Source organism: Chroicocephalus ridibundus, chromosome 3, assembly GCF_963924245.1.
Source record: "Chroicocephalus ridibundus chromosome 3, bChrRid1.1, whole genome shotgun sequence".
Classification (NCBI taxonomy): domain Eukaryota; kingdom Metazoa; phylum Chordata; class Aves; order Charadriiformes; family Laridae; genus Chroicocephalus; species Chroicocephalus ridibundus.
The window spans coordinates 17542610-17603557 of record NC_086286.1 but is presented as its reverse complement, the minus strand read 5'-3'; the positions used below and the strand labels follow the sequence as shown (position 1 = coordinate 17603557).

At 45.6% G+C, this 60948-nt stretch overlaps 1 protein-coding gene across 1 annotated transcript; it reads right to left on the bottom strand.

Moving 5' to 3' along the window:
- Nucleotides 1-1512: 1512 nt before the first annotated feature.
- On the bottom strand, nt 1513-35593 carry PARP1 (poly(ADP-ribose) polymerase 1). The gene is made up of 23 exons (XM_063328179.1): nt 35394-35593; nt 31420-31582; nt 30418-30536; nt 29157-29371; nt 23613-23709; nt 21856-21972; nt 20701-20877; nt 20201-20342; nt 18446-18586; nt 17458-17700; nt 16374-16442; nt 15493-15625; nt 13752-13947; nt 12327-12455; nt 8986-9069; nt 8033-8155; nt 7495-7623; nt 6661-6759; nt 5951-6103; nt 5507-5634; nt 5116-5177; nt 3899-4013; nt 1513-2355 (listed from the first exon to the last, which is right to left on the bottom strand). The coding sequence occupies exons 1-23, from the start codon at nt 35511-35513 to the stop codon at nt 2274-2276; spliced, it is 3036 nt and encodes a 1011-aa protein (XP_063184249.1). The 5' UTR covers nt 35514-35593; the 3' UTR covers nt 1513-2273.
- Between the last annotated feature and the right edge of the window lie 25355 nt (nt 35594-60948).

The following is a 60948-nucleotide window of genomic DNA, read 5'->3' as shown; positions in this document are numbered from 1 at the left end:
AAAGCAGATGATGTCACGGGACCTACTGTCTTCACAACTCATTCTTTTCAAGTAGTTTTGACAGAAATGGGACTGCCTATTCATCCGGCTCTGCTGTGTGCATGTAGTCCCAAAGTAATGCCTCCAGTGGCTGTCACCCTGCTGCTCTTCCCAGCCTGGCCCCAGGGAGAGGCAAGCTGTATGCTGGGTCACAGCCGCACCAGCGACTGCTTTTGGGAACAGAAGGTCCACTTTGCAGTCAGGACAAGCCAGCAGCAGAACCAGCACCTGAATTCACGTGAGATTTTACTAGCGGGACAGTCACACCAGGGCTCTCCTACAGTCCCCAAAGGGCACCTGCTCCCTCTTCAGAAAGTCCTGTTCCACTGTATCTTTTACTGCTGTATTTGCGAGGTTAGAGAGAGACAGCTTGGGATATACTTGCTTATGCTGCAATTGTAACTGAGCACTACACACAAATCATAAAGCACTCCTGCTTGGGTTGGAGGAAAAGGGAACTTTGAGCCACCTCTGGTACGGGTGACAGAGGGAACATCAAAAGCACATACCTTTAATTCCTGGTTCCAAACTGAACTGTAAGCTGGGGTTTTATTTGGTTGTTGTTTTGTTGGATTTTTTTGGGGTTGGTTTTGTTGGGGGAGGTTTTTGTTTGTTTTGGGGTTGTTTTTTTTTGAGGGGGGAGCCTACCTCACAAACAAGCTGAACCAGTTTTTGTGCTCTCTTTCAGGGACTGACAAGATTACACTTAAGCGACTGACCAAAAGCTTCTGTTGGAAGCAAAACGGTGACTGGCCACTGGTTAAGCTACTGAAGAACCAGAAGACAGAGACTGCGTCTTCACTGCCTCTCAAGATCCACTGGCACCAACCTCAATCGATTCTCCTGGGTTGAGCTGTCCTAAAGCCATATGACTTACCCAGTCCTTCCACATTTCCTTCTCTCCCCGACATCAGCTTTGTTTTCCATCTACCACTCCTCACTCCTCATCCTCCTTTCCTTCAGGGGTCCTGGAAACAGCTGCACCATAAGCAGCCACTTTGGCTTTGAACTCCTTTTTCAGAAGGCACTGGGACGTGACAACATTTTAGGAACGGATCTGCGGTTTCCACGCAGGTTACCAAAGACTGAAGCTGCAACTGTCAGAACGAGCTTGAACTGTCCCTTCTTGGGAAGGGCAATGTCATAGCGGAGTAGATAATGAACACACTGCCAAGCAGAGCTGTCCCTGGGGATTAGCTCAGGGAAATCAGTAATTTTTCAAGAGAAAGAACTGATGTTGCTCCCTAATCAAGTAGTCCCATATTGCTCGATGACTTACTGGAAGTGAGAAGTAACAAACATCACTAAACATTGAAATGATTAGTTTATATTGATGTTTCAAGACAGGGAATTCAAGACTACCCACAGAGCGGCAAGAGACCTCACTCCAGGTCATGATGAGTGAAGCTTGAGCCCAAACTCAACTTACGGCTTTGTTAGGACTTGAGTCTACAACAACCAACTTACATCACGTTGAAGGTAGATATTTAAAGGAGGTTTATTGGGGCTAATACTAAATTCAAACAGCCACAAGTTCATTTTCCATGTTTACCACACCAACTGTTGACAGATCAAGTCTCAGTGGAAAGTCCAAATTTTCATTTCACCACGACTTCCGGAAACGTGACTACAGATTTCAATATTTGGCATTTGATCTTCAGAGAGAGAGATATCATGTTTAAGAACATTCTACCAAATACATTTAAATCGTGACTCAAAACCAAAACAATTTGGAAGTTTTGAAACATAAAGCTGTTAGTATGAAATTAGCTTTTATTTTTTACCTCAAAATAAATGCACATTTATCATTTATTCAAATGAAAACTGAAAAAGGGTATCTCAAACAAGAGGAAACCTTAACAGAGCAAATATTGCAAACATCCTCAAGTTCCTTATCCTGCTATTGCCCAGCTCTGTTTGGCTAAAAACACAAGCTTGATTTACTTTATATTTTTTTTGGTCAGTTTGGTCAACTAAAAGGAACGCTTGAAAGCCCCAGAATTAGGAGTGGTATAAAACAAAACCAGGTACTCGTTCTCATCAGAATTCAGGTCCATGTGTTGCCACACATTTATATAAAACTTTCACTAAGTGTTGTACTAAATAGGATTTAGTAACCTCTTCTGCAGTTTAGCTCTTGATATCTTGGTACGAGAAGTCAATGCGTAAGCATGTCAGAAGTCAACGCTATAGTGTAACTACGGTATAACTCTAACAGGGCTTCTAAATACTGTTCACCAGAGTGACGTCTTATAGTTGAATTTCAGTTTCAGCAGGTACTTCAGATTTACCTGAGCAACATCATACACAATATATCTGGGAAGAATGTTAAGGAATAATTACAGCAGTTGATATCAGTAACACAGAAAAACCCTCGAAGCACAGTCAAACTTCACCTCTGAACACAAGTTACCATACAGATGCCTGTGTGATTAAACAGTTCTAACAGCTCAAACAACAAATCTTTAAACACAAATTTTCTTTGAATCTGAAAATGTTTTATACAATAGTTAGAAACAAGCAACTAACAGTCATATGGAGAATTAACGATGGTGCAGCAGGAATCCCGAGTGACAGGCAGGTGAACTGACTTATATATAAGACTGTAGCTCTTGAAGATTACTTTTTGCCAGCCAGAGCTATAACACACAACATCTCTCTTGCTATCTAAACGGTGGAGCAACGTAGCCTAGATGAGCTCTGCAGTTACAGACTTGCCATCTACAATTGTAACTGTAGTTCTATTGCTACCTTCCAGCACGAAGTCATTAATGTCCTCTTAATTTCCTCACTAAAAACCCAAACTAGAATCACAGAGAAGAGCTCTACAATGGTTAGTAGTACTTGCACATTCTATGACCACACCATTTTATTTTTTCAGAAGACAGTCACAGCTCACCTATTTGTTTCTCAATGCTTTAGGCCTCAAACTTACCTCTAATCCCAATTTTAGATTAAAAGCATCCTCATTAAACACAGTGTAAAACGAAACAAATGCACATCATGTTATCTCAATTAGCTGTTATTAACTGTATTATATTTTATCATCTGACCAAGATAGATGCTATATTTAAGAAAACCCAAGAGAAAAACACTATTGCCACGAGTTCTGTTGCCAATACTGCTTGTAAGAGGAAAACAGCTTACCAAAAGAGAAGAAAGTTTCTACACAATCCAGAGGTTGTATTAATGGGTTACTTGCTTCACTGGCAGTGAAGAGATTGATCTGGACCTTACGTGTCACTTATTCTTATGATCTCTTGTGAACGTTGAGCAGACATTCATTTGGGGGCATTTCTGCTGAGAGAGAGGCTTAATGGCTACATCTCCGATGGGCATCTGAGGTTTACCTCAATATTTGCAAAGGGTCTGGGGAACACAAGAGCAGCTGTGTGATGAACGACTCCATCAAGCCACAGAGCTGGCTCCCCCACCTCCTCCTGGCCAAACTGGCCAGCCACAGCACCACAAGGAAGAGACCGGGCTGGAGTGATGTGGAACAACCACAAGGCTGCATTACCCTCCCCTTGTCCTGGCACATCTCTGGGCAAGGCACTACTGGGCACTGTCACCTGGCCATTCCAATGCCTTCGGGTATTGAGTCTTGTTGGGACAACAGCTACTTGCTACGTGTATTGTTTCCTTTCGTGCAGAATGACAATTTATGTGTGAGAACTGTAAAATCATCTCCTTTAGAGAAGAGACTCTAAATTGTCTGCAAGTACCCCAAAGCAGATCTAAAAGAAAGATTATTTTTTGTTTTGCACCGTGCAAAAACTCCTGACTGACATTAGCGAGGTCCTGCTAAACTCAGCCACACTGAAACACAGTGTGCAGCCAACGTAATAGCAAAGGATACTCATTATACAGAAGACAGGTATCATTAATTCCTGTTGAGATCCCATTCCCCAAGGGAACCTCTACACCACCAAGGGTGGTAGTGGCTGTGGGATCAGGCGCAGTTTTGCCCAAGCCTAGAAAGGGAAAAAAACATTAGTTACAAATCTAGAAGGCAAATGCAGATTTTGCACATAAAGAAAATGACCTGGCTAGACAAATATTACTTCACATATATTTTCAAATGCTGACAAGTGCAAAAGTATCTTAAGAAGAACACAAAGGATATAGTCTGTTTATTCAATTCAGCATCACCATACTTATGGTACTCATACTCTGCCACATTAAAAGTGAGAATTTTAGACTTTTGGCTGTTAATTGTGTAATCTGTATGATCAAAGCTAAAACAGATCAGACTTACAGCTCTCATATCCTAGGTCCATTAGTGAAAACGTGCACATTGCAGCGTTTTCAGAGAAGTATAACAAACCAATTCTTATTCTGTTTAAACTCTTCAATACAAATCTGATTTGACGTCCATAGTAGCGTGAGTAGTACGCATTGAAAGAGATGCTAAATCACATTTTATTTTAGGCAACTGATTTTTTAAGCCTCTCAAAATGAGTAGTTTAAGAAAAGCCACTCATTACTGAATGTTACTGTTCTCCGCTCTCCCATGTCGGTACAGAAGACAGTCATGATTACCATTTCTTTTGCTTGAATTAGAGAGCTAAGTCTTTTCTCTCATCTTCTTTTTCAGTGCAATATATTGATACTTCTTGCAGATAGAAATGTAATGAGAACAGCTGTTCCATCTGAACTTTTATTCTTAGATTTTTCCCTTCTCTCCAAACTTCTAAGGCACTTTGAAAGCTAAACAATTATTCTTCTGATCTATCAAACCTCTCATCTTTCTTTGAAAATACACAGTATTGTTATGATGAAAGCAACTGAGAAGCTGGAGAACGCACCTTACATTTTCTCTTGTGTAACATGAAATTAAAGTTTCCTCCTGAACTTCAGGCAACACATTAATTTCAGTCTTAACATTCGAAGTGTAATAACTCCCATCTCCAAACACCATATACAAATATACAGATGCAACTATAAGGCAACAGTACGCAAACTCTTAAAGGAAGTACAACTATGAAGTGACTACAGTACTATTCGCTAAGCTGAGAGCTACAAGGTGAGTTTGCCATCAATAACAGATTACCAATGACGGCTATTAATGCTTACCTTTCACACTGTGTTTTCCCTTGGGCAATTTTGTTATGTGAGAAGCATTCTTTAGCTCATACCTGGACAGCACAAAGAACACAGAATAGCATTTTACATTTATCTTAAACTATCTTGGTGATTTTTTTTTTTTTTTTTTTTTTCAGGCTTCACTTTACAGCGAGTTAATATGAAGTTAATTTAGATTCTACTCTTCTGGAAGTCAACAGCCTTCCTTCGTTGTCTTAGTCACTAATATTAATGATACTAGCATTTAGTTTAAGATTCTAGACCTGCAACACTGATTTTTTTCACCACCAAATAGCTCTCATTTTAAGAAAGAAAAGGCTTGCAATTTTAGCATCACCATGTATTAAGCACGTTCGGCAAATGCTCTTCATAAGTTACTTACATATTTCCAAGGGCAACTTCTCCCAGTAGTATTAAGCCTATGGGATCAGCTTGAGATGTGTGACAGTAGTTGGCACTCTTGGACACCATGTCTGCAAAATAGATGCCTTTCCCAAACATGTAGCCGGTCTGCAAGCAGCAAAAGAAAGAAAGGGGAGGAAAAAACAAAAAAAAAAAAGATTGGAGAGATTGGAGGAGATTGGGACAATAACACAAAGGCAGCATTGAATCCACCTGGCTGAGCTCCCAGGAGAGCAAAGCTGCAACTCAAGCTTTTGTGGACATCAGTCAGCAACGCGGTCTGGACACACAATGCTGCCTGCATGCCGAGAGGTGACACTGAGCCCTCCCCACACAGATATTCTCCTATTTAGGTTGTCTCCAACTGTGGCCACGTCTGGGCACAGGGATGGCGGCAGCCAGAGAAACTATCCGTTCAACGTACCACAGGAGCTTCAGGGGGAGCTATTCGGAGACCCTGCGAGAGGATACCAGCGAAGTTGGTGGTGCGGGAACCGTGCCACAGCAGCTGGCGATTGTGAAGCTGCTTAAATGGCTTGTAACGCTGACTCTCTCCTTCACGCTCAATCCTGAAGATCTTCAATTCAAGAAGGGATAGGAGAAAAAGAGCAACCAAGCCAATAAACCATTACCTTCATGCAACTAATCATAAGAAAAAAAAAAATCATCCAATCTGAAATATGCACTAATCTGCTAGGAAAATTGATCTGGATGGGTTTTAGTATTTGCAGTTTGCTATGTCACGTGAGCAAAAAAGCGGTAGCATTTATCACACAGTACTTGTTATTGATTACTTCTCTGCCCTCCCTTCTGCATTTTCATGAGACCACAGTTTTCTGAAAAATCATTCCATGATCTAAGGCTCAATTTTAGAAGATGATTACTCCGCCAACCTCCTTTTTGAGGCCAATTAAATCAAAATCAAAGCACATCCCCAAAGACATCTCAGTAAGCTTAGACTCATCTGTGCCTAGACTTTCGCTATTCTATTAAATAGCAACTGGTCTATCAAACCATCCCTTCAACAAAGGAAATCAGATAAGCTACTCAAAAATAAAAGGGAACTGCAAACAAGTAAGTCAACTTAGAAGAGTCCATCTTCACAAACTTAAACCCCTGTATTGCCCAGCTTACATCCACGACTTTGAGATCATATGCATTGTGCGTAGCAGCATGAGTATTTTTCACATATTGTTTAATAATCTTGGCTTCTTCTGAATCTTTGTCAACAACCTGCAAAGAGGCAAACAAGAGAAGTTTCTTTAGCATACAAACCAGCAGGCTTCTTATAACATGATGACATCCACCCTGTGCTTGCAACTCCCCCGTTTAAGGCTCCTTTATCATTTGAGTGGAAATTTATTCCCAGCTACAGGAAATGTACAGGCATTCAGACAGCACTGTGTCACAGAATCTTGCCGATGGGAAGGCAACTCTGGAAACTAAGATGATTTCCAACTCTCCTGCTCAAAGCAGGGCCAGCTGGAGGAGGCTACCAAGGGCTGAGTTCAATCAGGCCTTCAACACCTCCACAGCCTCTCTGGGCAACCCTTTCCAGTGTCTGGGCATCCTGACAGTAAACAAACACACACCATCAACAACAAAACCTTTTTCTTTTGTTTAAATACATTTTCCTGTATTTCAGTTTGTGCCTATTGCCTCTGGTCACTGGATAGCATTTAAAAGAGTCTGTCTTCTTTACTCCCTTCCCCTAGCAGGTATTCATAGATATTGATAAGATATCCCCTGAGCTTTCTTTTCTCCAGGTTAAAAAGCCCCAGCTCTTTCAGCATCTCCTCGTACAACACATGCTCCAGTCCCTTAACCATCTCAGCGTCCCTTCATGGAACTCATGCCAATACATCTGTCCACTTACAGTTTAGGTGATTTGTTATACTCCAAACTAACAGGACATCAGTTTGTATTCACAGTCACTCCTTTTAGTCAATTTCCTTTTATTTCCTTTACCTTAATATCAGTTCGAAGTTTTTCATAGTTGATGTCAATTGGGTCTTTATCTCCATCTTCATTTCCACCTCTGAGAAGGCTGTAAGCAACCTCAATATCGAGCAAGTTGTCCAACATCTGCACTTTAGCCTGAAGAATTTATTAAAGAGGTTATTTCACTTGTGCCTTTGACATGTTCAGAATAACTCTGCAATACCCCAAATTATAAGTGTGTATGAATCACTGGCCACACACTGCTACCTAACAAGTACTGCTTCTTTTTTTAAAAAAATAAATATATATACTTAAATATATTAAAACGCAGACACACATATATATAAATAGACCATAACATATCACATATATATCTTCTAATACCTTATACATATAATTATTTGTGTATGTCTACACATATATGCACATAAACAAACAAACAAGATATTCTGAAGAAAAGAAAGCATGAGGTTAAATTAAGTCTTAAAACCTCACAAATCCTCTGTGTTAGATGTCTGATATCAGACCTGCTGCCTGCAAACCACATACTGTTTCCAGTCAATACCTGAATGTATTCCAAGTTATTCAGGAGAGGTGGTTTCTTCATCCCAAAGTCATGAGGGATCAGAGTATAGAAGCGGTTGGAGAGGTCCAAGATCTGGGATTCTGAACCACTGTCAGAAACTGCCTGGACAATATGACAAGCACCAAAGAAAATTACTGAGTAAGATTAAGTCTCCATAGCAATAGACACACATGAGATACTTGAGGACTAATACACAGAAACACCAACACAAACAGTGTTAATGCTGAAACTCTCACAGAACTAAAAAGGGCAATTCTATTTGATTGGTTTGGATGTAATAAGTCACAGCACTTGCACAGAAATACACAGAACTTCTGGTACGAGAAAAATCTAATGGGGATTATGCTTCTGGAAAGCAAAATAAAGGCTTCTGGATATGGAAGGGGTGAATGTCCTTGGCAAGGTTCTGGTCTGCTCTAACAATTGAAGTAAAACTTCCCATATCTATGCTTGCCAGGGAGCCCATGACAAAAAACCTGGTATGCTGGTACACTTTTTCAAGCTGTTCAGGAAATGCTACGCAGTGATTCATGGTCCAGATCATAATGTGTAAATACAGTAGTGTCATCAAGCCAGACCCTTTACTGTGTCAACTTAACCTTTATTCTCATCCTCTAACAGATTTCTCTGGGGTGGAAACACCAGCTAGATCAAGACACCACCTTCATTTCCTCAACTGCCACTTATGTCTGGCTCAGCCTGAAGTTTGTCCTACAAAAGCATGAAAGATGTAGTATTTTTGAAACACTACATGTACTGCTGAAACTGGCACAACAGTGAAGAGAATTAACTAGTTGCCCATTGATGCCACATCCTCTTCTCCAGCGAGACAGAATACAGACCTTTATACACACAGCTCAGCATCCACCCCACCATGAGCCCAGAAAAATTTCTGAATCCCCCTCTTGCTCTAACATCTCTTTCATGCTCACCTGCTGAACCTCATTAAGGATGGAATATGCACTCTGGATCTGTCGCTTGCTCAGTTTTCCCAGTGGCATCTTCTGCAGGTCAATCTGATGAAGATTTAAATGATTAAAACAGGATTTCACTACATTGAAACTGCGGCAGCATTCCCTCTCTGGTTTCTAGGGAACTAATCTCTCCATCCTGGTAAGACTGACCACACAAAGAATGGAAACATTTCAGACTTGATATTAATCTCTGTGGATTGAGGAATGATGTCAGAACGACAGTGCACGCTACTGAGAAGACATACTATAAACAAAGGAATACTGCAATAGGAAATTAAGCTAGGGCAACACAAAAATAGGGTACTAAGCACCTGGCTAGAAGTTTTATATTGACCCGGTGTCAGATGTATTCCTCAATCACTTCAGTAACCATACATTTCAGGCTGGCAAAGAAGCAAACTAAATGAAATAATTCTTGTTCATAAGATCACCTTTGTTTCTAGGTATAACCTAGACACCTTCTTCCAACTTTACCCTACAATTATCAAGGGTCTAACACAAAGAGGTTATAAGATGCTTCATATTCATCAATGAAAAATGAACAAAAAAAAAGAAAAAGAGCAACCAAGTTAAAAGCAATGTCTTGGTTGCCTGCATTTATCCGCTGATTTAATTTATATGTTACTTTTATTTGTGTATTGATGGATCCTGGGAGAGTTTCGGATTTGAATTAAATCCTTGCATAGTTAAGGACCATCTGAATGCAAAAACGTTTGACAAAAGTCAAGTCCAATGGAGCCTTTTACAAAGATCATACATACACCCTCTGGACTCTTGACAGTACTCACCGTACACACTGCACGTCTAGCCTTTACTTAACTTGATGGGTTTAAGATTCAGCTCAAGGACGATCCTGTGAAACCATGTATATCACGTACTGTCTGGATAAGTTCCACATTATTTATTCACTATGGAGCTAGGAAAGCCGGCTGTATGCAGATCTCTGCGAGCTGAACTCAGAAGTATTTTCCAAGCTAGAGAGACTGGTGTGAAAGCCCCAAGGTAATTTTGTATGGAGATTTCCACCCAGTACTGGGCTTAGGAGAGATTTCACCTTCAGCTGCAGCTAGGCATACATAAAGCCAAATACTGAGAAAAGCCAAGACAGACTGCAAGAAAGTGACAGGCTTCAAAACCGATCATGTCTTAGGGACACAAGAGTCACAAAGCCAAGATTAATAACCTAATGAAAAATAACTTGCAATAGATTTGTAGCTCCCAAGCTTTTGGGGCCAATACTTTCTTGTTGAGTACCATCCATCTGTACTATCTAATTATTAGCTGAAACATTATGAAGGACACGTAAAAGTAAAATGGGCCATTTAACTTGGATGTGCAGAATAGCTGCGGACACCTATACTACCTATAAGCCATATAAATCTATAAACTAATGTGTATAAGCACTAATACATAAATACTAACACCTATAAACTAACACATCCCCCAAAAACATGACTGAGTAATATATCTCTTACAGAGCCCACACACAGCTAAAGGGCTGGAGTTTGTGTCTCCTATGAGTCATGGTAGGTGAACAGAACCTGCAGAGCTAATATAAAGCTAAACTGCACCCAAAGCTTTACCATTAGATGCATCCAAAGAGCACAGCAGCCAAGGGGTTGGGTCTAGAACAGGCGCACTGCAATTACTGCCAGATGCACTGAGTGTAACGTGAACAATTAACTCCACATCCCAGATACATGCACCAAGAGCGTCATGAGAGGCAAGGGAGATGTTTGCCTTCCACCCAGGCAAGAGAGGAACACGGCACTAGAGTAGACTCAACCCTCCAATGAGCCATTTCATGTAAGGCAATAATTGTAATAAACCCCTGTATGCTTGGTGAGGTAAAACTCCTGAAAGCCAAATTAGAGGCAGGAAGAGAAATGCATCAGATAGATCTACTGCTGTGTAAAGAAAGACTAAGAATTTGCTAGAGTTGTGGCAGAGTGAGAGTGCCTGCATGGAACGAAATACTTGAGATCAGGCTGATTAAAGGAACCAAGAAGCCGTTTTTGGAGGATGCACAGAAACCTCTGACTAGGAAAAACATTACTTCCTCTAACGGAAAACAGCTGTTCGGCAGCAACAGCACAGGAAGATAAATCTAATAGGAAGACAGGCCCATCTGGAGTCCCAGGTCTCCTATAGATCTGCAGATGGTGTGAATTAACATAGTTTCAACAGAGTTCTAAAAAATCAAATGACATCAGATGATGATCAGTTCAGAGTCTTTAGCCAGTTCCAGTTACAAAGAATTATTAATATTTTAGAAGACCTTGATGCAAAGAGCCACTGAAGATACGGACAACACAACTAACCCAAGGGACTACAAAATATCGGTCAAGCCATCTGAAAGCTTTCAGACAAGCTGTATGAAATGGCGCAACGCCTGTTCTGAAAAGTAGATACACAAGATACTCATACAGAGACCAAACAACAGCTGCTTAAATATGAAGCCTTAGGGCAGGATAACTAAGCTGGCTGAAGAAACCGAAATTTGTTATTTCGAATTAACCTGGTTTGAATGTCTGCATCAAAACAAACTACAGGATCTCTGAACACCAGTAAAACTGTCTCTGTGCAAGGAGAAACCGATGACGCTACCAGACCACTCTCTGAAAGCTTGGTAGAAGCATGGATCAAAAAGCATGGAGGAAAAGAAAAAAGGATGAAAATAGGGTATTGTTAGAACAAATGAGAAATACAGCAAAAATATCTCAAGTTTGGCCCTGTTCAGAAGAGGATCTGGACTTTGTCACGGCATTTCATTAGCGCACGTATCAACTGGCAGCATTTCTCAAGTCTGAGGTGCGTGCTCTTTGCTACCTTAATTAGTGGCAGTGCTGCCCCCCCTCGATATGTGGTTCACCGCTCACAAAAAAAAAGTACCTCCAGCCTCACATCACCAGAAAATTGGTTACATGTATTAATATTTTAAGAGCATTCAGCGAATAGTGGTCACGATGCATGTGTCAGTGGGGAAAAAAACAAACAAAACACCCCCAAAACATAGAATAATTACTGAACCCAGGACTGGCAGACGAGTTTCTCAGAGGCTTGTTAAATTGAAGATGCTGATACAGGCATTCCCCACTGAAGAAGAAAGAATGCACCCACGTTTTAAAAACTGCACACTATCATAACTGAGTTACTGCTTCCAGCACTTAGCAAATTCTGGTCAGACTCTTGCCCTTATTTTAAGGCTGATCTAAAACCCGCACTGACTTCTAGGAAGTATTGCTTATGGCCGTGTAAGTATCATGGAGGGTAAAAGAAACATGAATGTGTGTAGTCACCTCAAATTCCACCATTGCTTTCTTCATGCTCTCCACATCAAAGATCATCTTAATAAGGTCTTGGATTGGCTTAGCAAGTTTTGATTTCGTCCCAGCACCTACTGTCAGTTTCCTGACAGCTTCTTCATCCTGGGAGGTAAAAATAGTATCAGAATTAGCAAAATCACAAAGGATGAAAGTAACAGGCTGGCTGCCATGGTAACAACTCCAAACCAATTTAGTGTATGCATACTACAACTAGCCTGAAGTTCATGGGGAGCGTGGGACATTGCTCTGACATTCTGGAACAAAGTGGGTTTAAAAATCCACCTATTTAGTAATTTGGCAGATGTTATTTCAAGAGGTGGCACTGTAAAATATAAGTAGAATTAAGGGAATAGGAACTCTCCATGCACCTCTGCTTCACTTCAAGCAACAGCATTAATTACTTTTTCTGCAAGCTTTCTGCTACATAGAGACCTTGATATGAAAAAATGACTGTTTACTTTGTTGCTTTTGTGACAAAATAGAGATGTAATAACTAGTTTCACTAAGTTGCTGTAATAAAAACTGTCATAGGTGAGTACAGGAATCATCAGTTAGGCGTAATACCATCCAGATGCTTTCACGGACAGACCGTTGCACCAATAAAGCATCTGTCAGATGCTTCAGAATATCACTGTACGATGCAGCGTAACAGACACTTCACCGCTGCAATATTCAAATTTCCAGAAATAAAGCTAAGCATGGAGTACTTCACACTGAAAGATGACATCAGGCAATCTGGCCACAGAAAAATGCAATGGCTTGAAAATACGTTCTCTGGTATCTTTACAGCTATTACCAGCATTCAACTATTTAATGTGAGGATAGTTTAAGTTACTGGTATGCTTTTAAATAAACACACAAACACCCACTGGGCAGAAGGAAGAGAATTCTTATTTAGCTTAGATGCCTAAATAGCCAAATCTTACTGGCAATGAGTAATTTTTCTTTCTCAGCCTGCTCAATATGCGCACTAAGCAGAATACTCCATAGCAGTTGCTTCAGCATTTGGGAGAATATTGGATGCAGAAGACAGATGAGAAGTATCTATTTTGTTTAAAAGAAAATGGTGTTTTCAGACAGGTTCCATGTGAAACGACTGCTGAATTAAGTTCAGATTAACATCGTTAAAGTTACAGAGTAAACAGGAACAAGCTCTGAAAGGACTTCAGACTTGAAAATGGGGAACTACTTGGTTTCCCAACCCATTTATTTTAATGCATGACACTCATTGATCTACGGCTCTCCTCCTGTAGCACAGGGAAGATGCAACAGTTGCACCTGCACTTCATTCCTCAGGTTTGTTACCTGGAAGTGATCCAACAGCAAGTGCAGAACACAACAGTTACAGCAAAGCAGCTAAGCAATGCCCCGCCTGGTATAGGGACATTTCGGAATTACCTGTCCATAATCTATTTCCAGTGGGTAGAATTTTTTTGGATATTTAGTGAAGTTCTTTGAATGCCAAGAATTGCCGGTTTTCTCTTCATACAAATTCAGGAAGTGTTCAATGGCATCTTCTTTTGATGGCATCTGCTCCAGCTTGTTACTCCCGATTACAGTGCCTACGCGACCCCAAGATCTGAACACCCAGTATCTGGAGAAGTGAAACGTGAGAAAAGAACAGACACAAGATACTCTGGCTCCAGATCTCAGTCCAAATGAAACCGATCCTGCAACAACCATGTGGCTGCACGTGAATCAGCCACTTGCATACCATTAATTTTATGGAAGACATTCCCTATCAGCAACTGCAGGAGAGGATCAGAAGAGCCACCCCAGAGTGTAGGTCCAAGGACTGGTGTTAAAAAAACAAAACAACAACCCAAAAACAACACCACCCCACCCCCCCAAAAAAACCCAAACAAACCCAAACCAAAAACCCCCTCCAGTGTTACACACCAGCTCCATCTCTGAGGATAAATATATGCACAGCAGGAATAGAGAGGGTAATACCTCGTCAGTCTTAATGTTTTGCAAATACAACTCTTCAGACTGTTGGGGTCTTATATTTGAAAAACAAACACCAGGCATGTGTAAGCCTGGGACTCAAAGTCCTAGAGTCCAGATTTTTAGAGAAATCAAGTAATTAAAGCATTTGTTTATATTGCTGACACCACCTTGGGTGAACTTCCATAATATTTATAGGTATACAACCAATCAAGCTTTCCAAATTGTCAGGCGCTAAATGTAAGCACTGAGATCCCTCCATATACTGAATCACAGATCCAGTTAAACACTCCACATACAAGAGGCATCAACAAAAGCTTATTATGAAGAACTTGGTAAAGTGTGATAAATCCGGAGCTGAACCAGGGTCATTGCTGACAGCCATTAGCTCCCCTTGATGTCTGTGCGTCCCTTATGTGCTCAGGGAGGCAGTTTCATTCTGAAGAACACTCTCCATTTTTTCATCTACTCAGTAACACAATCACCAGACAGCTCTGCCATGCGCCCGATGAGACTGGAAAGCCAAACACATGATTGTCCCCTGACCATTTCAGTGCATTTTATTAAGCCTCAAGGCACTCGATTCAGGACTACATTGTGGTAGAATAACCAGAATCTGGTTTTGTCTCCCAAGCTCACAGCTCTACAATCAGAAGACAAGAGTAAGTTGGAGAACACAGGAAAGATTCCCAACATCACAGACTTTACATGTAGGGTCTTGATGTCAGAACGGAGGAACATTCACCAAATTCTGCTCCTGTACTTTCAAGGGCAGCCATCAGTCACAGAGCACTGTAGCCCTTCTGATCGCCAGTTAACCCAGACACCAGCCACACACCACCTTGCTCATCCCTGGATGCAGGAATGAACACTGACAGAAGCAATTCTGCATCACCTCCCAACTTAGATTTTGTTAACATCACCAAGAAATGCCTCCACGCAGAGCGGAGGTCTCCCCCGGGGTCATTTGTCGTTTGATTGCTTTGTGGGTTTTGTGGTTGTTTGGTTGTGGGGGTTTTTGGGTTTGTTTTTGTGGTTGGTTTTTTGTTTGTTTGTTTTTTTAGAGATAAATATATCTATCCATATCTCCTCACAAAGACACTTTACTCATACTTGGCTTTTGTACATGCCAAAACCCCAGTATTTATTGGGAAAAGTGAACAAAAGTATTTCTAGTGAAAACTAAACTCACCTGTTCTCTCTGTCATCCTCTAGCAGCTGCAGTTTATAATAGGAATTTGTTCCTTTCACAATATCTACTAGGCCCAGGGTTGCACTGAAAATCTTTCCACCTTTTTCAAAGACGTGAGCAGAATCCTCCAAACCTACAGAGAAGAAACAAATTAGAACACGGAGGAGGTTACCATTTTAGGTCTCCTTCCTACATTTCCACTCACCCAAACGTTTCATAAAGTAGAATGAATCTTAACAAAAATACCATAAAAACAGTGACCATGTGCTCATTCAAAACTACTTGAAGCATTTTTTTTTCCTAATAAATTGTGGGTGCACACCTTTAGGTATAGTGAAGTAAACCTTAATTCTAACTAGAGAAAAAAAATTGTAGCTTTTGACAAAGTGCCATCTAAAATCTAGTATTTAACACTAGATTCTCAAGAGAGACACAGTTCTGCAGGTGTCACGGTAGCAAATGGACCAAAAAACCAAAGGCTGGCCTTGGATGCAGCGTGAATTCACAGAACAATGTCTGTGCACCGTCGGTTTGGAAAGCAGCATCAGCTGTGCCCCGAAGAGTCTGGGGGCAGGTGCTAATGCCAGACCTGTGGCCTTTGCTGGCTGGGCCTTTATTCACCCCACTGACAGATGCTCCTGAAGCTGAACGAGGTGCATTCCCCCATTTGAAGTGGTCTTTCTAAAAGCTGCACTAGAAAATCCTGGAATATCCAGCTTTAGATGTCAATCAATATCCTTCCTTGAATAGCAAGAAAAAATGGTTTAAAAATTCATGTTCCTTTGATGGAACCCTTATCCTTTCACAGAAAAACATTTTGCAAACAATCATGCATCCTGAAGACTGTGTGCGGTGCAGGCGCAGCCATTGTTATCACTCACCAGAATCAGGATCTACTGCTGCTCCACCCTTAACTGTTAGCTTCATTTTCTTTTCAGACTTGCTGGGTCCTGAAGTGAAAAGAGAGTTAATTTTTTTTCCTAGGCAGGAAACACAGTCTGACTTGAATCAACACTTAAATTCTTAGTTTGCATAATTATCACCCTAAGGAGACTTCAAATCAGATTCCCAGCATATGAGCACAATGACTTCAATGGCTCTTTTTTTTTACCTGGTTTTAGCAGCCAATTCACAGCCCCCACCCTGCCAATTAAATGAAAAGTAAGATCTCCCCAGATTCTATCTGTCTCCTTCCTTCTGGCCCCAAGAGGTGGGCCATATCTTTTTTTTCACCTGCACAGCAGATAAATCACATTTGTGGTTGTGTTTAAGTGGGATTTAAAAACCTCACAGGCCATGGGGGTTGTTCAGGTCCCCTGGAGAAGCTACTGCTGTGATATAGTCTGGCAATAACACACCCAATTGTATGACAAAAACCTACACTTGGAGGACATGGAGAAGAACAGGTTCTGAAGATAGGCGAGCAGACCCGACAGTTTCATTCACTGTCGAGCATTAATAGCGCAAGCTCTCTATGGTATTGATGAGGAATGACACTGGTGTTGGGTATTTTTCCCCCCTCCGTTAAAAAAACCCAACCAAGTAGAACAAAGACCCGTTGCTCTGGACCCCAGTATTGCCCTACTTGCTAACACCCCCTGGGGGGTCACGGTAGTGTCTGTCACACCTTGGTGCCCCAGCAACTCCTTGGAGCTGCAGCACTGACCCAAATTGGCAGAGAAGCTGAGTTACAACGAGAAAGAGTCTGGACTGATGTCAGGGAGCCTCGGCACATATAGCACGGAAGATCTCTGAAGCAAGACTGAACTAGGGGAGACAACAGCCAGCTCAGGAGACAGCTCTGTGTTTACTTAAAGCTAGTCTTGCCCTGAGGTCTCATTATTTATTATGAGAAAAAGGGCAGAGAACTCAAGGAAAGGGCAAGGATAGACTATACCCAGGTTTGCTTTGTGCGCGGCACAGCAATGAACAGGCCCGCGGAGAAAAAACCACTTTGTTCTTCACCTTGTTCTTCTTTGACCTTCCCAGCACTCTTTGTACTTGGGGGCTTGCTGCACTTCCCATCCACGGCCATTTCCTCATGCTCCATTTTCACCTCCGCACCCCAAGGTGAAAGCGCATGGAGAGACACAAGCTCCTGGAAGTCCTTGCTGGAGGATTTCACATCCTGAAGAAACTCCTCTGAGACTACACGGACTTTGGCCTCCTTCACTTCTTCCATCTTCTTGCTCATTTTCTCCACATCCTCTGCAGAGGAAAGGTGGGAAATGGAGGAAAAAAACCCACATCAGTGAGGTTTCAAACTTTAGCCCCTTCCTCTGGCCATGATTCAGGGCTCTCTAACAGTTTGTGGAAACACAATTCCACCACATTTTGGATTCACCATGTTCTTTGGAGAACAAAATCCCTATCAGCTCAAAGCTGCAGCTTGGGCTAGAACAGGAACACTCCTGTTTTGCCTGGCTGGTCCAGCTCTCCCTTTTCTGGAGCTCGGCTGGGGCTGCGCCAGTCCCTCTTGGACCTCCTGGTAGGCGGCAGCAGATCTCCTGCCTCAGCAGCCAGTTTCCACCTTGACTTCAACAGGGAGCAAGAGCAGACCCTAAGTTGCCAGCAGAGAAAACAACTGCCCTTGGGCGCCCAGTCAGCTCTGTGGCTTCTCCAAGGCAAGCATGGACACAGCCCCCACGCAGCACCTGCCATCCCAACAGGGGTGGCCTGCATGCCACCATGGTCTGCATACAGACCCAAGCTCTAGCTGCTGCAGACCTGACAGGGCCTTACGGCACAACCGGCAGGGTTAATGTGCTAGGTAAGTAAAACTCAAACAGCACACATCTGTCTTTACTTTTCCAAGCACACTAAGGCCACGTGCGCACACAAAACACTCCCCCTAATCCAAACACTGATCCCCAGACAGCTCCGAGGACGTGTCCTCTGTAATCTGCTCAGCTCTGTTACCCGTGCAACCAGTAACCAAGGCACAGCTGCTCACTCTGTGTGCTGATGCACAGGGTGGCCTTGTTAGCTGTTGTCGTCATCTTTCCTCCCAGGTCCTCCACAATGCTCTTCACTTCCTCCTTGTTCTTTGACAGCTTTCCAAGAACCAGGATCTTCATGTTGGTCAGCGGTTTGTCTAAGGGTCCAGAAATAGCACAGCATGTTAGCAACAGGCAGAGCCCCCTCCCGACAAGTAACAAGCAGAGAGGGACGGCATCCCCCCCAGTCAGAACAACGAGTCCAGTGACAGGGAGACAAGGGTCTAAGCAGGTCTGACCTGCATTAAGCAAGCAGGAGGAAGCTCCCCTCCACCTAGGAAATGCAACAAAGCTCAGCACTTGCCAACATACAGAAGGGATTCAAGACAGGGAAGATGGATATGTAGGCAAATTATTTACCCCTTTTTTCTTTTTTTTTTTTAAAGTTAATTAATTAATTAAAAAAAAAAAAGAAAAGAAAAAGTCTGCTTCAACACTGTGCTACTAGAGACTCTGCTCTCCTTCCCTCTTTTTTTGCTGCCTGGACAGCACAAGAGAAATTCACAGTAACGTGAAAGCTCCCAACTCTTCAAAAGAAAATCTGGTTTTGATGGGATGGAGAGAGACGACTGATTCTGAAGCAACAGTGTTCCTATATCACAGTACATTCGAGTCTTGATCTTATAGACAGTACAAGGTTGTACCATGCAAACCCCATAACAAGTAAGGAGCAAACTGGTAACCATCTGAGGCTACACAGCAAGTGTCAAAGAGCATATCTGCACTGCTAAAGATAAATACTATTAACTCTGGTTGACCAACTGAGGGTTTTGTTTCCTCATTTTCCCCCAACTCAGATTAGTTAGGCTGCTAGCAAACAAAGTAAGTTAGCTTTAATTCTGGTCAATGTTTTGAGTTTACTTTCAAGGCACGCTGGGGCTGGAATCAACTTGACAATCAGAACCAAGACCTGTGTTACTTTGTCTTCATTGCTAAAATAACATGATCTGTATAAAATTGATGATTTTGGATCTGTATAAAAAATGATCTGTGCATAATTACTCCCACCCTTTTCACCAACTAACAATAATCCTCTGCTCCCAAAACTATGGCCAGGGCTAAGAAGGCTGAGTAAAAAAGAGGTCAGCATAGCTCTTAGTGGACAGGCTACATCACCAAAGCAAGCAACTCATTCCAACAGTGTACAGGGGATTTCTGGAATCCAACCTTTTGCCAATTTGTGGGCTAGAGACAGTGCATCTTTTTTTGCATAAGGGGAGCCAGTGATTGGTAAAGCCAAACCCCAATAGAGGATTTAAAAAACAAAACCAAAAAACCTCTTGCCCTTAAAACCTAACACAATGTGGAATATCTGGCATTATGTAGGTCCCTGGATGTCCCCCAAGAAACCAAGCAAGAAGGCGTTTCGCAGCAGGTCTCCCTCAGGACACATTTTGCAACATCAGCCTTTAAGTTTCTGATTCATTGCAAACACATCATTTCTTCACCACCAACAAATACCCAAAATGATTTGTTAGAAAAAAACCAAGACTTCAAGCCCACATCCCCAGGCAACCCACCATATCGAGGTCTACCTGCACTAGGAAAATGAAGCACATGAGATTCCGCTATGCTGGTTTTCTACTAGGAGAGCTCTGCCTGCTTGGGAGCAGGAGAACAGCATGCCTTTCAGGGTGGCATGCTTGTCTGGCTGGGAATAGCATTACACACCATCCTGAACTTCAATAACCCATGCCCAGCCGGCTGCCTACCTCTGGGTGCAGACACGGTCTCTGCCAAAGGAGCAGAAGCAGAGGGAGGAGGCGCAGAGTTCACAGTCGCAGCATCTGGAGGGAATACCCTGTCCTGCTTCTTACACTTAAATTTCTTGAGGTAAGGAATTTCCCGGAACTCCTGTGGGACGGAAGCATAAGTAGAGTTCAAAACCAACAAATACTATTGTAAGATTTAAAGTCTAAATTGAGCACTGGCCAGATGTTGGCATTTACTGCAGGTCTTGGAAAGGATTTCCGAGACATTTATACTAAGTTAGGCAAATACCCACTTTACTGACTGGGAAAACAAAGCTAGAAGAGAGTAAATGATGAGTTTCAAATCAAATCAGCAACATCTCTTTCATTTTAGCATTACCGGAAAAAAAATGATTTAGTTATGCATTAGCTGTGCTTATTCAATCTCCTTACAAGAGGAGATTTCTTAACATCAGTTAAGACACGTGCTTCAGATTATCAAATTTGCAGTAAACACCCACCTTTGGGATTACCCAGTCTTTCCTGCTGGGAGTCTGCGTTTTAGCAACACACTTAGTCCAGGCAGTAATATCCCCCGAACAGTAATATGCATCACTCTTGAACACAAACTGCCCCTTACACTCCTCGCAGGGCAGCAGAGCTCCAAATGCCATCCCATCTGCTACTCGGTCCAAAATCTAAAGCAACAAAGAACACAAAACAGGTCATGGCAGAAGAAGACTGGAAGCCCACACACTGCACTACGCTGGGCTGCACAAGAAAATAACTGTCAGGCTGCTGGCATGCAGACACAGACGTTTCCAGTGCTTGTCGTGCAGACGCTGCACGTACACCAACACTATTACCAGAACTGATTGATGTACAACGCCTTAAAGACATGACACAGCGTTTGCCCGGTCACACCGTACCTGCTCACATCCACAACTTGCAGTATCTCCTATCTGGATTCAGCATTCAGGAGAGCATATCTAGCACACAGCATCCGACCCACAACAGCCAAAGAGGAGACGAGTTACCACATCTGAGCGCATGAGTAGGTAGGTGGGCGTGTAGGCTCAGACAAGTCCCAGTTTTCCTCTGGACTTTACCCAGAGCGTATTTCTTGACCATTTTGAGTCTAGACACTTCCCACATCCCAGCCCACAATCCTTACAAAGAGTCTTAATAAATACAAATATTTCAACTGATGCGTGGCTCCAAAAGAGAGAAGACTTTCACAAATTACACAGACTGAAAAGTGACTGTTTTCTCTAGAAAAGATGACAGGAAACAATCTGTGCAATTTTTGCTTCTTTTTAATAATTGAACAGTTGAGAGAGGCAATGTGAAGTGCCATAACTAACCTGCTCTTGATGAGCCAGCAACAAAAAACCCCCATGGACCAGTTTGGGCATAGTAGAATAAAGGCACATCACCGAGACTAAGGTGTTGAATTCAGCATCACACACGACCACACAGCCCTTCGCAAGCCAGTGTAACAGCACTAGTATCAGAGTCCTGGGACAACAGGACTGGGCTTTGCACTGAATTCCTTTCTGAAGTGTTTTGTTAGGAACATGCTTCAGACTTGCGGACTTTGCAGCAATATTGGTTCAGGTCAGCTTCAGCGATTCAAAGACCCAGCACACATGCAAAGCAACTACAGACCAACTCACAGCATTCTCCCCTGATGGAACTTCCTGCTTGTTGGCGATCAGCAGCTCTTTCAGGTCGTTAGTGGAGCAGACCTTCCTCAGCTCATCCTTGATGCCCCAAATCAGCTCCGTCTGCTCCTGTTGACAGAACCCAGTGGCTTAACTACCTGCAATTGATCGCTTGCTAAGAGTAGTCCCGAAATTGCAGTATGTAGATGAGGTTTTAGCAAGACCATCTTAAATGCAGACCGTGAGATGAAGAGCACCAAGAACCAGTAGCTTTACCAAAAGGGAGAGTCATACATTTTACCCAAATACTTAGAACAGGTCTTTAAAGCCATGTGCTTCAGATTTCAGCATGAATACATGAGCACATCGCGGCTTCAGCAAGTACTCTCTCTTCGCAAGACTACACGCGGAAGGACATCCCTACGGGATTCCGTATAAACCAAGGCTTCTCCATCATGTACATGTGAAGAAAGGCCATGGAATAACCTTTACAGCACTATTCCACACAAGAAGGCACAAGCAATACTAACGAGACAGCTAACTTTTAGGTAGAGTGGAACCCGTGTGTCTGTCACACTTCTACCCTTAGCAAGCTCTCAACAGCCTTTGCAAACATGACCTAACTACTTGACACTGCCAACAGCGTGGATGTGGCTGCATTTGAGCCTTGCATTAAAATAAAAACCAGAAATGCTGTTTGCCACTGTTCTTCTTTAAAGCCATCTATGCATAAGAGGAATTTCTACCAGATCAGTCACCTGCAGCGGTGCAGAACAGCCTGCACATTCTTTTGGGCCTTTCTACAAAAGGTGAAAGGGTTGGACAGCAAAGTAGCATCCTAAAATATCTCAGTTTCTGAATGTTATTCGCTGGCTACAGACAAAAATGTGTTCTACCTTGGAAGAACTGGTTGACCATACTAAATGGTTTAATTTTCAGTGTTAATGATCATACTCAATGAAATGCTGTTAAAAAAAATTAATGAACCCAAAGTTAACCCTGATCTGCCCTAAACATCTGCACTGCAGCAGCAAAACTTTGATAATGTCTCAGCTAAGTTTTGTTGAAAATTAAGGTACTGCCACAAAACAAAACTTTTGTTCAAAGGCGGAAAAAACATTTTTCTACAGCTCCATTAAGACTTCAATTGCAGCAAAAGCAGCGTGCTTATTTTTTTTTCTTGGGAAGTACCTATGCCAAACTTTCAATAAATACAAAATTCCTGGTGCTCTAACTGGGGATTCTTCCCATGGTATTCTAGAAACGGAAAGGTAGAAAGCTGTGATCTATCACACCTTGTACCCAAGAACTGAGCACAGCTCCCCAGAGGGTGAGAGAGAGATGATTTCTCATTAATCTAGTTCCGCACTTTACCTCTGTTTAATTTTGACAATGAGCTATTTATTGGTTTCCAAGCTCCTCTGCAACAGCACTCGGACTCACAACCAGACGATACAGGAAGGACCAGAGAACCAGTCTCCCTGAGAGAGAAGGCATTTTACCTAATCTATTTAAATCCAATAAGCACAAGTCCTAGAAAATTTCCTTCCTGTCTTTCAGGAGACAGCCGCAGGGTGAACTGCCTTCAGCAAAGCCTTAGTGACAGGGCGTCTCCTGTGCCAGGACACAAGGACCGGCTGTGCTGCAAGCCCGCTTTGTCTGGGCACCAGGTACAGCCCCCCCTCTAGGTGCCACTGCTCTTCAGTGAGGGGCTGACACTGCACTCTTCTAACAAAGTTGGTTTTAAGATGTGGTCAGCTAAAACTCACCTTCAGCTGTTTTTCCTGCTTTGATTCTTTCTCTTTTTCTTTTTTCTGTTTCTTTTTCGCAGTCACATTTCCATCTACCTCTTCTCCTTTTCTCTTTCTAATAGAGAAAACCAAAACAAAACACACACAAATGAAAGGAAGTTATTTAAATGCCTTTCCAGCAGTTACCAGAGTTCAGTTTACTGACTGCTGATATCTGCAGAGGCTTGAATATCCTCAGTTTTGGCAGGCAAACCCATTTTTCAAATTCCTCGGTGCTAGATTGTAGACACGTACTTGGCTCCGCAATGCGAGCCGCCTCAATCAGGTCAGGTACACTTAGAGCTTTTCTGCAGGGTAACTGTATGGTCTGGCAGAAGAGTACGTGAAATACGGCAACATTTTCAGGCATATTCATCTACACCTGCATTAGTTACACTAAAGGTGTACCTAAGAATCACTGAATATAAGCACAACTCTCCAAATCTGAGGAGGTGTAGATTAAAAGACTATAGCGTATTTCAGCTGAATCAGCTTGTTTTTTCAGCTTATACAGTCCACATTGACATAAAGGACAACAAACATGATAACATTAATAGTCTTAACACATAGATATCTCCCAGCTAGTTTCTCTTCAGACTGGAATTAAGTCAGGTCTCTAAATCAGGCAGGAGGAAGTTTCTACTTGTAAAGTGCTCCCAGGCTGACAGCGGTTTCGTGATGTGTGTGAGGGAATTTATTGTTAGTAGCTGGGGCCTTAGAGCTGTGCAGGGAGAAGTTACAGCAAACGCTGCTCGAGAAAGACTGGAAAGAAGAGGAAGCCAAATGAAAACCAGGGGATTTTGGCAGACTTCAGAATGACAAGAGACCTCAGAGGAAGATCATTTATGTTTCCAGAGTTGTCTCATCCCCTTGGTCTGCCTGACTTCAAAATACATCAATATTGGTAAATCAAATCAGTGCGTGCTCTCCTCGTGAGGAAATATTTTGCCCCACTTGAGGCAGGATGGGCCTGCAACTTGAGGCACAGCATGAACATAGCTTGGATCTCACACCTCATTTTGACAGAGCTGCTATCATTTCAAAACACCAGCCAGGTTTCTTTTTAAGAAAGCATCTCTCTTAACTTTATAAGCTGTGGCTGACGGTTAAGCCATAAAGTTGACATTCTCGATTGCTCTCCTACTTACAATTTTAAACACTTCACTTCCAGTACTTTGCTACCGTTAAGATGAACCCTTTATGACAGCTTATTAGATATCAAGCTGCACGAGGATGTCAAAAGGTACTCTTCTCCCAAAGACTCAAACGTTAGAGACCTGTAAGTTCTAGTAACTGTCCTGGCCCTAAAATCAGGCCAAGTTCTCGTTTTATTTGCTGTGGCCACCACTAGCCCATCATTAGCTCCTCTGACCAAATCATGATTTAGAGCACTTTACAAGTCCTTAAGGGGCTGGTTTTGCAGAAGAGCTCATTTTTCAGCTGTCCCCCTGCAAGGTCCCACCCATCTGAGCTGGGGCTATGCTGTGAAGCACGCTGCCTCAGGGGGCACAACAGCAGCACTGTGCTACCAGCAATTGCTTGCATTTCTTAGAAAAGCTCCATCTTGTTTTCTAAATCAGGCAAGTAGGAACCAGCATGGTGGGACTGGATACAGCGCACACACACAGCTGTGCCTTCAGAAGTCCCCAGGACAAGCAAGTCCCCTCTCCTCCCTGGCCGCAGCCCCTGCAAGGGGCAAGACCAGAGCACCCACTGAGCCCCCGCCACGAGGATCATGAATTCTGGTAAGTTTTAACAGTCACGGGTACACAACATCATCTGGCAAAAATATATCAGCTTGAGCCCAAAGCGCTCTGCTGCACCTTCCCAAGACAGAGGGCTTAATAATGCAAGTATTTAGGATGGGTGCCCAAGCACTGTGTATCTGCAGTGCCTCTCCCTCCCCAGGCTGACAGGCCACCTCCAGCAAGCCGGCGCTCAATCCTATGCCGTAACTTGTCTCCCAGTCTCCAACAGGAGGAAAGCCAGCAAACCAGCCGCTGGAAGGCAGTCACCCTGCCGAGAGGCCCCGTGACCCAGGGAAAGCTTCCAAATTCCAGCAGGGACTCACACTTCTGGCAGCTTCATCGCAGAGTTAAGGGGAGCGGGTTGCTTTCACAGAGCAATTACTGTACCTGTTCCAGCCACTTGAAAAAACCACAGAGCAGGAGGGATCATCCCGATTCCAGAGAGGCATAAATCAGTCAGTCACCACCTTCTCTTTCGTCCCTGGCTATGCCCAACCAAGGCTTAAAGCAAACACTAATCGTCATTTTATACAGCCTGGAGAAGGGAATGGTAAAGCCAAATTCATCTTGCATCTTCCCAAAATAGCAGATTTTAGAACAATCGACAAAATACACGCTCACTGACACGCACATGAATTTTATCTTCCGTCCTTGGGACCAAACACTGTGTGTTGCTAACAGCAGCTGGGTACTCCTGCGCACACCCTTCCTCCTGCTGGGGAAGGGACAGTCTTCCCACAGTGAACGGGTATGGCACAGCAGCTTGCTTTGAAGGACTGGTACTACCAGCCAATACAAACTCCTTCTTCTCACCTTCCTGGGGGATACACAGCTACAAGACTTATTACAACTTTTGAGAAGATGAACAGGGGGGTGAAGCGTCCCACTCTAGCCTGGCCCTTCCCTATCATCTGCTCTCTATTTTTCATGTTCCCCTCCCTACAATGAACATGAAGGCTGGAAAGGGCAACCCTGGATAACTTAAGCAGCCGACACAGGGAGGAACAAGAACTCCTCTTTTCTCCTCCCTGTAAAGCACCGCCAGATTGCTGCTGATCTGAGTACTTACCCTCTGCCTCAGGCAACCTCTGCAGTTAATCCGGTGCTGCACGACATCTTTAGAATGACACTTTGCTCCTGTCCTGGGCAGCAATTCTACCCAAACAAGCGAGGCAGAAAATACAGGAAAAGTATCACAGCTTGGAGCAGGAAGGCGAAACACATGCTACCAAAGAAGCACAGTCAAAGGGAGCTCACAAGCTGCTACTGCATTACCTACATCAGTTCACGAGCACTCTTTCCACAGAGAAGCTACTGGCAAGGACACAAGACTCTCTTCCCCCAGGCCCGCAAAGTGCTGGGGCACGACAGCCCGAAGCCCAGGGGAGGCTCGGTATGTCTCACCCAAAGCTGACCAAGGAAAGAAGCCAGCATCCTTGCAGTAAACCTTCCCATTTTTGCCCTTCAGAGGGAAGGGATTTTCCAATCTATTCTTGGTAGCCCTGCTCGGCACCTCAGTTCTCTCATCTGCCATAGGCATGTCACACCACCGCCCTTACGGAAAGGGCTGACAGGGCAGTCCCAAAGTGTGAGCTTCTCCTCGGAGTATGGGCTAGATAAGCAGAAGCAGCATATGAATTTGGATGTGTCACATCTCAATTGCAGAGACGTCTGAGTCAAGATGTAATTTGGACGAAGTATCTTTAAAGATCATTTTGGGAATCTCACCTACAGCAGATGCTGTAACATCATTTCTGTGAGATGCTGTAATTTCTATCGTTAATTTCTGTAATCTGACCAAATGCACAAGATGAATTATCGAAGGTAACTGCATCTCGTTCAAGCTTCCAGGGTGTTTTTCTTTTGGCTTCTCCAGAAATTCTGTGCCTTCTTGGCAGAAAATCACCAGGTAGGAAGCACACCACACCTCTCCACTCATTCTGTTTATTTACACTCTCACTCATTCAATTTGTTTGACAGACAACTATTTTTCCAATTGACCCTTAACACCCTTGGCTCAAGCACACAGCCCAAACAGCAGAAGAAAGGTAGTGGAGCATAAAAGCCAGACAGCACCTTCACAGTTGAGGGACTTTTTCATGCAGCGCTTAGAAAGCAGGAAAGATGAGATGTCTTGCTGCTTCTCTGGCATGAGGTCCTGGTTCACATTACCCTACATCACCAGCCTAAGCCTTTTTCCACTGCAATCCTAGGCTTTTATTTACACAGTGACTTGGCAAACTACTCTGTGGCCTATCTCTACAAAGCCTTCTTATTTTGCATAGCATCCTAGAAGTGGCCCAGAAAAGCAGAGTCAGGGCAGACAAGAGAAACACTTACACAGTCAAATCTCTAGAGCTTTGCTGAAGACATGGGAGAAAACTACAAATAACCCTGTTAAACTCACACACTGTTCTAGGACAAAGCAGAACATGCACCTCGGCACAAAAATCAAAGGACTACTTGAAAAGCTGCAAGTGCATTAAAACTGTACTTCTGCTTACATCCTGCAACCCACACAGTAGTAAAATGCCTGTGTGAAAAGACGGCAGGCTGCCGGGCAGACGCAGACAGCTCGTCGCAGCCTTCAGGGGTTCAGAAGAGCGAGATGAACAGCACAGAACCCGACGGAGCTCTGGCTGCTCCTGAGGCACTGCAGGACCTTCCCCACGGTACCCGCACCACTGCTGAACGCTGCTGGAGCAACTGCTTGCCAACCAACAGTAAAGCGTGGAAGTTGAATGGCAACCTCCTAACAACACATAGATCCATTTATCCTTGCTCTGCTCTGTCACCTGTGGTCAAGAATGACATTCACATACATGCAGGGCTCTGAACAGTATGCCGTGCCCATCAGCCATGTAACCAGAAGACCAATACTGACAAAGACTGCACTGATTTCTCATGGCTACAGGTTCTTGGAACCCAAAATCAGTCTCACTGGGTAGTTCCATGGCGAATCCTTGCAAAAGTAAAGCTGAATTCAGTCTATAAGGCACACGGAGAAGCTCAATGTTTTACAACAAGATCTTTCCTGTTCGTAGGACTCAGGAATACCTTATGCTCCTTCCTCCACATGGACAATACAACACTGGGTTGCGTTATGAAGCACGACTCTAGGCAAAGTCACTTCAAAAACAAATAACAAAAGCCTTCGTTAACAGAGAAAGATTGACCAAAGCTAGCAAGCCACCGGGAAGCACTTCTCTGTCAGTACAAGTTCTGTCAAGAGCCTCCACTAAAAATTTCAATGCAAGGCAATGAAGTTTCAGTTGTACCAAAAAAGATTTAGCAAACAAAAGCATCCAAGTGTAAGCACTACACAGCCAATAAACACCATTATCAGATTCGGTGCCTGCCACAGATCAGTGAGTGGCTCATAGATAAGAGATGTCAAATCAATTCTCTGACAAGCCGTTAGAGCAGAGAAACCATCACTGATAACAGCATCACACAAGGAGGCGCAGCGCCCAGTATCCATTTGTATTAAGCATGCATTATTTTATGGTTGAAAGCCCTAAATCAGTCCTCCAAGTCACAGCTGCTGGTCTCTGCATTTTCTCAAGGCAGTCAGAGGGGGCAAGCGGACTGCAGGCTCCCGGGGATGGGGAATTTGTCTATTGTCATCTGCCTAAGGTCACAGGAAGGACCAAATCCTCCTAAGACCAATACTCTTTAAGAGAGACAACAATGTCACAAGGTATTTAACGTGGACGTATTTGAAGGCAAGCCACGACTCCTCTAGACAATGCAATTTGTTAAATTGCCCACGTACCCTTCAGTCTTGGTAGCCGGGAGCTGCTTCTTCAGAGTTTCTTTATCTTCAGCTTTCAAGATGCTGAAGCCCAGGAGCTGGGTGGCCCCGTACGCCGGAAGGAAGCCCAGCTCTGCTCGGCGGCTCACAAAGCAGTCCGGGTGGTACCAGTTATCTATCATTCCCAGCTGCGGCTTTTCGGGATGCACCATCTTCTTGGAAATCCGGATCTGGCCCTGAGGCAGATTAAAGCAACACAAAAGAGTTAGGCCTTGTGGAAAGAGCAGGATGTTAACAAGCTGGTTACAAACATGATGCTTCCTAAACACCTGTAAAATAGCAACAGTTCCTCTATCAAAGCCTGAAACTTTTTTTTTTTGTTCAAGCCTTTTCACTACAGTTACGGCTTCTTTCTTTACTCCTTCTAGGTTGAAAAACCAGCCTTAAGTAGTTTTCTGTTCAAAAACCACTTAAAATGGGTAATCTTGTAGTCTGCATTCCCTCAACTCCCAGTAAACTTGAACAAGCAAAACTCATACGACTAAACCATATACAGGCAACTCTATAAAGTAACTTTCTGTTGCTATCACTCAAGCATCAATACTAACATGATCTCATCCCGTCTTACTGCAAATTACTTCTCAGGTGCCAAATAAGTAATTGTTTTAGGTGCTTTCAGACTGCAATACTTCATGCTCCAACAAGGAATCATCTACACAACAGTCACCAATGTTTCTGCAGATACAAGCGCACCAGGACTTGCTAACTTCACCCAACTGGCACGTCTATTCACATCTATCAGAGGTTCACATCTTCATTTTGCCAACTGCCTTAAAGCAGAGCACCAAGATATGTTCAACTACAGGGCTGCATCGCTGTTTTTGTCCACTTTCATGGAGTTAATATGGATACACTGCACGCAGAGCTGGTCTTGCTGAGGAGAAGGAAAAGGCCAACATCTTTGCGGTGCGGCAACAAGCAGGAAAAGCTGCAGTCAGTGGTGTCTCTCTTGCCACAAGAAATGCTGGCAAGCGGCATTCCAGCCTGTTCCAAGACCCAAGTGAAAGGAAGCATCAGCAGGTTTGAAGCCCAGGCTACAAGGCCTGAGGGATGCCTTTACCGTCAGCTGTCCAGAATGCAGCTGCTCCTCAGACACAGAAATGCAGCTCTGCAAGTGCTTTCCATATGCAGGACAGACAGGAAGCCATTATAAAAGTCACTGTTTGAACTGGAACTGGTGGGAGAAAAGACAAGAGATGGAGAACTAAGAAAAGCTTTTTACCTTTTCTATTTTCTGTTCACAGCCTTTACAAGTACTTCTGTTAGACTTAGCATATTCTGCAGCAAAGTCATTTAGGCTCTTCTCAGCCTTGCCACCTCCTTCCTGTTCCCCTCCTTTTCCTGGAGAACAAAGGCAAATACAGAGTTCGGCTCTAAAAAGCATTCCCTTAATTTCTTATTCCCTGTCCTAGATTGTTAGCAGTCTGAATTAATAAACCTCTGTGTTCCAGCAATCCTTCTGTCAAGAATGTGGATATAGAGCAAGATAAGCAGTCCATGCTTAAAAGCACTTTTGAAATAGGAAGAAATCTTTAAGCGACCAAATAGGAATTGTACAGGATTGCTTATTTAATGATTTTAAAAGACTTTCAAAGGTGTGCAGAGCTGACCCGTTTTACCTCTTCCCTGAAAGCAGTATAAAATGAGATCTCACTGAAGAACTAACTGTAACAGGAGTCACAAATAGCTCTGCTTCAAAGCAGAACTCTTCTTCACAAGTGCTAGTTTCCTTTTATTTTTTGTATTACTGTGTTTCAACAGGCAGACATCAATCTAAAACTGCCCAGCATCCTTCGTTTATACAAAGATGTGGTGAGTTTACTGTGGTCTGTACTTAGACCCTTCTCACTTGCTTCCCTCACTCGCCTGTTCGTGGTGTAACATTTTCAAAGAGCCACCATACCCATATGCCACAGTGAAGGTACTACTAAAACAACATACTACGAAAGTATTTGTTAGCATTAAAGAACTGAAAACAAAATACATTTCTTCATAACAAGAAATATTTAGCAGTACATCTGCGAACTGATTTGGCTTTTTCCCTCCTTGGTTTAACACGCTGGATCATTCTGCCAGGGCCTGAGCCCTGCAGCGTGAGGAGACCACAGCAATTCTTCCGACATCACTTGCTGAAGAGACGCGGCAATTAAGTAACCACAACAGCAGCTTGAGAAGAGACCATGGTTCCAGCTGAACCTCCAAACATCAGGACACCTCCGCTTACCTCCTCCAGGGCCTCCAGTTTCAATGGCTTTCTTGATTTTCTCCTGATCTTCCCAACGGAGCTCTGAGAAGCCATCAATGTCTGTGTGGGACACGATTCGAGCCCGCTTCCAAAAGCAGCTGTAGTGGTGCCAGTGAGGGACTTTGCCATCAAACATGGGCGACTAGGAAAATGGCACATTAGACCAAGATGAAGCAACTCGGACAGAGTCAAGGGCGGAAAAAAAAACCAACATAAAAAAGGTGTACATGGGTAAACACAAATAATTTCTTTTTTCTTTCTCTCTTTTTTTTTTTTTTTTTAAATTAAGAGACAGATACTATTTGGGACAAAGTCTAAGAAGAAAATCTAGTACGACAGACAAGCTGCTAGAGAGAGGTCCCAAAGGGGAGAGAGATGGAGGGAGCATTTACCTAGCTTAACCAGTTCATCATCCTGCTGTTTAGCCCATCTGTACCGCTCAAAACAAAAAGGTAACAGCCTCAGCATGGCTATAACGAACCCTGAGCAGACAGGGTCCTCTATGAGAAGCAGAACATCTGCAGTGATGAGCGAAGCAAAACAGAGATTGTGGAAAAAGAGACACAAGTAACAGCACTTGGCTCATCTGCTGCAATCTCCTTTGAGACTCCTGCAGCACAAGAGGTTGCTGGTCTCACTCTGCAGGACCTCTGTGCACAAGGCACAGTCCCTTTGAGAGACGCTTCTCAAGCAAACTGTCCATGCCAAGGAGAGCCCTTCTCCCGGCAGAGGACAGGAGCAACAGCTCCAAGGACTGCAGCCTGAAGAAATCCCTGAGGGGGCTGCAGGAGGCAGAGCCAAAATTTAAGGGAAACACCAGAGCCCAACAAAGTCCCCCCTGTATCAGGATAGAAGCATCACTCATATCCTCCCTGAAACGCTGCTCCAGAGTGCCCTGCCTCACACCAGCCTCCTCGTGCAAGTGCTCCGCTTGCTTATGACTCAGACACATTAAGTACCAACCTGGCATTGTTCCTGTTACCCATCAGACAAAATAACCGTAGAGTGGTTTGGCTACAAATAACGCACACAAACAACTGCTGTACTAATAATACTCAGGGTTGTATAATTATTATTAATAATGATACAGAATTAACGACCTGGTAAAGCATTCTACGTATCAATCACCAAAAGCAGGGAGATCTCCAAGCTGAAAACAACAGCAGTTTCGTGCATAACCAGGAAGGAGGAGGAAAGGGCTTCAAAGACCACAGCGTGGGACTAAGAGAGCTGGGAACCCCAATTACAACTAGCCATCAACCCAGACTATAAAAGGACGCTGGTACTTCCAGCTGGACTCTTCCCACAAGCCAGGGTTCGGATTACCCAGTTACCCTCACAGCACCAGAGACACCCAGCAGCCACCCTGGAGTTGCTCTCAATGTGTCTGGAAGTCACATACAGCTCTGTCCCTGAAAGTTGGTCACCCCCGAGCTCTGGGCTCATGTTTGGAGTTTCCCTTAGGGGGCACAAGGCACTGGGGTGCGTGGAAGGGGACAGAGCTGGCTCAATCTCGAGGGCAACCATGTAAGCAGCACATAGATCTCCTCCACCACATGGAGTTGTGTACCTGGAGCACGACTTCTCTCCATGTGGGAAATGAAACCTCCAGGCGAGCCAGACCTTGTTTACACTTCTTCCAGCTCGCCTATCTCTAGACCATAGTTTCCTAAACAAACTATGGAAAAAGAAGAAATCGATTCGCTTTCCTGTTGCGCATGCAGATAACAGAAACTGCTCAGTTCAACCTGGAAGCAAAAGCCAAAGCTATACTGGCCCTGCAGGGCCTGGGTGCCTGCTCTGTGCCCAACACTGAGCAGCTCACTGTCATTCAGAGCTCTTCACGTGGAACACCAAAACAAAAGGGGGGCTACAGTAGCAATAGCACCCAGCTAACAACTTTAATGTCGTCTGCACAATTTGCAAAAGACCTTGGTGCACCGAAGGAGGCGCAGAGGCTGCTCTGCCGGGGATTTCCCCAGCAGGAAACAAGGGGCCCGGGTGCTCCGGTGAAATGCGGGGGGGGATAGTCAGCAGCAGGGTGCAAACAGTGCTCTGCTGGCACAAAAACCAGCAGTGGGGAGCCCTTTGCAGAAAAGATCAAAGTCAAGAGGTTGGGGGGGGGGGGTGGAAATTAAAAATAGCTGGTGTAAGACCAGCAGTTTTGGGGAAATAGTCGGCTAAAAGGCAGTGGCTTTGTGAGGGATGCCGTGGTCCCAGCTGTCCCCCTCCACCTGTCCCCAGGAGATGGCTCAATAAACCTGACCCTACAAAACCAAACACACTCCCTGAATGAAGTGAAGGCACACTGCGGTCCCACAGGCCCCCCGAGCTGAAGCAGACCAACCTGCCTCGCACCAGCTTAAACTGCGGGGCCAGACAGGAAGGGATAACAAATGTGAGGGATCTGGAGAAGTAGCAGCCGGAGCAGGGAAGGAGGAGCGGAGGAGAGCAGGCACCTCCAGCAAGAAACAAAAGAAAAAGGCAGCAGGAACACGTGCGAACAAACACTGCAGCTTTCACATCCTTCCCAGGGGATGGAGGCTCTAGGGAACAAAAGCGGAGGCAGGTTATTTCCCCTCTGGGAAACCGGCTCCTGCCTCCACGCCGGGCAGACCTGCCAGCCCTGCCCGGGCAGCCAGGCATCCATCTCCTGCCCCGCGGGGTGCCGAGGTCCTCCCCTCCCCGGCAGCCTGGGCCAGGGGCGACCCGGCCCTTCCTCGCCCCTCTCGAAGGGCACAAGCGACTCCGGGCCGCACAGAAATCACTCCTCAATGGGCTGGGAGCCACAGCATCCATCTGCAGGGCTTTTGCTCGAGGCACTCGCATCCCACGTCCTTGCCAGCCTTCCATAAATACGCATACACGCATTCGCTCATCTTTCACAGGACACGCAGCGGATCCAGCCCGCTGTCCATCTGCGCTACCTGAATGCTAGAGGTGCCTTTCCATGTTCCCTGCTAGAGACAGGCCGAGGCCCATCCACAGCCTGGGAAGGCAGCGCTTTGCCCTTCCCGAGCAAACCCCCACCTCCCGAGAGAGGCCGACTCCCTCCCCATCCACCCACCGCAAGGTGCGATTTCATCCGGCCCAAAACGGCACATCCAGGTCCATCCGTGCACAATTCCCACCCCTCCGACACCAGACAAGGCCCTTCCCTTCAATTTCAAAGGAAGCCAAGCAAATCTCTTCCTCAAAACGCAAATAATTTGAGAACGACCGGCAACAAAACATTCAGTTTGCTAATTACTGTTGTGCTCCCTGTTTCGTGCCTGCAGTGTGGCAGCCAGCCCCGTACTAGCTGCCTACCGCCGGCAGCACCAGCCCACCGGCTCTCCCCGCTGCCGAGGGGGGCGGAAGGCAAAACGTAGGGCTGTTCGCGACCTCCGAGACGTTTCGGGTCTGTTTCATATGCAAAATGCGCACCCGACGGAGACGTCCTCTGACGCGACGCCAAACGCCCCGAGTGCCAGACGCTTCCCGGGGCACGGAGAAGCCAAGCCGCCGCGATCGCCCCCCTCCCGCTTCCCCGGTCGCCGGATGGCAACAAAGAGCCTCTGTGCGCGCCCCCGCGCCGACCCCTCCGCCTCTGCAACCCTCCAATGCAACGCTTAACGGCGAACTTGGCACCGCTTCGCCTCCGGGTGCCTTTCACAGCCCGGGATACCGGCAGCTCCCGCCCCACCGCTGCTCCGGGAGCAACGGGGAGGGCTGCAGGGACCGGCGGGTGAGACTGCTGCGGGCACCGGCGCGGCCGCGGAGACCGCAGGGAGCGTCGGGCGAAGGCGCCACGGCTAAAAATAGGCTGCGCTTGCCGCCGCGGCGCAGAGAAGCCCGGCCGAACGGCCCCGCGCCGGGAGAGGAGCCCCGTCCCGGCCCCACCGCCCCCGGCCGAGCCGAACGGTCAACCCCGCCCACCCCCCACCGCCGGCCCAGGCCCCGCCACGCGGTACCTGCACCATGAGGGCCAGGCGCAACGAGTCCTTGGCGATGCTCTCGCCGCATTTCTTGCAGGAAGCGCGGCCGCTCTTGGCGTACTCCGCCCGGTACAGCTTCTCCGCCGGCTCCGCCATCGCCGCCGCTCGCGGAGCCGCCCCGCGCCGCGCACCCTCCGCTCCGCGCTCCCTGTCTCCCCGTCCGCGGGAGAGCTAGCCGAGCACCGAGCGCGCACGCCCGCCTCAGCGGGCGGCCGGATCCGCCGCTCGGGCATCGATTCGGCGTGCCTGGCGGCGCCTGGAACGTTCCGGTGTAGCTACAGTGTATCAATGGGGAGCTGCGGCGGCGGGTCACGTGGCGGCGGCGCCACGCGGCCCCCGGGGACAGGACAGGGCGTTCGGCGGCCGCCGCCGAGCGAGGTCCCCGGGAGCCCGCAGGGAGAGGAACGGGGCGGCGTGTGTATCCCGGCCCGCCGGTGCTGCGGGAAGCAGCCGTCCCTCGGTCAAGCGCTGGACAGGTGGCGTCAGTCCCGTTCGGCAGTTCCCTCCGGTCCCCGGGGACGGCAGCAGGGCGCCGAAGGAGGCACAAAGGAGCTCCTTGATGAGTTAAATCCCGCGTTTCCCTCTCTCAGAGGCGGTAACGTCCCCTCGCATCAGCAGAGGGCGTCGGTCCTATGGCTTCGCTGGAGAAGGGGAGAGCGATGAAGTTGTTCCAAACCCTCGACGAGTATTTATCGTTAGTTTGATGGCGAGTCTGCAATTAGGGGTTCGGGTATGTTCGGTCCCGGGTGGGCTTCGGACAGCTCGCAGGTGCGTCAGTCGGAGCTGCAGAGGAGCATCCCGGTAGGGCCCGAAATGTTCCTGCGCCTCTCATCTTCCCCTCTCCCGGGCTGTCACGCTTGCCGTGAACGTTCGCCGCCGCGGTGAGCCCTCGGGCAGCCCGCAGGCCGGCAGCCTGCCAGGTTGAGAGGACGTACCCTGAATTCATCGCTACAGAGTCGGGGAAAGAAGGGGAAAAAAAATAAAATAAATCTCTGCAAAGCGCTAGATGGTGCTGCGTACACACGGTCGGACACGGATGCTCAATACCGCGGTCTTCGCTATTTCTAATTACTTCTCACAGAAGCTCCCGAACCAGACGCCACTGGTTCAGAGGCAGATCCGCGTATTTACTCTCACCCTGGAGAACAGCGAGAGACCCAGGAGAGCTCGCCTAGATGATCCGAGCAGGAGCCGGAGGTGGTTGCTCCCCACGCTGCCCAGCTTTACCCAGTTTGAAGGTGACTGGCAGTGAAGTGTGGAGTTGCGCTCACCTGTTTCAAGAAACCTACTGCCACGCTGCTCCATCCAAGGGTTTCCAAGAGAGAAGCAAATTACGCACACGTAAGGGCTGACTCGCAAGAGTTGTCCTGAGTCAAGTCAATGGCTTGTTTAACTCAGATCCTGCCTCTCCCAGAGGCCATCTGCCAGGAGCTGACATAAGAAAGGCCAAGCAAGCAGTGCTTGCTCTCCCAAATATTTCCCAGCCTCCCGAGATTTGTGGCTCAGGGATTTCCGGCATGCCATCATCCTGGGGGGAATATTTCTTCCAAGAATTTGTCCAGTTTCTCTGAAAATACTCTTTTGTTTATATGGTGTTTATTTATAGGGTTCGAGCAAAAGAGAAATGGCTTCTTGTTAGTGTTTCCTCTCGCTGGGGCCATTTTCACTTCTAAGGAAAGGCAGCGCTGTCTAAATACCGCAGCGCTGCTCCACAACCTGCAGCCTAGAGACCAGCTGGGGATCTGTAAGATATCATGAAGTTGACAGAACCAGACACAGACATTCACAGGCACACAAGCATGAAAACGAGCAAAGAAGGTGACAGTAACCAAGGGCTGTTTGAAGTTTAGCCTGATTTTTTTTTTTGGTTGTGAATGCAAACCATTAAATTAATACTATACAAGATGAGGTTTAGTGGATTTTCTTTTTTAAAAGGGGTGGGTGGCTCTTCTGTATGAATGAGCTCAAACACACTGCTTGAAAGGATCAAGCTCAAAGCTCTGGGCGCTTTACCTTTTCAACCTTACTTTGAGAATGTGTACAGGAGTTTGTGTGCTTATAAGCAGTCTGAGTCTTGCTTTGAAACAGGAATGTCTGCACAAAAAGAATTACATTGTTATGATTCTTTCTATTGCAATGCGATTTCCTCTGTAGGCAAACTGTCATCCTGATTTGTAGTGTCAGAGTTGCCAAATCACGTTAATCCCTTTCATAAATCTGCTGATCGCAACGGAGCTGCCTCGCTCTGTGTCTCTGTCTCCCAGGTGTGGCATGTGGATCACAGCACATCCCTTCCCTTCTCCTGGGACAGCGGGGGACCAGTGAATTAGTGCTCACACAGGGCCCTCAGTAACACAAACAGTGCCGAGGATGCAGAGTTTTGTTACAAAACAGAGAATGCTCTGGCAGCAGCCACGAGAAGTGGCGTCTGCCAGGCCAGTTTCCTGGGGGACCACCCCTTTAAGTAAATCCGGTATTTCAAGAGCCCCGGTATTTGGCTGCTGGGCTTTACCAGAGGCTGGAGCAGGGGCAGTTAAAGAGGGAAAGATTTTTTATGATCCCATGCAGGCTGTCTACATCCCTTTCTAACAATATTCCCATCTCAGTGGGCTGAGACTGTTGGGATCCCACTGGATGACAAGTGCTGCATGGACACGTGAGACCAATGGTTTGTTTCTCCTCTCTGTTACCAGAACAGAATCATGGGTTACAGTACCAAAATCCTTAGAGATTAATTGTGTTTATCTCCAAATACTGATGGATGCTGAGATGCCAAACCGCCTGCCAGTGCTTTTAATGCAGTGCTTGCCAGGAAAAACACGTATCACACATGCGACTGTGGGCTCCCATAGCTTGCTGCACTGCAGACAGGAGTATGGGTGAGGAAGGGGATCTAGTCAAAGGGTCTGATTTGCAGGCTTCATCATAAATGTCAGGGTATTTGGTATTTTTCTTAAAGTCTCTGTTTCTGGAGTCGTGATTAGATAGGAATCTCACCTTTAAGATGCCCCCAGCAATTTCTGACTTCCAGAGACAAAACCCAAAAAAACAGCAAAGAAGAAAAGAGCAACGCAAGAAACCCCAGCTCTGACAGTTTTGAGTACTTCATGACGTGAAACTCAATGCCAAGCATTCAGGTGCCTGGCTTGTGACTTCAGGGTGCCAGAGAGAATTTGTCTTTTCCTTTCTGGGCCATTTTGCATTAGATTCTTCTGAAAGCCAGAGGGAAGCAGGTCAAACTCCCGGTACCAGGAAGCCATAAGATCTCTCTTCAGTGTCACAGGATCAAATGCTTCCCTCACATTGTGCTGACAGTACCCTGAGCACTAAATCTTCCAGACTGTGTTGCTTTGGGCTCCGTTTCTGACACATGCTTGAGATGCCTTCCTACAAGATTTCCACCCTGCTAAGCATCTCATAAAAGGGTGAGAAAATGTTGGACATATATAGGAAACATTGCTTATAGCCTGTAGGGGAGTCAGAACCATTCTTGCTCAAGTCTGGATTTGTTGCTGGGGGAGACTTTATATTATCTGGCCTTTGATATTGGACAGCTTGAGAGTTTTGTAACAAAACCCCATTCATTGCTAGGTTATCCTGTCTCAATTGATGATTCACCTCTTTCCTACCGCTGCACATAATCAGTATGGCTGGTATGACCCTGTTTGCATTTAGGCAATAGGCTACAGGCAACAACCGCTATGGCTCAGCTGTGCCCTCCTTGCCCATGCAAGTGATCATCCATCCCATTGACATCAGTGGGGCTATTTCAACGGGAAAGGCATGCAAGATCGTGCACGCCACATCTAACAGAGCGTCATACTGTCTTTTCTTTCCACTGAATACATCAGAGGGCTTATCTTCCTGACTGGGAGGTCTAAAAAATGTTTTCAATAGCTTACATTAACAGCCCATGCCTCCTCTCTTCTGGATGATAATTAACATATGCAATCTCTTAAACTGAATTTGGAGTGTTTCTGCAGGGCAGAGGTGAAGTTTTGGTGCCCGTAGCTGACTTCCAGCCCTCCTGAGCAATTCTGCATGACACACCAGCACAGAGCTCTCTGGGAAGCAGCTCTGATGGTTCCCCATTCTTTAGAACGCTTCCTTAAATAAATGTGGGTTTTTTCAGCTTTCCAGATGCCTGGGAAAATAGATGTGGGAAGAGGCAAGGAAAGAGGGGGTGACAGAGGAGAAGCAGCACTTCAGACTAACTGGGATCTTAACTGAGCAGCCTTCTCTCAGTAAATTCAGTGGTAACATAACAGTGGTGTGACTTACACATCCAGAGTCTGGGGAAGGTCAGTCTGAAGTCAGCGGCAGAGAGCTGAGTGCAGCCCCATACTTGCCATAGTTTCTATCTGGGTGCTCGCCAGGCTCTGAGGTTATTCACTCTGATATTATCCCTGTATAGGAAGGACTGTGCCGTTATCCCTGTTTTACAGTCCCCATGTGGCAACCGAGACACAAATGACTATTTGATGAAATTAGAGTGTGGGAAATTAAAAAAGGGTAAAAGGAAATTTGTTCTCATGGCAGGTTAATTAAACTACAGAGTCTACAGCCAAAGGCAGATGTTGTGGCAAAGTCATGCTGAAAGAAATTATTTAGAATTCTCCTAACTGCAAATGTTAAAAGGGACATAAAACATTGAGCTTTGGAGATTAAGCCCATACCTAATTAATGATGGTCATAAGGAGACATAACACGGGGAAGATACGATCCGCAGTCTCACTGTGGGGCCCGCCTTTGAAACTCTCAGTCCAATGAGCTGGAGATGGATGAACACTCACCAAATGGGCAGCTGCAGTCTATTCTTGATTTCTGCTACCTACCAACAAGAACGAGAAATCACATCTAAGGAAAAAGCAGATCATGGCCCTCCCAAACCCCGGGCTAATCCCACAGCCATTTGGTCAGCCTTTGGCACAGTTCATGAAAAATTATGGCAAACTCCTTGGGCTACCTTGCTACTTTTTTGTGTGGATGCTGCCCAGAAGCTTGTTCCCCCACCTGAGTTCCCAAGCATCATCTTTACCCCACGTGGTGCAGCGTGGCTGCCTATGTGGATGCCACTCGTAAAAACCTTCGATAGCAAAGGAATGAAGCACCATCTGCAACACTGGAAACGTTCAAGAGGAGGAACCAGGAAAGAAAGTTGGAGAGTTCATGCTCTGAGATCTGTATATGCCAGTCTCAAGCTATAGCATTACAGAGAAGGGATTTTAGTTAAGGCTGTCAGTTTCCCCACCCAAAGCTCTAATCTCAAATACAACTTGTCTCCACGTAGGCTTGAAACCAAGCTGTGACTCCTGACTGGAGCACCACGCTATTCTGGCCCCATGGCAGATGACTACACCCCTGGGGTGGCAGATACCTGCCTTACCTGTGCCAGCAGTCTGGGTATCCTCTGGCCCAGCACAGCTGCCAAAATACATCTGGGCAGCACGAGATATCAACTAGAGAGTCTGTATATGGCTCTCAATTTGCGTTATTGAAAGTGAACAAGGAAAAGCAAAAAGAAGAGCCAGAGGGCTAAAAGGGGCAGAGTAGCCAATGACACTCTCAGTAGCATTGTGCTAATTGGCTAGAGAAGAAAATGACATTTCCAGCGTCTTGTACGTGCTTTGTGGTAGATTAAGGCTGCACAGATCTAAAGCCTCCTTCCACAGACATCACCTGCCTCTGGAACAAATCCATTTTGGAAATGGTGATTTCTTACAGCATCCTGCTTTCTGTTAAAAAGCAGTGAAACCGCACATGGAATTGAAACACGTCAAGTTACTAACCCAGCTCGTCCCTGTAATTTATCCAAAATCTAGATCCCATTTGATTTTGATAGACACAAACAGTTAAGACCTTGCTTTCAAAGCCCAGCTGAAGACAGACTCCTTTGCTTGGCCCCACGCTGACTCTTTTTGTCAGGGAAAGGCCAGACATGCATTTGTTGAGATGCTCTGCAGTTCTGCCCAGGTTAGCAGCAGGAAGTTTTTTTTCAGGTCTTTGAGCACCCACTATGTGACTAATTCCAGTAATTCATTAAGTGCAACAAATGAGTGGTGACAGTGCAGGCTACGCTTCCCCATAATTCATCTTTGCTTGATGAGGAGGTTTCCTGTTACAGTGGACAGACATATCCTCATCACTCTCCTTATAGGCTCGCTCTCATTTTCAGTTGCCTTCAGACGCAACAAACATGTCCGGCCCCAGAAACTTCGTATGCTCTTTTTCCTCAGTTGCCAAATATCTGTGAGATGCTTCCTCTCTATAGGACCCTGGGTTTAGCTAAGAGCTCAGCATTGCTTACACTCATTTAGAAATGCTAAGTATTTCTGCCGGGGTCATAACTTGGTAAAAAGCCATTCTAGCTCCTCTGTAATTAGCTGGTTTCCGAAAACTGTGCTTTTGTAAAATGCCACAACAAGGAGCACTGACCATTTATCTAATTAAGTTTGCTTTCTGAAGTATTTCTCAGCTCTACTGCAATTACACAAGTTCATGTCAATAAATATCTCCAATTATGGATATCATCTTGGCAGTGTTCTTTTAAATTGTATATTCCTGATAGAGAATCTTAGTCTTCCTTTGTGACTAATAACTGTTTGGGGGTTGCTTAAAGGATAATTGCTTTCTTTGTCCTAATAAAAATGAACTTATTTAAGGGCATCTGATGTATTCACCAATCTGCAAAATATTACTCAGCCACTAATTTAGATGCCTTGCATTTAATTCAGGGTTCTAATTCTGGAGATCCCATTTAGACAACTTACTCTGCAGTGATCACACTGAGAGGGAAGGCTGGAAGCAGAACCCAGGAGTCCTGATGTCTGCTCTCCTGATCTTGGAGAACAACGTCAACACAGTACCCATGCTTCAGTGTTGCTCTAATTAGAGCAAACCATGTACAATCAGATTAACTTTGTTTGTACTGTGCTGGTAGACTAACTATACATAAAGCACACCAGAGAGCTAAAGCATACAGGACAGTGATAACACATGGCATAAATTAAAGAAAGCAATAATGAAAGTGACTGCTTGATGAATGCATCAGTCCAATGAAAGGCAACACATTTCAGAGGAAGATGTTAGTTTTCAGTAAAGCTGCAGCAATCTCTCCAGCTATGAAGTGAACTTTACAGAGGTTTAGCAGCCCTGGAAACTGAAATTCTCTCTTCATCTGGAGAAAAACTGCATGAGGGCAGTACCAGTCCAGTTTTGCCACCAATACATCTCATTCCTGGGCACACTGACCTCTTGGAAGGGGTAGGAGGGGAGTCAATGCACCTCTCTGCTGAGGCTGTGGGCAGCCAGAGCCCACAGAGCCATTGGTCCTGTGAAGTGGACACATCCCTTCCACAAGTGAGCTGAGACTAGGTGCCCACTTCACGAGGCTCAGTACACGTTCAGCTGCTGGCAGCCGATTTTAGATACAATCAACTTTGAATTACCCACAGGAGGCTTACATGGCCCCAACTTCCCGCAACACTGCTGGCTATGGTCCAGTGCTGTGGAGGGTGATGCAGAGGACAAGCAGCTCTTGCCTGCCCTGGTGCATTGGCAGTGGCTGCTGTTGCTGCAGGGAAACCGTCTTTGGCATTTTTCAAAGTGGAAGGCTCCAAGTTTGCTCACTGGGTCTTGTTTACAGTTACTTTGCTCTGTCTGAATAAGGGAGTTACTCCTGCCTGCCCCAGCGTCAGCTTTGGCAGAGGCTTCATTGCTATTCTCAGCCTCCTCAGGTGATGTCCCCTCTGCAGTATCAGCCTGAGCCCATGGTCTACAGCTACATTTCCCAAACTGCTTTTGGAAAGCATGGTCCTCCTTTATACTGTCTCTTTAACGGAATCACCTAATTGCAGGGACCAGTGCCGAAGCTGGTAATCCTCTGCTTCATTAAAGGACCAACAAATCAATGACCTCTGGGAGAGATCCTGGAGTCCTATGGTCTTCCTCTTTCCAAGGCTGCATGTGTCGTTGCTAATTTGTTGTCATGTGCGTGCTTATCTCAGTGGCTGCTCATTAAGTGAGCCCCATTATCATTACTGCTGATGGGAAGAAATGCTTAGACCCCACACTGAACCAAAAGTCTGTAGGAGTGAATGGGATATAACAACTTTCATTATCTCCGTCCCTACCATCAAAAATTCAGTGACCAAACCCAGCAGGGAATATGTAGCAAGGAACTTGCATTTCTTAGCCAAAGGAAAGCATATGGAAATCAATTATCTAGGGCATGAAACGCTCATGGTTTTCCCAAAGGAAAATACTGTTTAGTTTAATCGTTCTGCAACTACTCTTAATTAGCTATCATGCGTCATATTTCTATTCACATCCCCAGGAATCAAAATAGGCCAGTATATGACTGTGTACACTTCTCAGGAAAATAAAAAAGAAAAATTAAAAAATGTATAGCAGCACTTTGGTTTACACCAGCTTTCATGTGGCGTAGCTTTCATACTGCATCTCTATTTTGGCCACCTGACACCTTGAAGGTGAGGGCATCCTGGCCAGAGAGGACCCTGGTGCGAAGCAGCCCCACACCATCACTCCTACCTGCCCAACCCGGATAAGCAAACCGAGCCCGGAGCCGCTCTGAGGGAGCCTGCTGTCAGTTGTGCTGGTCACAGACAGTCTGCCGCGTCTGGCACATGGGGGCGGAGAAGTCGTCCAAGGGCGGGTGATGGCAATGCCATGGTGAAGCAGCCAATGCTGTGTCCATATACCAGCAGTTCTCCTGGCCACACTGATGCTGCTGGGGTATCATTATTGAAACCAGATGATGAACTGTAGCCCTGTTGCTGAAAAAGGCACTGAATTTTTCTCCAGTGCCTGTGTGGTTAGCGGCATGTACTTTTTTAGCTGCTACAAGGAAAACTAAGACCTTATGACTGATGTATCCTCTACCTTTCAAATACCACTGATTTAAAAAAAAGAGGAGATGGCAAAGCTTTCTGCCATCCCTAGTCCTGATTCAGCAATGTCTCTGAACTCACTCATGTGCACGGATCTTATATGTGTGTCTAGAGTTAAACATACACTTAACATGACTTGTTGGATTCTTAAGCCTGATGCCCAACACGTATTTTTTTATCTTACACAGTTATCTGTCAAGGTAACACTAGCACCTAAAAGCATGACCTTCAAGACGAGAAGAGACTTACTATAGCTCTTCAGACACTTAAGAGTACAGTTTCCAAGTGACATTTTACTTACAGTTCTTTAAGGTTTCCTGTTTCAAAGGTATTACTCTCATGATCCATTGTTGCTGCCATTGCCATCAGGTGACCAATGTAGTGAGCCAAATTCAGAGCTGACCTTGAAGTCTGAAAACATTGACAGAATTGCAGCCTTTTACTCTTTCTTTGGCTTTGACTCATTACATCAACCAGTTCTAAGGGGATCTGCGTTCTTGAGGGGATCAGCACTTGACATCACACATCAAATCCACCTGGAAGGATAAAGGGCCATTTCAGTTTCAGATGTGACCACCACAAAGTGCTGGGGCACTCACAGGCTTTTTCAAAAGAAAATAGGACAATCTATTTGGAAACTTGTTTGGAGAAGAGTTTCCCTCTGGCTCTTCTTAGTGACAGATCTGGTTTGAATTCCTTGATCTGTGCGAGGCTCTGCGTGATGTTTGACTCTCAGATCAAATGTGATTTTTGCACATCACTTAAAGGGCATCTGAGCCAGTAGCTCAGACTAATTCCCCTGGAGTTCTGTAATATGTGAAGTCTCAGTCTGGATACACATTCTGCAACTATGCCCATCTTTTTTCTTATGTGACCCAAACTCTGCTAATTGGGAGTGTTTAGAGAAGACAGAGCCATACCCTTCAGAGAAGTGTACAGCAGAAGGATGAAAGGCAACAGAGACAATTTGAAACACCAGAAATTATTACTTTGATAGCAAGAAAAAAGGATTTTCATACGTGTGATGAAGCACTGGAACAGGTGCCCAGGGAGGCTGTGGGATCTCCATCCTTAGAGATATTCAAAACTCAGCTGGAGGAGGCTAACAGTGGCCCCTTTCCGCTCACCCCAATCTGTGACTCTGTTACAAAGCTTGTGAGGAACAGAGGGGAAAAAGTAATAATTTCCACATTTTCTTAAAGGAGCAGCAGTTTTCGTGTTCCTGCTGAAGAACCAACAGGTAATATGGCATTTAACATGTCACCAGGAGAAAGTCATAAACTACATACAAGCATAGGGACCAAATCCTGCCAGTAGCTGAGCGCATGCATCGAGCTTAATGGAATTTGAGGCTGTTAATAATTTTGTAAGATCAGATTTTAAGAAAAGGAACCAGTATGAGATCCATTTCACACTAAAGTACACAGCAAAATGTCCAGCAAGTTCAGTGAATGCAGGAACAGATGCCTCAGTTATGCTATGTATATATATATATGTGCTCAGAATATGCATTGTAGTAGAGTCTGAAAAGATTCATGCGAAGTACTTCATCCTTTTTTACAGCTAAAACCAGAAAGCACCCCCAGAAAGGTGACATCATGGCTGCTTTATGAAGGGAGCCTGAAATGACAACCATTTCCCTTCAGTTCCCTCCCTGGTGGCCTCAGCTCTTCTGAATGTTTTTCTGACTTCCAGTGACTTTCTTAGCAAAACCTGCTTTCACACTGGGGTTCAAATCCCACTCAAATGTTTCTTCTTCACAGAGGAAAGACAAACACCAGCTTGTCTCTTTTCAATCAAGGAACATGCAGTGCCAGAGGATGAAGCATCAGATTGTTTACTCTTGATTGAGGCTAATTAGCGTTTCCTCTAAAGAAGATTAGAAAAAAATCCACTGGGTATTCAAAATAGAGATTGCCTGAACTCACAACTAGAGCAGTGTTGCCTGGAGGAACTGGACTGCCCGATACAACTCCAGCAGTTTCTAAATGCTTATTTGGAGATTTCGTTGATGGGTGAGGTGGAACGCCTACTGAAGGCAGCTGCTTTAGCTTGCTTTCCAGCAGCAGAAGTCTCTGCTTTTAAGAAGCTACAAAACATCCCCACACTTGGAGAAAGTATGTTTGTGCCTTTTTGAGCTCCTCTGACCTTCACACAGTAGGAAAATCAACCATATGAGGCTCAGGAATTCCTACTGTTGCCTGCAGCTGTGCCTGCAATCAGGAATTTATGGCCATCTTTCTGAGCAGGGGAGGCTCCAGGACTGCAGCCTGATGGTGGCTCCAAGAGGCTTTGAGTCAGGAGGCAGTGGGGGCTGAAGTTCTTCCCTTCCTTGAGGGCTGTGTTACCTCAGTCCTTAACTCCAGGCACAGCTGCACTCTGGCTGCTCATGTGCTTCCTGAGTGGGAAAAGTACAGTCCCACTCTATAAGCTCTCGAGTCATGGGCTGCCCCTTATCAGACAACCTCAAAAAACACAGGGTCATCCCATTCTGCTCACAGTTGGCAGCAGAGAGAACTGGTCCTGAACCCTTGTCTGGTTCCTGCCTTTCCTGCTGGCTGGATCAAGTTCATGGGGTAGACTCTGCACTGAAAGCATTTTCTAATACACAGTCTCACTGCACAGGACGCTGAGGCTCTGCGTAACATGCACTGGGATGAGCAAAGCAGCCAAAGGAAACCTCTTGGTGTTTGCTTGTTCAAAGCAGCAGCCTCCCCTGCGCCGGCATTCAGAGTGTGGGCAGAGATCTTGAAGCACAAGACATGCAGTAAAGCTCAGCAGCTGGCCATACCCCAGGCCCGGCACAAGCACAGCAGATGCATTGCCAAGGGAAGACTCTGGCAGGACATTATCTCTGGTTCCTCACATCTGACCAGTCTCGCTTTTCTACCGGGTGTGGATGAATGGCTCTTTGTTGTTTCTGCCTCAGTTTTAGGTATGTTAGGACTTGGATCTTTGTTCTTATCCTTTGCCATCAAAAGTTTGGCTTCACCAATACCCCCCACTTCAAGTCACAGTGGCTGGTACACAGTTACAAGACTTCACCCTCTCTGCATTCCAGCGTACCATGACTGTAATCTGCTTCCTCTTTAGATATGCAAAGTGAAGAAGATATAAACACAAGTTTCATAACAAGTCACAGCCGTGGGAGAAGCTGCTGGTTTGCACACCCTGCTGCACTAAATCAAACAATTTTTCAAGCCCAGATTTGCTGGGCAGCAACAGAGGTTTGACTGGAAAAGAGAAGTGCCAATACAGTGCCTGTGACTGAAAAAGAGGTGGCTGCCAGGCTTGAAGGGGGTAAGGATGCTGGTGATTAGCATTCCACCCCCAGGTCTCTGCTCACTGTCTGTGAGAGGGGAGGGCAGCTGGTGCCTGAGCTCCTCCTCACCAACAGGGCACCAGGTCACACTGCAAATGTTGCTTTACATCCGAGTGAAATATAGAGCCCACTTAGCTCAAGAGTGGTTTCACTTTGTGAACCTGACCCTGTCCACGATGTACTACGTACGATTGCTGTGCTCTGCGCTTCATCTATTTGCATACAACAAACGTAATCAAAACGTCACTGCTGGCACTAAACAAGAGATTCTACTTTCGCATCTAGTCAGACTTGTCCAGGAAAACTCAGCTCTCATACAGCATTCCTCTTATGTTATGCTTTTTGGATTAAGAAATTGTCACCTTTGACTTTTAGACATACATGGTTTAGTACTGGCAATATGAAATAGTGAAAGAATAAGATGCTGCAGAAAAAATATCAGTAAATATATAAGAAGAGAACGAGGAGGATGGTAAAAAGGAACAGAACAGGTACATAGAGAAAAGAGAAAGGTAAGGGTGAAGGACAACCTAAGATCCACAGCTGTGCTGCAGAATGGCACTTTCCCCGCATCTTAGAAACAAATTTGAGTTTGGGGTTCTGTCTCTAATACCTCCTCAAGCTTTGAGATCTACCTTTATGGCTGGTGACTAGTTTTACAGTAGGCCAAAACAAACTCTACATCTAAATGTAGCTTGACTGCAGGGAAATGTGTCTGCAAGCCCAGACAGAAAGCTTGTGGCCTGGACGCAATTCTTCTCATGTACTGCAAGAGACTTTGTGGGATGAAGCTAAATTCTGTTGCTTAATGGTAAAGATCATGTGGATTTGTGCTGAGCAGATGGCAGAGGTAATGCATAAGGCCCGGTTCCTGTGTTCTTTGATTACTGCGTATTAGCCTTTATCTCAGACTCTTGGAAACACCAGCTTTCTATCAAAAGGAAATGTCACTGCTTTAGCTAATACACTTTTTCTTCAAAAGAGGCTCTAATTGACTTTTTTTTTCCAGTCAAGTACAGCTTTAAAAAGGAATATTTAATGCTAGGCATTAAAGTTTCCACATTGGCCTGCAGAGGAAATTTCAACTCAGATGCTTGTCCAGAGAAAGAAAAGGCAGACCATGCCTCCCTTCCCTGCTATAGATAGGAAAGGATTTATCTTGCTGTAGCTCTGCTATCCAATTGCATCGGTGACTTTATGACTGAAGAGAACTTTTTCTCCCCAGCCCCTCCTGAAGGGCTCTGAGAAATGAGAGAGCTGCCTCCAGCACCCACATGCTCCCTTCAAAGAAATGCTGAATCTGTCAGGCCTTTGGCTTGCTCCTGTCCAGAATTCAGGGAAACCTGCCAATTGCAAACAATCAACATTTTGCATTTTTACCCAGATGAGTAATTCCCCAGCTTTACAGACCAAGCAAGAGGCATTAAAAATGCTCTGCAATGCTGAATACCAGGCCCTCTGAAGCAAACAGAGGACTTGTTCTAACAAATCTGTTGAACACTTGTTTAATTTTGTGTCTCTGCGTAAACTCCTTGACTGCAGACTTACAGCGTAAGCATATGCTTTGCGCAATAGTGATTGAAATACTTGCAGAATCAGGGCCATCTGAGGCACCGTTCCTGTTACATGACAGTCTATGCAGCAGCTAGATCACAGCCATCTCCTGCCACCCCATGGCAGCCTGATGGCTGATGCCAGACCCGTTTAAGAAACGAGTGTTAATTTTAGCAAAGCGCCACATATACTATGACACACTGAGCTGTGAGGGATGACCATGTGCTCTGAAAGTGCCTGCCAGCCACCCTGCTGGCACCCTGGCCCTGCTCTCTGCCACCACCCTCGCAGCAGTAGATGCTCCCCCAGACCCCAAAGCACGCACTGACTAACCCACGACACAGGCTATGGCAGGCTCTGCTGCAGACAGACAGACACTTGCACCTTCTGAAAAGGTCAATGAAATAATAGCCTGACCTGCAAAAGAACAGATACTTATCATCAGCCCCTTTCTTTGCGTTTTGCCTACAGGAACAGGAGAAAGCTTTAAGTACTGCAAGTAGAAAGCTGGCTCTGGCTGCCACTGCAACCCTCATACTGCAGCACCAAGCCTATGTCAAAGTTTGCTGTGTTAGTCTGAAACTAGAGCCAGTACTGCAGCCCCGTGCCTCCCTGGGAGCTCCCCTCAAGTGTATTTTTGTAAATCCTGGGAATATTAATTGGTTATTATTAACAGCACAATACAGTTTATGGAAAGGCACACACTGCCGTATGCCAGGAAGCTCAAATGGATTTTATCAAGGATTACATTCCACAGTAAGGGTTTGCCAGACGGGAACAGATCACATTCCCCTACGAGTATCTCATCCACCTCTATGATGTTTCAGGGGAAGGTCTGAGATTGTGAGCTGAAAGAAACTATAGTAATGCAAAGCGCTACCACAAACTAGGCAAGACAGATGAATACTCACATTCTTCTCAGAATGGGGGCAAACAAATGTTAATAGGATGCCCCAAGGTTATATCCCTTCCCACCACCCTCCCGACACTGACAGTGTGAAGATTTCCATCTGTGTAAAAAATGGTAAACATAGCTTTTATCCAGGGAAATATCTGATCCTTTCTGGTAACCTACTAAACCATTTGCTGCCGGTGCAAATCATGAAAGGAACATTTGAATACAGCTAATTGCTAAAAATAGCCCCATTTTCAGCAGCAGAAGAGCTGGCAGTTCTTTCAAGTCATGTTAAAAATACTGCTTTAGCATGACTTCAGCAGACAGCTGCCACCTGTGCGTGCTGTGAGAGTGAGCGGAACTGCCTTGTCCCTGGATGGGATTTCCTCCAACATGTGACACAACTTGTGGGTCTCAGCTCAGAAGCGGGTAAGCTACACGGTCTAAAAACGTGACTGCAGTGGCAAGTGAGTACCTTATGCCTGTGGTTTCCTCCTTGCAGTACTGCGTATTTTGAGTCCAATTTAAGGACATATCTCTGACTATTAGGTCGAAGTGAACAAAATGTTACTTTTTATTAGGTAGGAATCTTCTGATTCCTTCGGTGTGCAAGCCTGCTGGTCTGAAGCCACGAAAGAGACATGCTGATTGCTGTTGATACCTGCTAATGAAGAGCAGCAAGTCCCGTATGTTGAAGAAGTCGAGACAGGCAGTGATCTCTCTGGGCTGGGAGTTCCCCACTGGTAAGGGAAAATGACTGTGACATGCCAATGATTGTCATTTTAATGTGTGGCAGCTTGGGACATTTTGGTTATAATACAGTTTAATGAATATGTGAAAGGTCTTAATGTCTTTGGATTTTAGAGGGTAGCCTGCTACAAATTCAATTTTCTAAACAACGTCTCCATTTCTAATCTAAAAAAATCAAAAGATTGCTGTATTTTCGGGTAGAAATGTTTGAAGTGTTAGGAGGACATTCAACATTTGCAGGAAGCTTTTGAAAAAGCTAGTTCCTGCTACTCAGGATGACAGAACTCATGCAAAAGTGCAAGTGCTGTGCTATTAAACCCAAACCCATGATGTAGCTGTCCTTCAATACTGAATCTTGTTTCTGAAGTTACTCTTAAGTCAAATATTTAGTGTTAGCCCAGCTATACTTTGAATTTATGGATCTGGAAATTTGAAGAAGAATGCATAGTTCACAGAATATTTAAGACAGCTCACTGGAATAGAACTGGAGACGTAAGAGTTGTGAATGTGTCCACACAATAGACCCACTGCATCAGAGTGTAGATACATTGATAGCTCTAAAGGAACATTGCAATTACTTTGTGTGTAATGGTTAAATAGCCTTTTCCTAATCTACAACTGTACCTCAATATTTTTTTTTTTCTTTGAATCAGCAAATTCTGGGATGGAAATACAAGCTTTTGCAGTGCTCTGAAGAGCAGCAAATTGGGCCCAGCGTTACGGGGGACGCAAGTGCCAGCACTGTCTGTGGAGCATGGGTCCTGCAAGCCCAATCCAAGGAACTGTCAGTGGAAGCCTGTTTGTTAAGCTTGTCTGCTCTGATGTGCCAGCCAAAGACACATACTAATCAAAATGTACCAGACCCAGAAGGTATTCTCTGTCCCATTTAATTACATCTAATTTTGTTCTGCTGCCTTTCAGAAGTACAAGAAGTACAGCAAGGTGTAACCAACTCTGGATTCTCCCTGTGAAGCAAGGGCTGGAAGTTGTTTCCTCCAGCTTGTGCTAGTTCCCAAAGGTACATGGGAAGCGCTTAGTGGGACCTAGCAAAGAGCAAAAGTCCCAGTCAGACCAATACAACTCAATGGCCCAAAGGAACAGTGTGGCCTTCACAATTGAACTATACATAATTTATTTTTTTTTTCATTCTACCTTCTTCCTTTTATGCCCTAATCTGATGTTTTCTTGCCTTCACTGTTTCTGCCAGGTGCGTCTGTAAATTGGATACCGTTGCAATCCAACATCTAACTAGAGAATAAAGCTTTAGGGGAAAAGAAAGAATTTACAAAACATGTTCACTACATTGACCAAGAAAGAAATTCCTTATGTTCTATCCAGTACAAGTTCAGGATGAGCACTCTCATCCATTATGGGACCAAAAAAAGGCATTTGAAGAGATGCTATCTTGGAGGCAAAGACCAGATCCAAGTTTCTGTAGGGGGTGGAGGAAGAGGAAGAAAAAAGGCTGCTATTTGTGAACCTAAAACCAGAAATAAACCAGGCTCACTAAAGCTCATACTGAATGTGACGATATGACACACTTGCTGTGTAGTCAGGTACTGAAATTGTGTGTCGGAGCTTTTGGAGAAAAGGATGCGCTCACAGTGCTGTGACTGTGGCCAGCTGGCACATAGCTGCTCCTGCTGCCCTCCCAGAGGTTCTGCAATGAGGAACATGTGCAGTCCAGGCCTTACATGCAGGAATGGGAGGAGGAATGGCTCTGACAAAGCAGGGAACCCCACTGGGGAGGAATTTCTGCTAAAAAGCAGGCTAGATTTGTAGAGACAGGGTGTTTCTAACAGGGATGTGCTAACCTTACTAGGACAGATGAATAGCATGTCTTTCAGACTAAGAAACCCTCATGGTTCAAGAAGGAGGTTAGAAAGCTAAGAAAGTTTGCTGAGCAGTAGCAGAAGGGATTTGGGAGCCAGGGACCAACAACTCCCATCTGTCCCTGAGCTGAGGCCAAGCTTGAGTGTGTCACAGGCACATCCCTCTTCCACACCATGAAGCTAAGCCTGGCCTAGCAGCAGTGCCTGCTCATGTTAAGGGTTCTTGAACTATTTCCATTCCTTGTGTTGCTCCCAGCAAATCCAATATCCTCTTACCTGGTAAACTTTCTCACATTAGTTGAAGTGACACATTGACCGCCAGTTAAACCTAACGATACTTGTTGCTGCTATCTGAATACAACACAGCCACCCAACCAGGGTGCTGCAGGAACACAAACAACCCCTGCTCCTGCCTCAAGAACTGCTTCTCCAGATTTAACATACAGAAATACAAAGACCTAAATATTAAAGCTCAAGAGATTCGTTCAGTGGTGTTACACTGAAATGGTACAGCAGGCAAAAATTAATTCCACCTCCCCAGTCCTGACTTGTTGCACAACGACTCTGCACACATTCTCTCCCTCCCCTGCTGCCCCTTGCACGAACCAGGAGGATAACAGCCTCTCCTTACCTGGTTGTATCCCAGCTACGTAGCACCAGTGCCAGTAATTTAGCACTCCCATTGCTGCTACAAAGATGCAAAATTTTTTCTAAATGTGTTTGGGGCTGACCGGCCCTCTTAGCTCCCTTAAGCCAAGATTACAGGAACATCTATGGTGTTTTGGGGCTGAATAAAACTCTCCCCAGCTCAGTGTGGGGCTGTGGTCCCCCTGTGCTTCACAAGGCTGCTGACGGAGCCCAAGCACAGTGTCTCAGCATTGTCATGTGTTTTATGGGACAGATGGATCGGCTTTCCCAACCACCTAAAATAACAGACACGCATCATGCACATACACATGTTAAGCACCACTCAGTGTTTCCCCCCAGTTGGGACCTTTTCTTGTCACTTTTCCTAATTCCTTCTCCCTAAAAATACCCACCCTTTACAAGCCCATCCCACATGCCACAGGCTACCAGGCCCCAGCATGGTCTGGCAACGTGCAGCACTGGAGGAACTCTGGTCCTGCCACAGTTTAAGGCTCCAGCACTGCCCTTCTCTGTGCACCTGGGAGAGCTGCGTGAGGGTCAGGTTTGTTATTTTGCTTGCTGAACAGCACGCTGCACCCTTTCAAGGGAGTTTCATTAGTTAATTGAAAGAAATTTGATGATTAGAGAAGATTCCATTAATAAATTAGTATGTTCCATCAAGGGATTTCAAAGCATTTCTATCAACATAAACTTAATTTCACATCAGCTCAGGGGGCAAGGCAAAAAAAAAATCAGTAGGATCTCTTTCGCAGAGAGGAAAACCAAAGCCAAGAGCCCGCTGCGCACCAATGGCAGAAGTCAGGACCCCCAACTCTCAGTCCCTTGCTCCAGCTTCTGGCTGAGCTTCCTTGTGGTGACAGATCGATGGCATACGTGCTATATGAGATGACAATGTTATATAAGTGCGAAGTAGTAGGATTATGGGTGTGGGGGAGAAAGATCTCCTGGGGAGAGGGGACATTTTGCATCAATCACTCCCTCCCCCACAGCCACCCACCGACTGCAGGGATTTTTCAAAGCACTAAAGATGATATAGTTCGGTACATTTTAATCAGTTTCGTACCCCATAGAATTATGGTAGAAACGTTGCTTAAAAAAATAAAAAGTAGACACACAAGAATTATGGGCTGTGCAACCTGCAAAGGAGCTACACATATGTGACAGCATGTGCACTTCAGACACCATGGAAGAGATCGTAGCTACCGCCTGATGCCTCATTTCACCCCACCGGACAGTAACTGTGTCAAGTACTAGGACTGCAATTAAAAAGTGACAGCAATTTGAGTGCAAAGTAGAGCAGAGAAGCCTAGGAAAAGCTGTGGCAATGGGAGATGAGCCACTGAGATACACATTTTGCCAGGGGAACGGAGGAAAACCAAATTCTCTTCACAAAGGAATAAAGTTGTTAGAAGAGGGCTAGAGGAAAGATGCTCTGATCCTAGTTCGACACTCTAGAAAAAGCCCTTGGTGCTAGAAGTTAAAGTTGTGAGACAGATCTTCCTCAAAAGAACAGTGAAGTTCTCTGTCCCTGTCCTCATTTTCCTCTCAAACCTTCAAATGCTCATTTTCCTGTTCTGGCCAACAGACATGGAGAGAAGGGAAGATGCTGAAGCAGCTCTCTGGGGTAGAAGCATCAGAGGAGAAAGGGAACAGCACCTTGGGATTACTGTCACCATGGTGGCTACAGCCAAGCATGACACAAAGTGGCAGCCTTTGGGCTACTGCTCATCTCTACTTATGTTAGGTTTGTGCCTGAAGGCCTCATCCCTAGAGGGGAGAACACCAATAGCGTAGAAGAGGGCAAACAAGCACCAAAATGAGAGGGAAGTCTGGTCTGCTGCATGCTGTAGTAATCCCTTCTGGGCCATAAATCTATCATCTCTAATTTTAACAAACTGCCTGAATCTGAGAGTCATGAAATATATTATCATCCAGACTAGCTTTTGAACCATAAAAACGTTTTATTTCTCTTGTTCATTGAACAACCATAAGAATAAAAGAAATACCCTAACAGGCATCCCGACCCTCCATCCTGTCTCAGATCAGCTGAGCCTGCCCACTTTCTGCAGCTGACTCCCTGCTTAGCCCACCAGGATGCACAGCTGCTGCTTAGGGATGCTACAGGCTATAAATCTGCAGAAGCTCACTCCCTGCTGTCTAGAGAGGGACTCATTATTTCTCTATGAAACCCATTCCCTACAAGCTTCATCAAGTGCACCTTAGCTCTAGTACTGCATGATCTGGTGAGTAACAGCTCGGTGTTCATTTTACCCTCCGCCTCCATGCTAGCCTACCAGGAATGCTGGTAGGGTGCCCAGGAAGGGCTTGTACAAGCTGGAGGACACGCTCCCTGAACGGCAGCCAGAGCCAATGCTGCAGGGCCAGGTACGTGTTGTGAAGAAGAGATGGCTGTGGGTAGGGTGAGCCGAGCACTTGCAGGGTGGTCCAGACCCACCATGAAAGCCTGCTGGGGAAAGACGCTTTGGAGGACACATGCTTGGTGTAAGCTCCTCTGAGTGGATTCGTCCCACCTAAGACATTCAACCGAGATATTTATGAAGACTAGCATCACTAGGCTCCTCATCTCGTCAGTAGAAAGGCTCAGCCCACCCTTGAGAGCAATTTTGTCCATGTGAGATCACCTCAGGATGCCTCAATTCTGCTCGCTCACCTGAGCTGCAGAAGCATGGCTGGTTTATGCCTATATCCTCTGTGGGCAGTGGTGTGGGTGAGAAAGGAAGGCTCTCACCCTAACTAATTTTTCTGCTAGTTTTTCTCCAGCCTTCCCTGGTTAAAAAAGAAATAGCTAGAGAGGGTTTAGACAGCTACACTGTTAAATCCTATTGATTTATTCCTGCTTTATGCTACTGTAAGTCAAGCAAGGCAGAAAGTTTGTCTCGCAGAAGCTTATCTTAAGTACCTACTTCTGTTACTTTATAAATTTTAAAGGTTTAGGTTTTTTCAGGGGCAGTGCTTATTCTTGGGAAAAATAATTATCTGCCATACACATTCTGCGCTGTGACAGCACCGTGCAGCTGTAAGGAAGCAAACACAACAGCAAAGGAAGCCCTTTCACAGGTTGCACGTGAAAGAGAGAAAAGCATGGGATAAATGTAGGTTTAGTGCCATTCCTCCAGTGACACTGACTGGGACACCCTGAGACATAGCTGCTCCTATACAGCTTCCAAACCCCCTCCCTCCATCTGGGGACAGCAGCCTCAGCTCTTGAGGGACATGCAAAGTCTTCCTTACTGCTGACAATCAAACCAAGCACACGGACAGCACACAAGGTACCCCAGGCCCTGCCCATGTCCCCAGGAGCAAGAACCACATTTGTGTAACTCTGCCCGCTCTCACACCACGGCTCAGTGTGACCATGGGGCTGGGCCCACCCTGCAAAGCACCAGCCCTTTGCTGGGGGCTGACCCCAACAGAAGCCCAGCAAGAAACTGAGCTACGAGCACCCCCTGCCCTGCACCAAATACGCTGCGAGGGGAGGAAGCAGACTCAGCGACATGCTTAGCCCATCTGCTCCTAGCACTTTGGTGCTGCAAAATTAGGAAAACATCCTCCCAGCTCCTGCCAACAGCACATAGCAAAGGGGGGACAGCGAGGGATCATATGCAGGCACATAGGCTCCAGCCCCGCTAACCGCAGAGGGGAGGCTTCCTGACCCACCAGGAGAGAAAAGGAGTCAGTCAAGGAGGGTCTGTAGCGGCATCCAGAGTGCACGCATGCACTCTGGCACCAAAAAGTCTTCCCAGGTTCCTTTGCCAACACAAACACAAGTGCAAGAGGCTTCATGACTCTGTGTAGCAGGGCTCCTGGCGTGAGAGCGACTGGTGGGCTGAAGGCAGTGGGTGCTGCAAGCCAGCAGCCTGGCCCCAGCACACACCTGCTGTGCAAAGAGACATGGGGATTCAGGGGAGCTGAATATCTGTCTGTTGTTAGCAAATCAGGAAAGCTTTCCCAGAGACCGCTCTCCTGAGCAACACGCTGCTGGCTCCTAGCACAGGTAACCAGTGACGTGCCCCGCTGGGACACATGCTGGAGGTGGTGAGAGACGCAAAGGTCCAAGTGCCCTGTTTCTCTCAGAAGCAGAAAAGTGAAGATAAAACCAACGCAGACAAGCCTCTCGGGCCATGCTAAACTGGAGCAAGAAGCCAGGGCAGCTAGGGGACAATATCAGTGCATGGCAATCCTCAAAAACAATGGCCTAGGGCAGCTCCCTGTGGTCATCCCTGTGGGTTGAACACAGGTCACAGCCCCTGATGGCATGGCTGAGGCACCCGCGGGCTGCCACTGGCACAGAAATGCATACAACAAAACACTGTCCCTCTCCAGCAGCCGCTCAGTGCTTTGTGACACATACTGGTGCTGTGGTCTTGCCAGTCTGGAAACTGGACTCCTCTCCCCTCTCTCAGACATCACAGCGCAGCCGTGAGGCCCTTCCAGCAGCTCAGCGCTTCTGCCTTTACCCTCGCATCTCGCCTACTCCCCCACCCCGCACATGATTGAGCTGTTATTAACGGGCATTGAAAACTCACCAAGAAAATCTCTTGCCCCGCGTTTTCCCTGCGCTTTTGATGAATAACTCCAAAAAGCTTTCTGAGAAACCTGCAGCCGTTGGAATGCACGTCTTGCACAGCAAGATGAAATCTGCCCTTTTTTTTTTTTTGAGCAATTGCTTGCTTTTAGTAAATGGAAGAGTAATCTAGAAAATGCTTGACTACTAGGCACACCCTTCCTTAGCATATCCGTTTACACTGTTTACACTGCACAGAAAGCTGTTTTGATAATTCAGTTAATATCCAGCGTGTGAGATCTTGCAGCCTCTGTACAGCTGCCAGCAAATGGTCAAAAGCAAGTCTATTTTTTCTATCTGTTGTAGGTAGCACGAAGGGGAAAGTTGCCCTCATTATAAGACAGAGGAGGCTGCAAGTAAGACGTCTAGAAAATAACCTGACGCTTCTGTCCAGGTTGCAGACCTTTTGTGTTTGGCCTGGCAGAAAAACGTTCAAAGAAACGCGTAACTCGGAAAAGGACACTTAAATGTTGAACAAAACTTGAGAGATACCAGGAACAGCCTAAAAAAAATCTTGCACCTTAAATCAGATTCTGATTAGAACTGGCTGAAAGTTGATATGAAACCTAATGTGTGTGGGCTCTCAGATACCCAAGGCTCACCACCACTCCTACAGCAATCATTCTCCTCTTGATAAGAGGCTAAAGATAGGCCACAGGGTGTCACCTCTTCTGTTCCAAACTATCCCTATCCACTGGATCAGAAGTAAGCCCTGCAGTGCTTTCAGTTACATTGCTTGCCATCTGCGCTCAGTTCTATCAGCAGGCCTTGCTTCCCTGCCTCGTCTGTACTTGGCTTATATTTTCTTTCCCCTCCCAGGCTGGTGGGAGCCTAGGCACAAACAAGCCTCCAGGGGCACAGAGTTCATAATACAAAGCTGTTCTGCTCCCAGCAAAAACCAGCAGCATAGAAAGCAGTGGTAGGATTGTCTGGTTTTAGGCTATATTGATTGAGCTACAGTCTCTGCAAGATGGGGAAAAGTTTGCTCATCAAATACACCTGAATTTGCATCTGAAGCCTTCCTGGCAGGCTCTAACGGGGGCAGGGTTCAAGCACTTCAGGGTAAAATTTGAACAGCATTACCCTTTGCACTCTACAGGAGAGCAGCATCATTTCAGCTCGCTGCCCAGCTAATGAGTCCTCCCAGATCAGGAAGCTGAGACCAAGGGTCTAAATCAGGCTGCTGTACTGGGGAAGGCAGTGAGAAAGAAAGACATCAGACAGCTGACAACCCTCTTAAACCTAGTCCTCCTGCAGTGAAGGTGCTCGGATGAGACGCGTTTTTGCATTAACTGCCTCTCTTTGCCTCACTCGTTTTTTCTCCAGTTTCCACCCGTCCTGACTGTTCTACCCAGCGATGCCTTTGCCTTCCTTTACCCCCACCAGAGAAGCAATTTAGTGCACATATCTTAAAATGGGACATCTCTGCCTAGGGCTGTCTGCTCTGCCCCAGCCATCCCAGCCCTCCGGCCCAGCAGCATCTCCAATGCTTGCTACCTACCTCCTCAAAGCCGTCACAGCCACTTGCTCTGGTCCAAGTTCCTGTCCACTGCTTCAGATCCACTCAGGAATCCATCTGAATCTCCTAAGGAAGAGTCCACGTGACTCTTAACAGAGATTCTGTAATTAAAAAAGGCCATTAAAAAAACCCCAACAAACAATGCAAACAAAACTAAAATGAAATCAACAAACAAAACACTCAATCTCTTTTCCTTTTTTTTTTTTTTGTTTTTTTTTTTTTTTTTTTTTTTGTTTAGGGTCCATTACAGGACAGCCTCAGGTTGAAGCTTTGTCAATGTGGCTATTTCCCTTCATTAGCTGACAAAAACCGCCCCAAACTTCATTGTACCTGAAAAGGCCTGCCCTAGTAAGTTAGTTTCCCCGACTTGTCAGCAGATAGTTACAAATCTTCCTTCCCTGCAGAGCTCCTCTGCAGCCCTCACGGCTGCCAGCTGCTCTTTTTCCTGGGTGGACACCAAACCTGCCCACTCCGGCATTGCTGCTCGCAGATAGGAGAGGGTTGATTGATTTCCATCAGGGCTGGAGCAGCCTCAGGGAAGTCAGCTCCTGCCCAGCCTCTTCCCTCCCTCTCACCTCTAGTGAGACCCACTCTCTTTCAAAGTGGCATGAAGAGCACAACATTCAATCTGAGCCCGAGGGGACAAAGTGAGCAAGAGGAAAACAAGGCCAGAACTGGCTTTGCTGGGGCTCAAAGGTGGCACCACCGGAAAAGTTGGAGAACTGCTACTTGAAGGGTTTCTGGACACAGGGATTTTACACTAATGCTGTAATCAAGGTTAGCGTACTCTAATCTATCAGGCGGGAAAGGAAAAGCCCTTTCTGAGACTTTGATTTCTCTCCCCTCCACCCTCACGTTCCTCAGGAAGGCCAATATTCGTGGTTTGTTGTAGCTTCTCCCACAGGCCCTGACTTCCTTTGCAGCGAGCTAGGAAGGTATTCCTGGCTCTGTGCATGTGGAGATGGTCATTTGCGCTGAGTAAAAAGATATTTGCTGTCTCTGATGGATTACTCCCCCAGAGACAGCAGTAATAGCACCGTTTCCTAATTGTTAAAGCAACCACCGCAATACCAGCTGGCTTTTCCAGGCACAAGTCAGCCAAGGGCTCTGCTCCCTACACCCTCTGGAAATGACTGAGGAAAGAAAACAGTTTCACATGGTTGGACCCCAGAGAATGACAAATCTGCACCTTCGTGCCATCACACAGCAGGAGGGAGCTGGAAGTTATAAACACGTAGGTGGTTTCTACCCATGAGCAAGAGAGAATGGGAAATGCCAGTCTGCCCCTGGAGTGATTAATCCTGCAACTTAAATGGTGTTTGCTTCATCCTAAACAGGAATGAGTTTTCTTTAATTAACATTGATTGCCATTAAAGCTGCTGGCCCAGATTAAATCTGAGAGCTCATTCTCTGACTCCCTTGTCTCTGTGGAAGGGACTAGGTGCCACTTTTGCGCTACTCTGAAGGGCTGAAGAGGCCTCATGCTCTGCAAAGGGCTGACACCTCTCTCCTTGAGG

Excerpts from the sequence above, each read along its gene's own strand:
- PARP1 (XM_063328179.1), bottom strand. The coding sequence starts at position 35,513 with ATGGCGGAGCCGGCGGAGAAGCTGTACCGGGCGGAGTACGCCAAGAGC. Across the intron at positions 6,760-7,494 it reads AACTTCGAACTGATATTAAG|GTTGTTGACAAAGATTCAGA; the intron begins GTAAAGGAAATA and ends GCCTCTTTGCAG. Across the intron at positions 4,014-5,115 it reads GGGAAAACACAGTGTGAAAG|GCTTGGGCAAAACTGCGCCT; the intron begins GTAAGCATTAAT and ends TTCCCTTTCTAG.